This window comes from Cibotium barometz, chromosome 10 (genome assembly GCF_041138505.1).
Source record: "Cibotium barometz isolate CiBa-2024 chromosome 10, ASM4113850v1, whole genome shotgun sequence".
Classification (NCBI taxonomy): Eukaryota; Viridiplantae; Streptophyta; class Polypodiopsida; order Cyatheales; family Cibotiaceae; genus Cibotium; species Cibotium barometz.
In genome coordinates, this window is record NC_141055.1 from 40,609,730 (window position 1) to 40,681,818 (window position 72,089).

Below are 72,089 nucleotides of genomic sequence, written 5' to 3' on the forward strand. Positions count from 1 at the left end.
GAGAGAGAGAGAGCCAAAAGAAGGATAGAGAGAGGGGAGTGGATAGAGAGAGAGAGAGATTAAAGAGAAGGATAGAGAGAGTGAGAAACAAGATGGATAGAGAGAGAGATGAGGATATATAAAGCAAGAGAGGAAAGGAGGATAGGAGGTAAGAGAAGGATAGGGAGGGGGAGAGAGAGCTGTAAAAGAGAGAAGGATAGAGAAAGTTAGCAAAGAGAAGGATAGAGAGAGGGGGGATAGAGAGAGAGAGGGGGGAGGATAGAGAGAGAGAGAGAGGGAGGGTGGGAGAGGGAAAGGGAAAGGGAGGGAAGAGAGAGAGGGGGAGGGAAAAGGGCGGGAGAAGGAGAGAGAGGGTGGTGTGGGTGGGCGGTGGTGGGACAAGGAGAGAGAGAGAGGGGGGATAGAGAGAGAGAGGGGAGGATAGAGAGAGAGAGAGAGGGAAGAGGGTGGGAGAGGGAAAGGGAGGGAAGAGAGAGAGGGGGAGGGAAAAGGGTGGAAGAAGGAGAGAGAGGGTGGTGTGGGTGGGCGGTGGTGGGACAAGGAGAGAGAGAGAGGGGGGATAGAGAGAGAGAGAGAGGGAAGAGGGTGGAGAGGGGAGGGAGCGAGGGTGGAAGAGTGAAAGAGAGGGAGAGAGAGGAGAGAGAGAGGGAGGGTGGGTGGGAGAAGGAGAGAGAGAGAGAGAGAGTGGGAAAGTGAAAGAGAGAGAGGAGGATATAGAGATGTGTTACCATATTATAGTAGTGATGTGTGTGAACACACTTAGGACCGCCGGGGCACTTTTTCCCTCACTAGGAGGTTTTTTCCCCCGTGCATTGTATATACGCCCATTATCTTCTAGGGCTTGTAATCTTTCATTTTTGGTACTCATAATACACTACTGTGTTGTGCTCAAGCTTCCTTATCTTCTTGAAGTTGTGTGTGCATTCCTGCAACCCTAATTCCAACAATTGGTATCAGAGCAGGCTTCCTCCTCCCGGGCAGCATCACCGGCACCTGCCGCTTCATCTCCTCCGATTGCGACGAGGTTTCACGAGCGTCTGCAGGTTAGTATATGCCGTGGGAAAGCCCGTAGGGCTCGGTCGTTTCAGAATTTTGATCTGAAGTCATTTCGCCCTCCGTTTTTGCATTCCAAGTACTGCGCAGGCAAAATCGTCCTACTGTGCAGATTTTCTGTCAAGATTAAAATCTGCAGGACAGGTGCCCATTCGTCTGTTTTGGGCTGTGCTACATAGCACAGGTCGATTTTATACAGGTTTACCTCTTACAGACAGCATTTACATCTAGTAGTACAGTCATTGGCCATGGCTGACAACAATGATGTATTCCGCATGTTGGCTGCTGAGGATAAGTTGGATGGCACCAACTATCCATTGTGGGCATATATGATGCGGCATGTATTGGTAGCAAAGGGGTTATGGAACATTGTGCAGGGTATTGATGCACGTCCTATTGTGGCTGGGAATGCTGCAAACACATCAGAAACAGGTACTGTTGATGATGGTGCAGGCACAAGTGCTGTAGCAGCTGTTCGAGAACCACCACTTTCAGCAGAGCAGATTCGTTGGGATGGTAGAGATGCGCAGGCTCATGCCTTGATTGCGCTGTCTGTCAAACGTACCATTATCCCACATATTCGCTCGTGCAGGACTTCTAAGGATGCTTGGGATGTACTTGCCACATTGTATCAGGCAAGAAATGAGGCTCGTGTTGCTTACCTCCGAAAACAGTTGGAGAGTGAGCATATGAACGAAGGTGATTCTATGGATAGCTTTTTGACAAAGATCAAGGATTTCAAAGAGCAGCTCATTTCTGCAGATGAAATCCTGTCAGACAGTTCACTTGTGCAGACTGTTTTGAATGGTCTACCAGATTCTTATCAGGGTTTTGCTTCCACTCTTCGCTTAATGATGAAAGGCAATCCCAATGCCTTATCATTTGAGGAGTTAGTTTCTGTTTTGCTGCAAGAAGACCAGTCAAGGCAAAACAGGAATATTATGCGTGTCGCAGATCAAGCTTTCGTTGCTAGTCAGAGAAGCGGGAAAGGTAAAGCTGGCTTTTCTTCTAGTAAGCAGAAATCTGCAAATGCTGCGCAACCAAAGAAGGAAGACAAAGATGAGAAGAAGGGTGACAAACAGAAGACATTTTGCAAGTACTTTAAGGGAAATGATCATGTCATCAAAGCGTGTCCTAAGCTGGCTGCGAAAGAGGCTAAGAAGAAAGAGGCTGGTATGGCTGTTGCAGATGCCTCTCCTTCTAACAATGAATCTGCTAATGTTGTTCAAGATACAGAATGGGCATTCAATGCGCAGTGCAGTTATGACCCATCTTTGCATGACACATGTATGTCTGCAGTAGATTCAGATGTATGGTACTTTGACAGTGGTGCCACTAAGCATATCACCTCGCAGCGCAGTTTATTCACTTTCCTTGAGTCTGCTCCCACAGGGAATACTGTCACTTGTGCCAATAACTCCTCTTATCCCGTTAAAGGAGTTGGACAGATTGTGCTGAATGTTGCAAATTGCAACACCTTTACACTTTTTGATGCATTGTATGTGCCAGGGATCAAAAAGAATCTGCTGTCAGTATCCGCATTTGCCAAAACAGGTTTGGTTGTAAAATTTGTGGATGACAGATGTACTGTTCATGATCTCTCTTGTGGTGACATCATTGTAGCATCTGGTTCACTATGTCGAGGGCTGTATAAGCTCAATATGGATGGCAAATGTGTAGAGGATTCAGCATGTGCTATTATGGATACGCAGGCTATTTCAAATGCAAAACTGTGGCATGCACGTTTTGGTCATCTGAATTTTGCAAGTTTGCTGCGCCTGCAGAAATCTGAAATGGTGTCTTCTTTGCCTAAGCTAGAGGCACCTGTCAAGCATGTTTGTGAGGGCTGCATATTGGGTAAAATGCAGCGTGCTTCCTTTCCCAAAGATGGATCAGTGAGAGCTGAACGCAGATTGCAGCTTGTTCACAGTGATGTTTGTGGTCCCATGCAAACTCCATCATTTGGAAACTACCTTTACTTCGTGACTTTCATTGATGATTTTACCAGGCATGCATGGGTATATCCTTTGAAGGCAAAGTCCGAAGTGTTTTTGTGCTTCAAACAGTTTTTGGTTATGGCTGAAAATGTGTCAGAAAGTAAGATGGGCACCCTCCGTTCAGATCGAGGGGGGGAGTATATGTCTTCAGAATTTAATGCATTTCTGGCTGAGCGTGGGATAAAACACCAATGTACAGTGCCGTATACACCACAGCAAAATGGTGTGGCTGAGAGAAAAAACAGGTCTCTCATGGAAATGGCAAGATGTATGGTTAAGAGTCAAAGTCTACCACATGGTTTTTGGCTTGAGGCTGTCATGTGTGCCACTTATGTACTAAACAGGTGTCCCACCAAAGCATTACAAGTTGTCACTCCATATGAGGCTTGGCATAGCCGCAAGCCATCTGTTGGCCATTTACATGTTTTTGGTTGCCTGGCATATGCATTAGTGCCTGTGCAACATCGCAGAAAATTGGATGACAAAACTGTCAAATGTATTTTTGTTGGATATAGTGCTGAGAGCAAAGGCTATCGTTTGTATCATCCACAGACAAAGCGCATTTTGGTTAGCCGTGATGTTGTATTTGTGGAAGATGCAGTTCAGCCCTTGGTTTCATGTACTAAGGAGACAGATATCAGCTCACGTGATGTCTATGATACATTGTTGCCTCTTTTCAGTGGTGCACAGTCAAGTGCAATACCTCATGAGGCAGTTTTTCAGCCTATGCAGGTTTTAAATGATGGCACAGATCAGCCTATATCTGATGCAGATGTGCATGATGCACTTGAGGATGAGAGACAAGAGATTGAATGCTCTAGAAACATGCCTAGATGGCTGGTGCAGACTTTGCGTGACAGCAAGTTGGATGCCCCTTTGTCTAGTCGCACTCGTTCTGGCTCTCATGGTGCCTCTTATGCGTCAGATTGTTATGCATTGGCTGTTTCTAGTATGTGCGATGAAAGTGAGCCTGTTTCATTTGATGAGGCACAAAGTTCAGAAAATTGGATGGCTGCTATGCAAGCAGAATACGATGCTATTATGAAGAATAGTACATGGTCTTTATGTGACTTGCCCCCTGGCAAGAAGGCCATTGGCACTAAGTGGGTATACAAATTGAAGCGTAAGCCTGATGGCACAGTGGATCGCCATAAGGCTAGGCTTGTTGCAAAAGGTTATGCTCAAGAGAAGGGCATTGATTTTGATGAGACTTTTGCTCCCACATGTCGTCTGACCACTGTTCGTAGCATCTGTGCATTAGCAGCTCATAATGGTTGGAATGTACATCAGCTGGACATAAAGACTGCGTTCTTAAATGGAGATTTGCATGAGGAGGTGTATGTATCGCAGCCTCGTGGTTTTGTTCAAAGAGGGCAGGAAAACAAAGTGTGCAGGTTAAAAAAGGCTTTATATGGTTTAAAGCAAGCTCCACGAGCTTGGTATGAAAAAATACATGCATATTTGACTGCACATGGGTTTCAGAATAGTCCAACAGAAAGCACTTTGTATGTTAAACGTGTGGATGGTGTACATCTAATCATTGCTCTCTATGTCGATGACATGCTGCTCACAGGACCAAATGAGAGTCATATTGCTGATTTTAAGGCTGATTTGAATGCCTCTTTTGAGATGTCAGATTTGGGGCATTTGCATCATTATTTGGGGATACAATTTAAGCAGTGTGATGGAGGTATTGCTTTGTGTCAGACAAAGTATATTGAAACATTGTTGCGGAGATTTGGCCTTGAAGACTGCAAGCCTATTGCTACTCCAATGGAGACAGGTTTGAAGTTGAGTCTTCATGATGCTGGAGATCACTTTGATGTCACACTCTATCAGACAGCTGTTGGTTGCCTCATTTATGTATGCATTATGAGGCCAAACATTCAGTTTGCAGTCTCACAGGTGAGCAGATTTATGCATAGCCCAGGCATTAAGCATTGGCAGGCAGTGAAGCGTATCTTTCGCTATTTGAGTGGTACTCGGCATCTTGGGTTGTTTTATCCCAAGGGGGGATCATTGCCGCCAGATTTACATATTTTTTCAGATTCTGACTGGGCTGGTTGTTATGACACACGCGTGTCCACGAGTGGTTTTTGCTTCATGCTTGGAAGCTCATGCATATCATGGTTGAGCAAGAAGCAGCCTACTGTGGCCACTTCTAGTTGTGAAGCTGAGTACAGGGCAGCTTTCACAGCTACGGTTGAGTGTGTGTGGCTCAGACGCCTTATGGCTGATTTGGGTGTTGGGCAGCCATCTGCCGCCACCATCTTCACTGACAGTCAGAGCGCATTGGCAGTTGCGCGGAACCCAGTGTTCCATGCTCGTACGAAGCACATTGAGGTGCACTACCATTATGTCAGGGAGAGACTCTCTGCAGGAGAGATCAGTTTGGCTTATGTGCCAACACAGGATAACCTTGCAGACCTTTTCACAAAGGCTCTGCCTCGTGAGAAGTTCGAAGCTTTTCGCAAAGCTTTGGGCTTACTCCCTTTTGTGGATTCATCCACATAGCTAGACACTTCCCTATACATGAGTGCTAGCTCTTGTTCACCGCATCACTCCAGGGGGGATTTGTTACCATATTATAGTAGTGATGTGTGTGAACACACTTAGGACCGCCGGGGCACTTTTTCCCTCACTAGGAGGTTTTTTCCCCCGTGCATTGTATATACGCCCATTATCTTCTAGGGCTTGTAATCTTTCATTTTTGGCACTCATAATACACTACTGTGTTGTGCTCAAGCTTCCTTATCTTCTTGAAGTTGTGTGTGCATTCCTGCAACCCTAATTCCAACAAGATGGATATAGCCCACACCACACTCTCTCTTCTAGAGATGGATATAGCCCACACCTCACTCTCTCTTCTAGAGAGAGTGAGAGAGGGAGGGTGGGAGAGGTAAAGGGAGGGAAGAGAGAGAGGGAGAGGGAAGAGGGTGGGAGAAGGAGAGAGAGGGTGGTGTGGTGGTCTAGGCTGGGGTGGGGTGGGGTGGGCAGAGATGGTGGTAGAAATAGTTAGAGAGAGATTGTTCAAGTATTAGAGAGAGAGGGTAGCCAAGAAAAGCTCCCTCCACCAAGCTCCCTCGGTGACCATCCCTGTGTTCATTGTCATCACTACGTCCATCCCAATCCCTAATGTGTGTACCCTAGGCCTACCTACATGTACTGCATACATTGCAAAGCCTTTGGTCATGACACACCCCAATGTCCCTATTCACCTACAATTACCTCAAAACCTCAATCTCTCGTTTCCCAAAAAAACACACTTCAAAGGGTAGAAACTGCATAGGAAGCAGTTAAGCAAACACTTCAATGTTTCTATTGTCATGGACTGCACAAAGTGGCAAACTGCACAATTTGGAATACTTCCATGCCCATAGTCATTGACATTTTGCAACCCATATGTGAGTGATGTGGCATCGATCATATATTCCAAGATTGCCCTACGATGCGAGTTACCTCAATGCAACCTATCTTGAAAAATACAACTCTTAACATCTTGAGTGTGAAAAATGGAAAATTATCCATGGTACCCTTGAATGTGCTTACATGCTTTACAAGCCAAGGTACGAGAAACAGACAACAAGAATGCAAAAGAACACACTTTGAAATGGGTAGAAGAGCATGTTTTAAAATAGAAACAAAAAGAGGATGCAAAACCTTCTAAACCAAAGAAAAACAAGAACCAACAAATTGTCAAAACCAAGGTTGAAATAAAGGATAAGGGGAAGGAGCCTATGGAGGTCCTAACCCCAAAAGAGCCAAAAGATACACATACATCCACCTCAAAGGCTACCCCTCAAACCACAAAACCCACATGTGCAACACATGATACAAAAGCTTGAAAGAAAGTTTGTTTCTATTGCATAGGCAAACATAATGAAAATCTGACAATCCAAAGAAAGTCAGAAGATGAAAAAAGTTCTAGTACGTCACTTAGTGAGAACGAAACAAGTTTTGACTCATCACTCAGTGCACCTCCCAATAGAATCAAGAAGCCTCATCAATACATGCAAGCTACTCTCCCAGATCTTTGATCCTTGTGATAAACTAATCCATTAAATCTCCCTCGTTCATATACTCAGACTCTTAAGTGCTTTCACATGTAGACCATTAGTGTCTCATTACACACTTGGTAAAGCATACAAGTACATCCCAAGCTTTCTTTGATAGGTTTACATGAGAGAATATGAGAAATAATGCTCCTTTTCATAGAAGGTAATGTTGGAAATAGGGTTGTAGGAATGCTTTCTTCTCCCAAAAGGGATCCTTGATCTGATTCAGGAAGCCATGCGACTCGGGGTGGAGGGTAGGCAGTAGCACAGGGGGTGAGTGTTATAGGCTACCACACCTCCCTAGAGGGAACTCCACACAACCACAAACGAGAGAAGCCATGCGACTCGGGGTGGAGGGTAGGCAGTAGCACAGGGGGTGAGTGTTATGGGCTACCACACCTCCCTAGAGGGAACTCCACACAACCACAAATGAGAGAAGCAATAGACACAAAAATCGTTGGGTACTTACCAATGCTTCAAGATCACGTCCCCCCTGCCCAAGCTCACTTTGGAAGCTCCACTCCTCCGATCTCCACCTCCACGTTGTCACTGCGGAGTCTCTCGCACCACGATGCAAGGCAATCTACCTCTCAATCTCTCACACACATCCCTTGGAATATTGATGGCGAGAAGTGTGGGAAGTTGTAGCACACATGAGAATCCCTTTTCTTGGCCTCTTGAGTGGAATCAGTCGCCTTTTGAGTGGCATGTATAAAGGATCGACTCGTAGTGCTGGCGGGGAGCTCTAGTACTCATAACTATATTCGCGCACTACTAGGTACTCCTTTTGCCATTCTGAATGCCAAAGTTTGCCAGACGAGGGTTGGTATCATCTCTGTGTGGATAGTCGTGTAGCCTCCCCTTGTATGCACTGGGTGTTGCTTTCGCCATTTGCAGAAATAGTAGCTGATAAATGTGGCAATTCTAATTTCCAGCAAGTCAGCTAATTAACGAATTGGCCAACTTTGTGTGACGAGTCACATTTTCCCATAATGTCCCTTCTCCACCCACCATCGGTAAAACAGCTCCTCTAAATCAGTTCATTGGGGATCGGAGAGGCTATGGAACATAAGGCTGCCTCCTTGACTCCATGGTCGAGAATGCATCTGACAATATTCTTCTAGTAGGCTCAAAGGGTGTGATTTGCATCAACACCTTAAACATGAGTTTTGGTTTTAGTAGTGGATTTCTTGCGCGGATGAAGTCCTCATATGATGCAGTTGTCAACAACTCAAGAATATTATCATCCAAAAAAGCCTGGATATCATCATGAGGGTGAATTCCATGTACCTCATCGAGCAGCCTTGGTGGAGATAATGTTGGTGCCAGCAACTCCACGGGAGCAAGAGCATTAGTAGGAAAATCAACTGGGAGAGAAGAGAAGTGAGAGAAGATGTAAGATGCCTCAATCTTGTTAGTTGGAGATACATTAGGGAATGGTTTTAAAATTTACTGACCATGGATGAGAACATTGGATAAGTATAAGATGAGGAGGGTCCTTGTGTTTCTTCTTGACCCTCTCCAGAGCTTGGGGGCAGGAGGCTGGGCTTGTTAGTTTTCATAAATTCTTGAAGATCATTTATGTCATCGCTGGTTATATAAGGATATTCTATATGCTCTTTATCAAAATTAAAAATTACATTAGTGAGCATAGCCTCTAAATGCTTATGGATATTTTGGTAAAGCTTTATAATACCAAAAGGATGATATAATGTAGAATCAAAGAGATTCAAATGCTGATGGGTATTATATACTTCAGTCCAACCATGGCTACTAACCCATTGATAACTTTGTGCAACCACCTCAGAATTGGCCAGTGTCATTGGGATATCATCTGAGATAAACAAGCCAAGCTTATCGACACTGTCATCCACGATGTCTGATTGTTAGAGCACCTAACACCAACTACAAAGGTTTAGTACTATAGGATGGAAGGGAAAGAAAAAGATATTAGCTGGGTCAGTAAACACTATATCCCCTCGAAGGATTCACATTATGAGTGTGGGGTCTACATCTCTTTCCGTGTTCTGACTAATTAGTATAAGGTCTCCTAGACTGAGGTCTTTTGTGAGGTTAATTTTGTATTAAAGGAGAGAGAGGGTTAGTGTAGATAAAAATAATGTTAGTGTTTGAGGAGGGGCTTGAGGAGTCACTGGCAACAATGACCCTATCTCTGAGGCACATTCAATGAGGGTCTGTTCTGTCCTCTGAGATCTTTCTTGGAGGGGGCGAGCTGACATTCCAAATCCTATATTCTTGAGTCTTTTGTGGTAAAGTAGTTCAAAGAAGTAAGATTCCTCCCTCTAGCTTTTGAGATGTAAAGTTGTAAGAACCTCCCCTTCAGTCTCTGTAATCATCCCCTAATTTTGAATGCAAGAAAACATTGTTTTACCCTGTTTTGGTCTAGAGAGAGAAAATATTCTAGAGAGAGGTAATACAGTTTTAAAATATTTTTGTATAAGAATTTTCTCCCAGTAAATAGGAAGAGATCCCCTGAAGCAGAATCTTAAAAAGAGTTTTCCAATATGCATTGGAAATTAATTGAATATGTGAATTGGACATCTTGGCCTAGGGGTATAAAATTTCAGAAAAATTCTTATTAAGGTCCAAAGAGTGTCAAGAAGGTCCAATAAGGTTAATTCAAGTACTGGGATGAGAAAAAGGCAAAGAATATAAGAAAATCTCACAAAAATGAGTAAATTCTCACATAAGATGAAGAGTTCACTAGTACAGGGTTTATTAGTAAAAAATAGAATTTTTTAGTAAAACAACAGAATTTTTGACACCTTAGAATGGGGAGAAGGGCTCATGAAGGAGACACCTAGAAATCACATAAAGATGGTATTTTTTAATTCAAAAAAGTGAGATATTTTATCTCTCCTCTCTCCTCCTTCAAACCAAATCAAAAAAGTGATATTTTATCTCTCCTCCTTCAAACCAAATAAAAAAAGTGAGATATTTTATCTCTCCTCTCTCCTCCTTCAAATCAAAAAAGTGAGCTCTACACTATGCATGGCTCTTGCTTGCTGCATGCTTCCTTAAGGGTGCTTTAATCTAGTCTCTCATTGAGACCAAAAGGTGCCAAACATGTGAAAGCCCAAATGCCTCCACTCCTTGCCCATTTGCTATGAGCAACACACAAGTGCATCCTCCTCTTCATGTACACACATGGACTCCCAAATGAGCCCATAAACTCGCTTGCCACAACCAAGCAAACATGCACCTTCTCATCCTCATTGCCATATGCAAGGGACATGGGATTCACAAATCCCAACAACCAGCAACCCTTCAACATTGAGCATTTTTTCCATGCTCAAAACCAAAACTTGAGGCAAAACTTCACAAGACCAACCTTCTTGAGGCATAATCAGCAGCATATCTTCTCTTGGCAGCTTTTCCTTGATGATGATGAAGACTCCATAGCCTTCATATTGCTGAAATCTCCATTTTCAGCTTCCTTGATGATGAGCAAACTCTCCATGTTGCAAAACTCCATTTGCAACTCTCTTGGGCAGCTTCTATGCAACTTCCTTGTTGCAAATCTCCTCTCTAACTTGAGAATGGTAGCACCAAATCTCTCTCAAATCCTCACAAATGCAAATCCAAATGATAATATGAGTGCGCATAATTTTTTCATAATAAGCTGAAAATATAATGCTTAATCAAACAAACACACAACCAAACTAATATACATAATAAACACCCATGACCAAGAGCCCATTTGGCTCTGATACCATGTTAAGATTCTAGAAATGGGATTGATCATGGTGAAGGAGATAGATTAAGCATAAGATTAAGGTGGATTAAACCACACTAAAAACTCCATGACTAGAGAGAGAGAGAGAGATTGCACACTCAACACTATTCCCTTGTATTTCATATCACAATGAACCATACAATGATATAGGCTCTCTAGCCTTATCCCACTTTACATGTCATCATCCATGTGGCAACTCCTTTTCCACTTCTTTTGGTCAACTCTCACACACCATGCAATATTACATGTGGCATTCATATCTCACCACAATATCTTGCACCTCTAGGGTGCTTTCCCACATACACACAACACCGCGATTATATCTCTCAACACCCCCTCTTAATCGAGGTGTTCCACAACTCACCCATCATCCATCATCCATACAATGTAGCATTGCACAAACGCAATTGCTATCTCTCAAGATTTTTTTTTTTGAGAGGCTGAAAATCTTCACTAAAAACTCCATGACTAGAGAGGGAGAGATTGCACACTCAACACTATTCCCTTGTATTGCATATCACAATGAACCATACAATGATATAGGCTCTCTAGCCTTATCCCACTTTACACATCATCATCTATGTGGCAACTCCTTTTCCACTTCTTTTGGTCAACACTCACACACCATACAATATTACATGTGGCATTCCATCTCACCACAATATCTTGCACTTCTAGAGTGCTTTCCCACATACACACATACACACAATATCTTGCACCTCTAGGGTGCTTTCTCACATACACACAACACCACGATTACATCTCTCAACACCCCCTCTTAATCGAGGTGTTCCACAATTCACCCATCATCCATCATCCATACAATGTAGCATTGCACAAACGCAATCGCTATCTCTCAACACTCCCCCTCAATGATACATTGGAGTGTTTATCAACCAAACATGTGTGCCCGTGTCTACCATCTTAGACACCTAGTCCATTTTGAGCCGACTCATCGCTCACAGCGGAACCACTGAGTCCGATTTGAACATGGAAGTTCGGGTGGGATCCAACCCATGCGTATGCACCTCACACATGCATCGCTCATGCACACATCACTCAACTACCATTTTGAGCTTCTCGGTGAGCTCGGGCATGGTTACCCTCATACCATGGGTGATTACAAAAAAATCCTCGTTTTGAGCTTCAAACTCAGGTACGGTTACCCTTCTCATTCATGGGTGAAAAATACAAAAAACCTTTTGTCCGAAGCCCGGAGGCAGTGGACCTTCATGTGTGTGAATACTTTTTTTGCTTCTTCTCATAGCATGTGAACAAAGTGTCATGCTTTTGAAGGTTTGTGAAGTAGGTGTGTGTGAACATTTTCTTAAATGCTTTGAAAAAATTGGTGTGTGTGAATGAACCCTTACTGCCAATAAGGGGTTCAATTTAATTGCTTTAAAACACCTGGCGAATCTCTACAGCAACGTTTTTTTTTTAGAATTGGGACCCGCCCAAGTCTTCGTCTTCTCCAGGTCTTCTCCACGCTTTCGATTGATTCTGCACAGTGGTGGCCAGCTATGGCGATCTCCTTCGCTCCTGTTTACTGGTGCCACCTTTGCTATTATTTGCCTGCTGCCTTGTTTGCTGCTTGCCTGCTTCCTGCTATTTCATTGTAGCATCTGCTCTATAATGTCTGAGTCGGTAGTAGAGCACCGTGATAGGGGACTCACTTCTAATGTTGCCGTCTTCCCGCTTTCTCCTTCTTCAAGCTTTGCCACTTGCTTCCATGGAGACCTTGAACTTGTCTCTGCTTCAAACTCCATCGTGAGGTCTTGACTCTGCAATATTGCTGCTTCGAGTTTGCCATCGCCAATATGGCAGTGCTACTTGCTTTCTCTGCCGCTTAAATTCAGCATTACTTTATGTGTTGCTCTGAGCTTGCCATGACATGGCTACAGCACCACCTACATCTGTCATGTGCCCCTCATTCTCGTGCATACCTGTTTTAGCAGCTATTCGAAGGATGCTATAGTCGTTGTTCTCTCATCTATAAGCCTGAATGCTCTCCTAGCTACGTTGCATAACAGGCTACCTCCTCCGGCTGTCCTAGCCTACAAGGCTTCAACATTGCAATCTCAATTCTAGCTGCCTTCCTTTCCTTGTCCATGATATGAGCAACAGATGTAGCAGCTTCAATTGCCTCCACTGTCTCAGGTTTTTTAATTCTACTTTAGCTAGTCTATGCTGGGTGCTTGCTTTCCCTACACATCATAACCTTCTTGTCTTGACAAAACCTCCCCCATGAGGTTCTTGTAGCCACCTTTTTCTATAACTTCTTTGTAACGTTGATTTTCTTGTAGCTTGCAAAGCCCTTTGTCATGATCTTTCTGCATGAGGTTCCTTGTGACCACCAGTTTTGGCCACTACAAGCTCTACCTTATGTATGCCTTTGCTTGTTGCATGCTTCTTCAACAAGGGTGCTTTGATTTAGTCTCTCATCGGAGACAATAAGGTGCCAAACATGTGAAAGTCCAAATGCCTCCACTCTTTTCCCATCTACTTTGAGCAACACACAAGTGCATCCTCCTCTTGATGCACACATGGACTCCCAAATGAGTCTCAAACCTTGCTTGCTTCAGCCAAGCAAAACATGCACCTTAAAACATGTTCTTTGCCCAAATACAAGAGCCATGGGATCCACATATCCCAACAACCAGCAACCCTTCAACATTGAGCATTTTTCCATGCTCAAAACACAAAACTTTGAGGCAAAATTTCACAAAACCAACCTTCTTGAGGCATAATCAGCAGCATATCCTCTCTTGGCAGCTTCTCCTTGACGGTGATGAAGACTCCATAGCCTTCATAATGCTGAAATCTCCATTTTCAGCTTCCTTGATGATGAGAGCTCTCCATGTTGCAAAACTCCATTTGCAACTCTCTTGGACAGCTTCTATGTAACCTCCTTGTTGCAAATCTCCTCTCAAATCCTCACAAATGCAAATCTCCTCTCAAATCCTCATCACAAATGCAAATCCAAATGATAATATGAGTGTGCATATTTTTTTTTTTTTAACACAAGATGAGTACTCACAATATGAAAGGTACTCAACCAAATACATACACGGGTTCTCTATAATGTGAACCCGACTAAAATGAGCTGGCGCTATAACTATGCCAGTCTCTAGAATGGCTGTCACAGAGCCTGTCATCCCACTGGCCGCATATCTCCCATGATCTCACCAACCATGCCAGTGGTGTAAGTGTGGGACCTATCCCCCAGTCATCAGTGTCCACCGCCTCACTAGAGCTCGATATCTCAACAAGATTTCTAGCATGTGATCTTTTGTCAATTGGATGTGCCCACTCCACTCTTTTTGCTTGTTCCCAAGTTGTGTTTATACTAGAGAGAGAGAGAGCTTTAATAAATAAGAACAATCATATTGTTCTCTAATTTTCTACTTGTTTTTTTTAAAACCATCATTCAATATAATTCAAAAGATATGTTTGACTCAAAATTTCCTTTTGATTTTTGACTTAGTGGAAGTTTAAGCTATTACAACATCTTGCCTTTTACAAAGGCAAACCAAAAGTTCAAGGATCTAACTATCAAAAAGCGCATAGTTCACACACAATAACTGATAAGGAAAAAGATTCATCTATAAGTCAAAATTAAATATATCTAAATGTAGAAGAGGTGAGTAGAGGTAAATTTATATCAACTAGGTGTCACATCATGAAGTGTGTCATTACCAAGAAATATACATATAAAAATTGACAAGAATATGCTCTCTGTGTGTGTGTGAACATGCACATGTGAGCATGCACACGTGTGTTTGTTGGCAAAGTCAATAAAGTGAGACATCAATTGAGCCAAGTGTCCTAAATTTAAAGACCAAAAAATATGTTCTATGACTCTAAGCCATAATAATGGATCAAACACTTGGCTTGAAAATTACATGTTGTTAAAGAATTTGTATGTTCCAATATCAGTTGAGATAAATCTAAGAGCTCCAATTGATCCCAATAGTGCAACACAAGAGTAAGCAAGGGCAATAGAAATGTTTATAACCCAAATGATTCTCTTTTTAGGTCTTCTAACTACAAGGTATGCAAGTGATGGTATTACAAAATCTAAGGGTGTAAATCCAAAAGCCCCACATAATGCCACAAAGTCACCAAAGAATGGTAATGCGCTTGCTATCAATGTGATGATTGCCATGTATGTGGTTGTCACAAATAGCCTGCTAATAACATTTCTTAGAGAAAAATCTCCTTTTCCCTCCTCCATCATCTTCTTTTCAAAGTAGGCATATGTTGGCCTACAATAAATCTGTTCAAGGAACAACATATTGTCACAATTTGGCAAGTACTAATAGTTTACTCCTCCCATTCTACAACTTCTTGAAACTTTTAAACAACAATAATTTTTGTTAGTATGCATAAACTTTCTACAAATAATAATGTAATGAAATGTGTATCACCTATACTATAAATAAAACACCTTCATTCAATCATAATGTGATGAAATATGTACCACCTTTATTCAATTATAAACTACAAAGAAAACACATAGATTTATTAGACTTTTTCCCCTTTCACACTAAGTGCATAAAGATGACACTAAGTGCATAAAGATGACAACTTACAAAGAAAACACATAGATTTATTAGACTTTTTCCCCTTTCACACTAAGTGCATAAAGATGACAACTTACATTAAGTACATAAACAACTTACAATAAGTGTGTAAATATGACAACTTACAGTAAGTGCATAAATATGACATTTTTTTTGATATTTCAGAGTCTAGTAAGTGTCTAGTGGTGTGTGAACACTTTAGGTGTGGAGAACCCTCTTATTAAGAGAACAGAAGATAGGGCCTCGGTGCATATATAAATCATTGTACATGGTAGAATTATTATGATAATACAATCATTGTTATGCTATGCAATCTCTCTCTCTCTCTCTCTCTCTCTCTCTCTCTCTCTCTCTCTCTCTCTCTCTCTCTCTCTCTCTCTCTCTCTCTCTCTCTCTCTCTTGGAGCACCGTGTCCATCGGTTAAACCACCATCTCCATGGCTTAAACCTCCATCTCCATCTCTCTCTGCATAAGATCTTCTCCTACACTCACATCATGGATATCTTCCACCCACCACCATAGCATGATCTTTGATCTTGTGGATATACCAACATGGTATTAGAGCATGGGTGAACTCACCATCACACCTGCATTTTTCTCTATTGCCTAGCCTTCACAATTGGATTTTTTTTCTCATGAGATCTTTGTATTTTTTTTGTCACCCTCATCTTTGCCCTTTTTTAGCATTTTGGGGAAGGAGGAGAAGTTGACTTTTAGTAAGACTGATGTTAGAATCCATTGTCCAAGGGTTAGATCCACTACTATTCCTAGTCATATTAACATGTTGAAGAAACCTTTATCTTTATTGGAATTTGAGTAGGCTACTACTACTCTCTAGCTCTAAAAAGAGGCTCTAAAAAGAGGCTCTTAAAACAACTCTAGGTCCAAATAGTCTCCAATAGTGTTTCATAAGGAGGAGAAGTTGACTTTTTGAGGATTTTGGGCAAGGAGGAGAAGGTGACTTTTTGTAAGACTCGTGTTAGAATCCAATGTTCAAGAGTTAGATCCACTACTATTCCCAATCACATTAACATGCTAAAGAAACCTTTTTCTTTATTGGATTTTGAGTAGACTACTACTCTCTAGCTCTTAAAAGAGCTTCTAAAACAACTATAGGTCCAAATAGTCTCCCACTAGAGTTTCATAAGGAGTTTTGGGGTGGTCTCCACCTTCTAAGGTTAGCCTACTCTACATTCATTTGTGGTGGCATGGACCCTTTGGTCAACTTTGGCATCATCAAGTTGAATCACAAGAAGGGAGGGGAGAAGTCCAATATTAATGATTAGAGACCTCTTACTATGTTAGATGTTGATTTGGGGTGGCATGGACCCTCTGGTCAACTTTGGCATCATCAAGTTGATTCACAAGGGAGGAGAGAAGTCCAATATTAACAATTAGAGACCTCTTATTATGTTAGATGTTGCATATAAATTATCGCTAAAGTCTTACCTTGAATCTCTCCTCTCTTATGGATGCCTTCATTGTGAACAAAAAAGGATTCGTTAAGGACATGCACATATTATAGGCCATTATTTCTCCTCCTTTCATCAAGATTGACAAAAGGCCTTCTAACAACAAAATTTGCAAGTGGAGGGACATTTGGAAACCCACATTAGGAGGATGACTCACCATAGAGGAGCTTCTCTCCTAATACAACATTGCAATTATTAATCTAATTCTAGATAGAATGGAAATTTGGAGTGTGGACTAACTACTCTACTTCTTACTTTCTTCTCCCTTAAATCCTTTAAATTGAAGCATGCCACTTGGTTGAAAGATACCCCATCTCTATATGCATATGGTAACCTATATAGGAAGCTAAACTAGAAAAAGAAAATAACAGATTTTATTAGGCCACCCTATTCTCTCTTGGTTGCTACATCACAAAACAGAAAATAACGGATTTTATTAGGCCACCCTATTCTCTCTTGGTTGCTACATCACAACCAATTTCAAAGAACAAGAGACATAGTGAATAAAATGAGGTTTGGAAATGTTTTATGTAAAGCATGGTATAGACATAAAACTTTGGAGTACATTTTTTGAGTGCCCAAGCATAGGTAAATCCTGGATGAAAATTACAATTATCCCCTTAAGGTTCACATTAAAATCATGTTTTGCAGAGAGAGTTATTTCAACGAGCATTTTTGCAAATTAGTTTCAAAATTTTTGAGATATCTCTGTGTGATCCATTTTGGAGTGGTAATGATGTCTTCTAGTCAAAACGAATGTCTCATTATGAAGAAGTATTAAAGTCTCACACGGCCTTCTTTATCTTGAGTTTCGCAAGTCTTTATAAATCTCTCTCTCTCTCTCTCTCTCTCTCTCTCTCTCTCTCTCTCTCTCTCTCTCTTAAAGTGAAGTGATAGATGTAGAGTGAAGGTTTTGGAAAGCTAACTAAAAAGTAGAGTAATTTCAGACTCTAAAGTAGAGTAATTTAAGATATCATATAACCATATCATACTAAGATTTTAAGGATACACAAGTTCTTTCATACTTTGTTCAAATTTTCAAATTAAAAAGCAAAAGTAAATTTTGATAAGATGAAAGTTACCTGGTAGCATCCAACAATTTGAACTATTGCAAAGAAGTTAGCTAAAATGATAGCCCAACTTGGTCCTGTGAAGGAGTTTAGAAGATATGAAGCTACAGAGGAGCCAAATGCCCAGTATCCCACGCATGCAAGAGTCCAGTATGTAGCCACAATCACAACATAAGCCCCTGAGACACCCTTATACATGTTCATCTTTGTTGGTTTCTTCAAAGTGCACTGCAAGAAAACACATCCAAACTAACTGCTTAAAACATGTAATAACTTATTTTATGCCATTTAATTATACACTTTATGTGCCTTTGCAAAGAATATTTGCCAAGTATGGCTAACAAAATTAAGTTCTATAAGGTGAAAAATCCCCACAAAAAAAATGAAATCAATGCACACAATAAAAGATAGGGGATTATTTTCATGAGGAGTATCTACACACACACACACACACACACACATCAATTAGCATGGGTAGCTTTTTCTTGGTAATAGGGGACCACAAATATTATTACATTAATCACCTACCAAAGGTGGCTTGTACATTGGTTGATCATTTTTTTCTTATTTTTCAAAAATCAAAAAAAATGATCGCTTTGTTTTGGACTACCACCTTAGAGTCGCCAACCTTATGGTAGAAGAACAGCCGATTTGTTGTCCTCAAGCTAAATCAACTGAAAGAAGACCAAATAGCTTGAAAGCTTGCTATTTAAGAGCTCGGGATGTGGTATAAGCCTAAGCAAATAGCTTGAAAAATATCATCTCTAGCTTGCTATGGCTTCTGCACAGCTGCCAATTGTCGACAGCCCCATCGATGGCACAAGATATAATGACCTTATAATATACCATATAAGTTATATGGTATATAAGGTTATTATATACCATATAATAACCTTATATACCATATACGTTATCAAACTAAATCCTTGGCCGAATTCCATTTCTTAAGGTAGCTACACTTTAGTTTGATACCTTATATACCATATAAGTTATCAAACTAAATCCTTGGCCAACTTGCATTTCTTAAGGTAACTACACAAAGTTACCTTATGATTCGTTCATAATTGGATGGTAAAAAAGGTTGTTATGTATGGAGATTGGTAGCCGTTGTGTTCCCTTTTACTATAGAGTCTTGGCAGCACAATTAAACATTTGCATTTTTTGGCCATGATAAGGTCCTAACATTACAATATTTTGTAGGTTTTTTTTCACCTACAATATATAGTGGCAAGCTGTATAGGTATTAAACCTATTTAGCTTTAAACTTTAAATTGTAAGTTCCCTACTTTACAGTGATAGTCTCAAACACTATTGTTATATTTACTTGGGAATAGACATCTCTAAAGAGATTTTATCGAAGACCCTCTCTAATTTGTAAAAACTAAACTTCTTTTAGGGGATACTAGGGAAGACCCATCCTTATGCTCATGTGGAGACATTTTTCATGAGTAGTAAAGATTGTTGAAGCATAAGTTGTACTTGGAATTGTACTTGGTTCTTAATTTTTTAAACCATGTGGTGTTTTTTGGTTTTACACATATCCTTGTATAAAGTCTTGTATCAATACTTGTTAGTGGTGTTGGTGATGTGTATGGTTCCTTGTATAAAGTCCTATATCAATACTTATTAGTGGTGTTGGTGATGTGTATGGTTCCTTCATGTTAAATTCTTTATTTATTTTGGAAAATAATAACAACAACAATAAGTCCATCACCATGTGGAAACCTGCCTTCCCATAGGCTTAAGTAAGTCCTTACTAACTTATTCTTTTAGACGATGGTATGTGAGTAATGATGGTTGGAATAAAAGATTGGCATTTAGGGAAACTACATTACTTGATATTTAAATCCGTTTGTTATATAAAATCTTTAGAGATGGTTTCCTTCTAGTATAATCTAGCAATATTAGATCAAAACTTTTTTGATCTTTTTCAAGTCTCCACACACGCGCGCACACACACACACACCCACACACAAGTGACATGTAGCTTTGTCTCTTCATGTTTTAATTTTCTTATGCTATTATAGTTGGTAGTTGTAGACTATGTAGCTAATCCTTTGATAGTTTTATGCCTATTAGAGATAAAGTATCATCACGTGGTATGTGCATGTGATATACATATGTAGACTTTCTAGCTACTCTTGTAGAAAACACCTCATGTTGACACCTATAGGCTACTTAAAAATGTCTCCTTTTTATTTTTGAAATCAAAACCAATATAAGTCCACATCAATGTTGGCAAGGTGGTTGCACCAATCAAAGCTACTCAAAAGTGATTAGTTATTTAATTTTAATGAACAAACATGCTACTACTATAAATGAACTTGCTAGTTTTGCATTACGATAGATTAAAAGAGTACAATGATCATAACAAACATAGTGATCTCACTAACTAATTGAGGTTTCCAAGTTCATGGGAGATCTCATTCTTACCATTAAAATTAATTATTTTCATCAATATCTACACCATCACTACTCTCTAAATCATTACTTACATTGTAAGATGGTGTAGATGACACATTTTCCTTAGTGTAAAGTTAATGCTAGATCTCATTCTTACCATTAAAATTAACTACTTTCATCACTATCTACACCATCACTACTCTCTAAATCATTACTTATGTTATAAGATGATGTATATGATGCATTTTCCTTATATCTTATTTATGCCAACATTCTTATTTATAATGCATTAAGTTTACTATAGAGTATGCACATGATAAGAAGCATCAATATCTTATTTGTGCCAACATCCTTGTTTGCAGTCCACATTGAGTTTTCGTATAGAGAATCCCTTATTCTTTGACTTCTTTACATAGTCCTACCTTCTAAGTATTGATGTCATAATTTGGGCTTCTTTGAAGGTGCCTTGGATTTGAAGTTGCAAGTATATGTGACACTCTATGCATGGCATTGAGTTGGTGAATCAAAGTAACCATATTTGAGTAGCCTAAATGCCAAGCACCTACATTTGGACATTGGTCAAGACATTACGGTAGTTAATGAAAGATTGATTAGCTGGCTTAAGCAAGGTTTGGTTTGGTCCAAACACACATGTAGTGTATATACACTATTATTGTGTGTAGATATCATATTTTATTTTTTTTTAAAAAGCTATTGAGAAATGAAATTTAGTCAACACTGAGAGCTAGTTCAATACATATATCTGGCTAGTTTAGTCTATTTTGTAACCATTGGTCCGAGGGATGGTGGAAATTGTTTATGGTTGTAAAGGAGACTATTTAAGGATATTTTTAGGTTATAACTTGGGGTGTATATGCCCAACATGGGGTCATCTAAATAGGATGCTTTTAGGGCCTATAAATATATCTTTCCACCCTCTATACTTTATGGTACAATAAAAACCCCCTTTATTCTTTAGCACCACAACCTTTGTAAGAAGTTTAGGCACACCATTTAAGCTTCACCCACAAGGTATGTGTGGACCTTGCAAGCCATATGTTTTATTAGTTGGTGATGATTGTAGAAGTACACAGGGAGTACAAGATATATAAGAGAGAAAGAGACAATGATGTAGACCACAAGGTTATCAGTGCATTTGGGGATTAAGGGGACAAAGTACAAGTCGTGGAAAAGAAGATTTGATAATTAGATTTGATCCACTTTTTTATAGGAGAGGAAACCTTTACAAGGTGCATGCATATGCTGCACCACAAAACCATTGATTACATAATCCTTCTAAGGGTCTATTCCCATGTAAAAGAGAATCCACACAGTAGCGGTTTTTCACACACACTAGAACCACTTTATTTAAATATCTTAAATACACACATTACAGTCGTGCAAGTTTACATAACCTCCTAGCATTGTGTTTATTCCTACATTGATTGCCATTATTATCTAACAATTCTCCCCATGGTAATAATGCAGCAAGGCCTAGTATTCCTCCTCAACTATGTTTGCTTTTTCCTCTGGTTGCTACTTCTTATCGTTGAAGGTAGTAGATGTAGTTTTTGCAGAATCTTCATCACTTTTAAGCTTGGAAAGTCTCTTCCAACACTCTTCAAAGTAGTGCCGAAGCTTGTGGCAGTAATGATACTTGTGGTAGTAGATGTAGTGTTTGATCACCTTTAAGCTTGGAAAGTCTCTTCCAACACTCTTCAAAGTAGTGCCGAAGCTTGTGGCAGTAATGATACTTTACTTTCTTCTTCTATGTCACCATGTGATGAACACACTTTGCCTTTGTATTTAGAGAGGAAGGCATGATCTGCTCCGTTGATGTCTCCTCTGGATTTGTTCTTCCTAGACTGCTCTTTATGAAGAAGTGCCTCCTCTTATAGAGAGATGCAAAGAAGTGTGAAAACTTTGGTAGAACTCAAGTATGGAATGAAGAATTATGGAGACCAACTTCTTTTCATAAATTACCTCATTTATGTTAACCCTGGTAAAGTGATTTTCTTCATTCATGGTCAGCTTATCTAGCTCCCACATTAGAAGGTACATGACTCGTGCTTCGTTACGATACTAGAAAATACGGTCTCAAGTACCAACCGGGTAGTCCTTGTTGCAGAGCTACAGGATCGGGTGTGAGGAATGATGGATTGCTTGATTGAGAAATCGATCATGGATATCGCTTGAGCATTATGGGTGCCCCACCATCTTGGATCTTTAATGGGTCCAGGGGGTGGTACTTGAATACCTAGCACCACTTGGGCTACTATTTGAGCACCCCTTCCTAATGTTGTCGAGGAGGTGGTGGAAGATGGTGCTAGAGGATGGGGCTCTTACCCCATGAGACAATCTCCCATAGAATGTTGGCTATCAGTAGGCTCTTATTATTATGAAGCTCTAGAGTGAGTAGTTTGGCCCATCAAGCCCATATTCAATGAGAGCCTATCAGTAGGCTCTTATTATTATGAAGCTCTAGAGTGAGTAGTTTGGCCCATCAAGCCCATATTCAATGGTCATAAACCCACCAAATCCAGAAAGCATGCATAGAGATAGGGAACTCTACAACCAAAGTGCATGTAGATGGTGTAGCCCAGAGAAGAAATCGTCCCCAAAGCAATGAAGGTAGCCGTCATCGAAACTGGTCCAAAGTGCATAAGCTATAAATGCTAGAGAGCTAGACAGCCGAGCTCAAGACAACAGAGATTGGGGAGGCCAAAAATGAGCCTCCACGGGGAAGGCCTAGAATAGTTAGGTTGGGCTAGGAAAGATGCAACTCAGTTGGGCTTCTCTCCCCCCCCCCCGCCTGCCTAGCCAACTGAGCACTATTGGTGGCCAATAAGCCCATTTGGCCACCACCCATATCGCTGCTTGGACTAACTGTTGTGCAACAAACTGAGCTTTCTTGCTTTATAACAAACTTGTAACAGCTTTTTAATGAATGAGTAATACCCGTGGTTGTAAAGGAAAAGGGAAATTAGTTGGATAAGGGGATGGAGGAGTTAGAGTAGACTTGGTCTACTCAGCTGAGATTGTAGGAAGGAGTACATTACTATTTGGATAGTTCAAGAACCATGTCAGGTCTACTTGGGCCCAAAGGAGAGGAACATTACCGAATAGGAAGACATGATAGTTGAGTGAGAAATTCATGAGTAGAGATCTTGCTAAGGCATTGTACTGTGTTGTTATTGCTCAAGAATGACTCATGGGTTGGTCTTTATCTTATTGGTCTTTGTCTTACTTTTGTTTATTCTACATATCTCTGTCTATTCAACATTCAATCTTGTGTAGTGTAGTCCTGTCTAGATGCGGATCACTATCTGGATTCAGGACAAAGTTTGGAACTAACCTTCTTTGCATTCAAATCAATCTCCCCACATTTAGGCAGACAAGTAGCTTAATATCCTAGCGTTAACTTATCGCATTGGGCACACCTCCATTAGTCGTTGCTCCTTCGGAGATGACTAGGTGGTTCAGAACCACATAAGTGTCGGGTCGTCTTGATCGGACTTCGACACTTTTGGCGATCTTGTTGGAGAACTGGTATGCTAGGTAGGGGAGTAGGAAGGTAGAGGCTAGTTCGAGGCTAGTCCTACACAGTCAATCAATAACTTGAAGCTAGTTGAAATAGATCTAGAGAGGAAGTGCATGCACACTAGTGTTAGGAATGTTCATGAGAGAGTCATAAGAGTACAATGGATTATGCATGGAGAATGAAAGTAGCTCAAACAAAGCAACGTAGCACCGGCACAGGCAGGCCAAAGCCGCAGAACATGAAGGACAACTACATCGTCCAAGAAGACTCCTAGAAGGGATTCTGCACCACCTAGAATGACAAATTCAGAAACCACTCAGAAATCAAGAAGGAGATCACCATGAGCCACAAAACACGAGGCAAGAAGCTCAAGAAGAAGGAGAACCGGCAGCTCTCGGAAGGATGTCTCTCAAGTACCCTAAGTTTAAGGGCAAGAGCGAGGAGGATCCGAATGTCCACATCTTTGTCTTCGAAACCACATTCCTAGCAACCAAAGCTTCATTGGCACAAAAAATAGAGTATTTTGCGACAATGTTGGGTGGCAAGGCCACCAGCACCAGCTGGTATGCACAATATGGTCTGGAGAGCTTCCAGACATTTGAAGATTTGAAGAAAGCCTTCCTAAAAAGATTCACGAAAGATAAGACCATAACAAAAGTGCTGGAAAAGCTACAGAGGCTAGTCCTTGTCTTTTCTAGAGGTCAGTGTGAGTTGTTGTCAATGTGACATTTAGCTCATTCACTATCATTTTTCCTCCTCTTCCTCTTGTCACTCTTGCAGGTGTAGTAGCCGCTGCATCCTTTTTGAGGGCCTTTATTGTTTGCTCGTCTTGTTTCTATTGCTCTTTGAACTCTTCAATCAGAGCCTCCAACTCTTCAATTTGTGCTTTGAGCATAGCCTCGTCGTTTTCCTTCTCCTCCAGTTTCTTTGTAGTTGCCCATGCATGTTCCTTCAGCTCCTCATTGGGGATTAGGTACATTGATGATCCTTTGTATATAAAAAGTTTTTTCCCCTTCCCATCTGTCTGCACAGTTAGCTTCTTTATGTCTCCCTTTAGGAGAGTGAACCTCCTTTTCGAGACTTCCACTTTATTCTTTAGCCTGCTCATTTTCCTATTGCATCTCCTTTTCCTTGTGGGTGCCTCCCCCACTAGTGTCGGCCTCCTTGCCTAGTTGGCTAGGTGTAGCTACTTCCACTGCTCTTATCAGTTCAAGGCTTGTTAGCTGGGCTGGATTCGGATATCCGAATCCTCCCTCTGGATTTTCGTCTTGTGAATGGTAGGGCACCATTTGTTTGTAGGAAGGTGTGGGGGGTTTGCATTAAAGTTATCAATTTGTTTGAATATTCCCCCCACACCTCTGTTAGATCTTCGACTGTATGCCCTCCCATTGCTCCATCTTTTCTGCCTCCAGTTTGTAGATTTCAGAAACTCTTCGACGTCCAAGACCACCAGCCTGGCTTTTGCCTTGACCAGCTCAATCTTGTCTCTGTCGGCCCTAGCCTGCAGTTCATTTATGACTCTGAGGTGCTCCTCTCTGATTAAGGCAACTATGCATACCCTATGCTATAGCCTAGCTTTCCCTGGCCCTATCTAGATCTATCTGCAGTTGCACATTTGTTTGTTCTTTCTGGGCCATTGTTTCCTTCATCTTCTCCATTTCCACTCTAATCTCTTTGTGGGCCTTTCGGAGATCCTCGATTTGGCTTTGTTGGCCTTCTGGAGATCTTAGATTTGGCTTTTGGCGGTTTGCTTCCATCCTCCTCCTATGTAGCTCTTCTTGCAAGGGTTCTTGCTGGCTTATCATCTGGATGGCTGCTTTTCCCTGATTACAGCTTGCAGTGCTTGGTCATTTCCTTCAATCCATCTGTCATGCATCGTTAGAGGTAGTTGAGAGCTCCTTGCACCCAGTCTGTGTCAATGGGGTCTAAAAACTTTACAGCACTGGTTGCAGAGAGATCAGACCGTTCTTGTTCAAGATGCAAGCTTGTGGTGGTTGCAACCTCCTCCTCATGCTGCTGCTGCTCTAGCTACTATGACAGGATAGACTTGCCACTGTCGGGCCAAGTCCTCCTTAAGTCATTTGCTACTTTTTGCTTCTATTTCCCCAACGCTCCCTGCCTTGGTAGTCCTTCTTCCTTGTCTTCTTCTCGTGGAATTCAAAAATCCTTTTCTTTCCCAACATCATCTGGTCTTTTCCTTGTCTGAAACTCAGCTGTTCTTGGGGCTTTCCATCTGCATCTTCTTTGGGGCCTGCGTCCTCCTTGCGCCTTGCATCCTCTTTTTGCCCTGCATCTTCTTTGTGGCCTTCCTCCTCCTCCTTTCTGGTTCCTTCTTGTGCATTAAATAGGAGCTAAGGTTTGTTTTTGTGTTTGGGAGGTTGATCTTTCCTATCTGGTCCTTCAATTGTGATACAGCACTTCTGTCTAAGCCACCTTTGTTTCGGCTTCCGCAGCCTTCACCATCCCAAAGGCCTTTCTCGACATGCAATATGTATTGTGAGTGAGATTGATCATTTCCACCACAAAGCGCAATTTCTTTTTTCTATCTTCGTCTGATGTGCCTGTGATTTTGAACTCCTTGGCCTTGCTCTCCAGCGGGCCGAATTCCTTGATTAGGTTCTCATCTCATCAGCTAGCTTAATCTCAGCCTCCCCGTCAACTAGCAGTTTGAATACCTCGATGACATACAAAGGATTGAACACTCTTTTCTCACCTGATGGGAGCATGAAGATGTTTGACTTCTGTTAGCTGCTCGAACTGCTCTGCAGCCTTGAAGTTTTGTTGAAGCTCCTCCCAGGGAATCTCTAGAAATTCCTTTAATCCCATCTTCTCCAACCACCATTGGGCATGCCTATCCGCTTCCTTGTATATAAGGTGGATGAGAGGTACTCGAATTTCACCATTTTTTTGGCTTGAGTGTGTTGGGGTTGAGAGAGAGAAGGTAGGGGTGAAAGCAAATTTTAGTAGTAGTAGAGTTTAGAGTGCATGGTAGCAAGGAATGTTTGCACAGTGATTTGTGAATTAGGCCTTCAATGGAGGTATCCAGCCGTGACACCATATATTAGAACCATATCTAAAACAAATCATCCTTTAGTGAAATTTTTTAAGAACTTACCCTACAAACCAACTTACTATGATTATGGTGCTGAGCACCTCAACAAGGGTTTTTAATTCTAGAAACCCCAAGAACCACAACAAGCACAAATGATTGGGGTTGGTCACTAAAGAATATATAAGTGTATCATGTAGGATTCAACAGATGGGACGCCTTCCCTAAGTACATCCATAACTACTTGACATCTCCATGATTTTCCCAAATCCCTTTCAAAATCTGACCGTGAGTACCTACTACACCATTTACGAGGTCATTAATGACTTGGTTGAGAATATGATGCAACACATTTTTCTCGCCATCCATGCACCCTTTTTGGAACTGCACCCTCGATTTTCTTGCCAATTCCACGCTGCTTCTAGCTGGCTCCTTGATCTCTGTGCACACTGTAATCATATTTACATATATAATACCTAATTTTGGATTTTGTTCTTTTCTATTTTTATTTTATCCAAAATCTTGTCTGGCTTTCGATTCCTGATCTTGACTGGACTCGACTCCTGTTTGTTGGACATTCTCCATCTCCTAACTGGGGACTCGAGTTCTGCTTGTTGAACATTCTCTGGATCTGAATCTGGATTTGAACACACTTTTCTTTCTTGTTCTGGCATTCTTCCATATTAAGGCTTTAGCCTATACCTATTCACCACTTTCCTTAGGCTTTCTCCATCTAGACTTGCCACCTCAAATGTTTTCGTCCCCATTTTTTGACAATTCTAAATGGGCCCTATCCATCTCATTTTCAATTTTCCTGGGTGGGGTCACATTCTTGATGAGAAAAGCAAGATTGCATCTCCTTCTTCGAAGATCTTGAATTTCATGTTCCTATCCACCTGTAACTTCCTCCTTTTCTGTATAATTTCGGTTGTCCATGCATTGTGCAGTCGCCTTTTTGTATAATTTTGGCTATCCATGCACTGTGCAGTCTCCTTTCATCCAACTTAAGGAGTTTCTCAATCTTGTACTTCTCTGATTCTTCCGAAGAGAGCCTTTCTGCTATTGCTATTATGAGGCTCTATGTGAGGAACTCCATGGGTGGCACTACTGCCTCTTGCCCATACACCATGCTGAAAGGCGTAAGTCCTATTGCATTCTTATACATTGTTTCGAGTGCCTACAATGTTGAGTGCAGCTTTGGGTCTGAGTGGATCCTGTTCTCATTCACTTGAATGGGCCAACAAAGTCCATACCCCACTTCTAGAACGGCTCTAGGGGCAATATCGCGTTGTGAGGCATTCTATCTGCATCATTCGGTTGTCCCAACCTCTAACACATGTCACACTCTTTTGCAAACTTGTGTGCGTCTTTTAATACAGTCGGCCACCACAATCCTACCTCGAACACTTTCCACCCCATGACTTCTCCGAAAAAGTCCCTTCGCTTATTCCTTGGTGCGCTTCTACCAGTACAACTTGTTGTTCATGTTCAGGGATGCATCTTCTCAGTATTTGATTGCCCATCTTGTAGAGCTATCTTGCTACCACCATGAATGACTTTCTCCGAAGAGTTAGCTTTTTTCTCTGATCTCTAGACATGTACTCCGAAAAAGACAAGTCTGATAGGAACTGCAGCATCTCATCATACCAACTAGGTTTTTCTCCGTCTCTATGAGGAAGAGTTGCGCATTCAGGAAGTCATCTTCCACCCCCTCTGGATCTTCTCCTGACTCTTGTCTTGATAGGAAATCCGCTACTGCTTGCTTGTTTCCAGGGGTGTGCCTTATCTAAACTCGAACTCTTGTAGCAAAAGCATCCACTTGCCTAATATTCCTACCAGGTCTAGTTTGTTCACCAAGTACAAGAGTGCTTTGTGATCTACATGAAATTTGAACACCTTTCCCAATAGATAGTGCGTGAACTTCCTGATCGAGTAGATCATCCCCAATGACTCCTTTTCTGTGGTGGAGTAGTTCTTCTCTGGCTTGGACAACCTCCTGCTTGCGTAGTAAATTGGTGGAGTAGTTCTTCTCTGGCTTGGACAACCTCCTGCTTGCGTAGTAAATTGGTATGAACAAGCCTTCTTGTGCTTCCTTTGCATCATAGCACTACCAATGGCAAAATTGGAGGCATCAACAAATACATGAAATACGAGATAATAGTTCGGCTATTGGAGAATGGATGTTGATGACAGTATTTGCTTGAGATTCCAAAATGCCTCCTAATAGGATCCTAACCAGACATATTTAGCATCTTTCATCATCAAACCGTACATGGGTACTTCCACATTCGCCAAAAACCTCATGAATATATTATGCCACTTGATTAGTCCCAGGAATCTGGCAAGTTCTTTGGCATTCTTGGGCAACTGGAGCTTTATAATGATTGTGACCTTGTTCGGATCCACTGCTAGCCCTTATGCAAATACTGTGTGCCCTAAGAGGAATCCACTTGTTACAGCAAAGACACACTTAGCTGGATTAAGGCTTAGCCTGGCTATCCTCTGCACTTCTCTAGACACATCGTGAGGTTTGTTATGTAGTCTTCTTTCTTTCCGATGAACACACTGAAATCATCCACGAAGACCCTCATAGGGGTTGTTAAATATTCGTCTAATATTTCCTCAACCATCCTTTGAAATGTGAGTGGAGCATTCTTTAGCCCAAAAGTCATTACATTGGAGGCAAAAGCCCCCCATTCTGTCACGAAGTCTATTTTTTCTTTATCCTTTGGGGCCATCGAGGGTTGTTTCCGTATGGCGTACGATGTCTTATCATACGGAATATCGTACGGTATGATACCGTACGCACTCGTATGGATTTTTACGAAAAAAAAGGTTTTCTCATTTTCTTTTTCAAAAAATAAAAATTTTTCCCAAAAAAATTAAATTTTTTGGGAGGTAATGGTCTTTTTTTTGCTTATCTATGGCTGTTTGAGCTTCCTTTGTACTATGATGCTTCCCTCCTTTCTAAAATACTCCATATCGAGAATTGGAAATACCTAAGTTTATAAGTATTTTTTAAAACACCATATTTTATCGTACGATAAGGAAAAAATTTAGATTGTAACGTATTTTCCCATACAGTATTGTATCGTACAAACCGTATGGTATCATACCACATGAACCCTACTCTTAGCATCTTATCAATCTCCTCATTCACTTGTTTGGCGTAGTTGGGTTTCATTCTGTATCTGTTCTATCTAATAGCAATTGCATCCTCTTTTAAGTTGATCTTGTGTTGGTAGAAGCTAGGATCAATCCCCTTCATATCGAAGTAGTTCTAGTAGGCAAACACATCTTTGTAGGATTCCAACAGTTTGAGGAGTCTTCCTCTGAATTCTAGGTTGGCACTGACTCTGATTGTTTTGGGCTCTTGGTCATTCCCCAGGTTCACTTCATTAGGACTTGTTTGGGATCTTCTTGGGCCCTTTTATTTGGACACTTAGTGAAATGCTTAAAATGCTAATCAAGCTTTGACCAAGCTAGTGGCCTAGGCCTGAAAATGCATTTTTCCTTTTCTACAAAAAAGAAAATAGGCCAAAAGGTGATCTAATCATTAGATCTTCTGTCCTTGGGAAGGAATATGGACCTAACTGCCTTTTTGTCTTGTAGTGAAGTACCTTTCACAAAGAATGTTTGAAAATTTTCGTCACTTTGTCCCCCCCCTTTTTGGAGGTGCTGCAGATCCCACTCTCTCTACACTCTCTCTCTCTCTCTACACTCTCTCTCTCTAAAACACGTTTAGGGTGTTTTACTTGGGTAAGGGCTTCTCTCTCTCTACACTCTCTCTCTAAAACGCGTTTAGGGTGTTTTACTTGGGTAAGGGCTTCTTTTTCTCTCTCTAGGAGCCATGGCCTGCAGATCTGGACCTCCTACTCCATCATCCTCTCCACCAGCTCTCATGGAAGAGCTCACCATCCCCTCTTGTGAAGGTACAGATCTACACATCCTTGCAAGCTGAAGCTCTCCATCTCCATCACTAGCAAGCTCTCCATATCTATCATCCTCTCCACCAGCTCTCATGGAAGAGCTCACCATCCCCTCCTGTGAAGGTACAGATCTACACATCCTTGCAAGCTGAAGCTCTCCATCTCCATCACTAGCAAGCTCTCCATATCTATCTCCTCAAGGCCTCCATTTCCATCTCTATATCCATCTGCATCTCCTCCACCTCCATCTCCATCACCATCTCCATCTTCATCTCCTCCATCACCATCCACATTTCCATCTCTGTATCCATCTACATCTCCATCTCCATTTGCTAGGTACAATGGCTCTACGGGACATCACCAACAAGCAATCAAAGTTTCGCTTGCATGTGGACTTAGACGAGGAGTATGCCACAATGCGAAGTAATCGAACGAAGGGATGTATTCCTGCTGAGGTGCTACGACTTCAAGGTGCAAAAGCCATTGATCTTTGGACTGATGGAAGCATTTATCCCCTTGATCCACAGACTGGTGCACCTCCCCCTTTTCGTAATATCACGCAGGTCGTACGCTTCTTGGGTGATGGTTATAATGGTTTCTTAGGGTACTGTCAGAGGCTCTATTCTTTGTACTTGCAGGAACTCTCAGATCAAAATCACCTCAAGAAGCTTCTAAAATTATGCAAGGCAAAAAAGGAAGAATGTGCGTTAACTTTCATGGCCACAAAGGAACATATGCTGGTTCGAGTCAAGGATCTAGAGAAGGAGGATGCAGAGCAGAAGATGAAGCTTGATGAAGGTGTGGAAAGCAGGGATCGAGCTATAGAGAACTATCTCCGTCTTCGAAACTCAACTCGGAACCTTCGCCGACGTGTCGATCATTTCACTCACCTCCCCGTGGGATATAATGCAAGGCAACGAAAGCGCAAGCCTCTGAGTCTTCTTTCCAAAGATGGGGGGGCTCGCAAGCGACATGTGCGTCAAACAAGGTAATCACAGCTTCAAAACTAGCATTACATTCCTTTTTCATATAGTTATGTCATTGACTTTGAACTATGTGATGTCCAGGGAATGTGCTAAAGCAATATTAGGTTGTTCCAATACTGAGGAGTCTATCCTTGAGCACATTATTCCAGAGCAGAAAGTAATCAATATGATAACCAATCCAGTAAAGGGTGCGTTGCGTGACAGGATTCAAAAGTATTTTCTCAAGGAATTCGAGCAGATTGTCAGTCCCGTTGACATGCTCACTGTGTGCGACATAGCAGGTATCAGTGATGTGATAAGGGATACAGGGCTTTGTATACTTGCATCACAGCACGTCTACGAGGCAAAGGAATGACACGATCTATACTTCCAACACCATACAGTATAGTTATGGCAAGGAAGTCAGCAAACAACAATATTGCCGACTTGCTAGGTGGCTTCTACAGATGGGTGGATGGTAGCATGCCAATGTCAAATTCAAAAGATTTTGCTTACAACAAGTTTAACAATGTTTACGTCGAGGTGGAGGCGCTTCAACGAGCTATGATTCAGTTTTATGATATGACATTAGAGGAGACGGATGGAAAGGCTATATTTGTCCTCAAATTGGATGAATGTCAGGTTGTAAAGGGCCAAAGGGTGGAACGTACAAGTCTGACACTCATGAGCAGGGCATTGAAGCGAAAGAGCTTAGACGACGAAGATGAAACAGGTGATGCAGAGAATAACTTGCACACAAAGCGACGCAAGCAAGATTACTTTGGAGTGCAGTCTGAGAAGAACATATGGTGGCAGGCGGCATGGACCCTTCCGCACGAGGACCATGACAATCTGAGGTGGTACTTCACCCGTACAGGTATTCAAGGAGTGATACACATGCAATCAAATGGTGAAGTCTTGCATGTGCCTGGCACTGGTCACTTTGAAATAGAGTGGCACCTTGGTGGTGATCTCAAGACCCTCAAATGCATGTTGGGAACTAAAAGTGGTGCTAACACTTTGTTTCCATGCATCTTTTGTTGTCATCCAAGGATGCCAAGTGTCGCAGTGGGGAAGGCCAAACAAGCAACCAAGGTGAAAGGTCATAAGCAGGCAAGTGCAAAGGGCTCAAATCAATTACAAAAAGGGAAGGGTATGCACGTCTGGCTCAATGGAATTATGAGCTACAATCAAAGCAAGGCACCATCTCGCGCAGAGGAGGATGCTACTTGGAACCCTATTCTTTCAATTCCACTGTCGCGAGTACATGTGTGTACCTTGCACGCAAGACTTAGAATTCTGGACAAATTGTTGATGCTCCACATCAATTATGCTTGGAACATGGAGCCAGAGTCACGGTGAGAACAGGGCATCCAAGAGCTTGAAGTTGTTTTATCATCCGTGGGGCTTCACGCAGGTGCTGTCACCCTCTCTAAGGATCGCAAAAACCCATCAAGTACCCAAGATAACCCTAATAAGATATGTATGGGTGGTGCAAAAGCAAGACACCTGCTCTCAAACTATGGTGAGGCTCAAAGCCATACACATTTTGAATTATGGAAGCAGATTTGTGATGTAACAACCTATCGAGGCAATGAGGCGACACTAGGATTGAAGCGTGCACATGTGTGGGAAGCTTGTGATGAGATGATGAGGCTTCTTGAGCGCCCGTATCTTGATGAAGCAGAGATAGCTACATTCAAGACTTCGATTGACAGATTCACAGAAGAAATGATCGATGCTTGGGGGGAAACTCATATAACACACTACATGCATATTCTCTATGCGCACAGTTCCTTCTTTCTAGATGAATATGGGTCTCTTGCACTCTGGAGCAACCAAGGCATGGAACGATCACATTACCAAGCCAAGGCGGCCTATTTTAAGAACACGGGTCATGGCGGTGGCAAGGTTCGCAGCAATGCGTTTCAGGAAATGTTCAATTGGTTTTACCGTGCACTTACTGGGAGAAAGGCCCAAAAGCGAGCCGGAAATTTATCTTTGAGGCGCAAAATCATGAAGGTGGTAGGTGCAAGGCGAAAGAGAAGAGTGCAATGCATCAATGGCACATGAAAGAGCGAGGCAATGGCACAATGGTCGACTGAGAAATGGCCGCGTGTGGTTACCCACCCAATAATTCTTGTTCGCCAATTTTTGGCGCGTTCATTGTAAATTGGCGTTTTTGTAATTTTGGCCCCCTATAAATATTAGTGAGTTTTATAGTCATTTTTAAAAGTCTTGACTTGTGACCTCTCTCTCTTCCTCTCCCGCTCTCTCTCTCTCTCTCTCTCTCTCTCTCTCTCTCTCTCTCTCTCTCTCTCTCTCTCTCTCTCTCTCGCTCGTGGCACTAATATCTCACGCACATGGAGCCCCCAAATGATCCTCCCTCCAATACGCAGGATGACATTTTCAAAGACCTTGGGCCCTTACCGGTGGCACATAGAACTGAAATCCCAAACATTTACCCACAAGCCCAAATGGATCTGGAAGCTGAGCGTGTGAGGCTTGAGCAAGAGGCCCAAGAAGCCCAAGAACGCCAAGAAGAGGAGAGATTACAGAAAGAAGCAGAGGACATGGAGGCAGCTAAGAGAGCAAGAAAAGAAGCCGAAGAGACCGTCAGAACACAGGAGGAGGACGAGGCAGCAAAGAAAGCACAGGAGGATGAGGCTACCAAGAAGGCGGAAGAAGACGAGGCAGTTAGGAAGGCGGAGGCAGATAAGAAGGTTGTAGAAGAAGCTCAGGCCGCCGCAAGCAACGAGAGAAGATTAGCATTCTTTGCTGCGGAGGAGGATTGGCTTAACAGAAAAGCTCGCGGATTTGTTGCTGACCTGCGAATGGCCGGATACGAAGATGACACAATTTTGGAAGCGGCTATACAAAGTCTTCGAGCAGAATATACAAAGAGGAGAAATGAAGACACAGTAGAAAGGGAGCACCTGCCGAGTAATAGGATTCTCAATGCAATGCTAGACAGAGTCTTGGCTCATGCACTTGGTAAAGGAAAGAGAAAACTCTCAGCTGAGGAAGTAGAAAATAAGAGACAGAAGCTTGAACGAGAAGCCAGGGCAGCAAACACACGGAGGCTTCGTGAGGAAAAAGAAAGGAAAGATGAAGAGGAGCGAGTAAGGAAGGAGGCAGAGCAGAGAGCAGCTCAGAAGACTCCATCTGCAAAGGCAAAGAAAACTCCAACACCTGCAAAGACTAAGAAGGGAAAAACCATTCCTAAACGCACAGAACCCCCTTCCGATAACTTCCAAGAGCAACGACAAAAGTTCAAAAATGACACGCCAGCTTGGACTCGCCACGCGCAAGCACCACCGCCCCCAACAACACAGAAGAAGCAAAGGTGGAGACCAGGGACAGTTGCCCTTAGAGAAATTCGCAAATATCAGAAGACCTGCACACCAGTTATTCCGAAGGCACCTTTTGGGCGTCTCGTCAAAGAGATTATCCACGACTAGCGTGCCGGGATGTCAATCGTGTGCAAGCGGCGGCACTAGGCGCTCTGCAACAAGGTGCCGAGGATATTTTGGTTTCGCTTTTCCAAGACGCGGTTTTGTGCATGGTGCATGCAAAACGTGTCACTTTGAAGCCATCTGATCTTCGTCTAGCTAGGCGTATCCGTGGAGAGGACGCTCTCTTTCACTAGATAGGGGAAGCCTTTGTAATGCAACAAATCCGTGTTTTGTAATCTCAATTTGATTAATGAAAAACCATGTCTATTTTCAAAAAAGTTATTTTCTATTGCAAGTGATTGTCGTCTTGTCAAGGTAATTATAGTCTTTTGCATGTAATTGTTGTCGCTACATACATTCGACCTCATGTGAACGCTCGTCTGCCACCACCACCCGTCCGACTTTGGCTCGACTCGACGGGCCGATTTCTCCTGCGTATGGCCCCAAAGGGTAGATCAGATGTGCGGGGTGCGTCGGGGCCGACGGCGGGGGGGGCCGGTGGTCGCGCCGTGGAACCTGTGTGCCACGGAGCGACTTTTGCCTGTTTGACCAGGGTAGATCAGATGTGCGGGGTGCGCCGGGGCCGACAGGGGGGGCCGGTGGTCGCGCCGTGGAACCTGTGTGCCACGGAGCGACTTTACCTGGTCAAACAGGCAAAAGTCGCTCCCTGGCACACAGGTTCCACGGCGCGACCACCGGCCCCCCCTGTCGGCCCCGGCGCACCCCGCACATCTGATCTACCCTTTTGGGGCCATATGCAGGAGAAATCGGCCCGTCGAGTCGAGCCAAAGTCAGACGGGTGGTGGCAGACGAGCGTTCACAAAAATTGATTGAAACATCATGACAGGATACGACAACATATAAACACATCAAGAAGATAAAACTTAAAATCAGCTCGAAAAACATCTTGATGTTATTAATTGATTGATTTTCACAAAAGGCAAATGAGTACATTGGATCTAGCCAACTCGCTTGATGAGCTTGGTGAAAGCCTCGTGGGTGAGAGTCTTTACTGATGGTTTGTCACCAATGCGTTCGGCTATCTCTTTGGCATCAGTGATGCCTTGTCCAAGGCTAAGGCCACAAAATCCTAGGAAAGACCCTGCACTTTTATCACCAAAGCTATAGATAGCTGCTTCCCTATTTACAAGAATACATTTTGGGCATTTTGGGCTATAGGGGCTTCAGATAGGATGGCGCTTAGGGCTCTGCACTTCAAAAATTCAGCTTGCGCATCATTTGAAAAGTCGTTGTGAATCACGCGAAGCATCTCGGCATTGAAGCTCGGGATGTAGTGCCATAGCGCAGCATCTTTCCCCTCCACCTCCTTTCGTGCTCCACCCTTTCGGCTTGCGAACCAGTCCATTTCTCTTGCGGTCTACAAAGTAGATAGAAGAATGAGTTGACTTCAAAAAATTACAAATTAAGAAGGGAAGAAATTGGGTGTACTACCTCAGTGGCATCATCATGATCCGCAAGGTCTGCATCACTAATATTGATGCTCCCGAGGCTGACGAAATCCGAAATGGCAAGCGGCTTGTGAGGGGCAAAGCTAGTTTCTGGCACACTCTCGTAGAAATCCTTGCACTGGGATATTTGTACAAGAGTCTCTGCCACAAGGGACTCTATTGAGGCATGATTTTTCGGGAGCGCAAGCACCTTTGTGACATCTGCGGAACTGAAGTCAATGCGGATGTCATCATCTTTGGACGGCTGTTGTGTGTCTCGCATGCCCGCGTACATAGCAATGACTGAGAGAGTTTCATCCTGGTGCAGCCCAAGGACATGGGCGATGTCATCCAAAAATAAGAACTCTACACCTTCTACTATGATGGGGTGTAGAGTTCGCACTTCGAGCTCTGGAACTTCATCCATGACATCGTCCCCTTCGATGTCCCGTTTCACAGCCTCAGCTTGCGGCTCTTCCGCCAGAGTCACAAGTGCAAGAGATGCTTCTTGCACACTGGGGTGACAATCTCCTCCTTTGGGTCAGCTTCCTTGATCAAGAGATAAGGTGTGGCTTTCTTTGGAGGAGTGGCTTTCCTCTTTCCCTTGCTTTTCTCTGTTCCCTCCAAGATCAAGAGGGCAAGAGTCATGTCCCACCTCAAAAAACTTGTGCCAATGTTGCCCATTCCAAGACCTACCAGGTTATCTTCTTCCTCCTCCCTTAGATATGTGCTACTAAGGCCTTTGAGGAATCTTGCAAGCCTGAACCTGAAATTTTTGTCCGCTTTGTAGGTATGCTTGATAAGATCCACAGGCACCCAAGTCCCCTCCTCGTCTTCAAAGCTGACACAATATTCAGCCATCTATGTGTCCATGTAGCTAGTGAACACCCCAAACACGTCATTATGGAGTTCGGCGGTGCCTTCCATGTCAATAGATGTCTGAAAGATGGGTGCAAGCTTCTCGATCAAGTGACCGAGGTCAAGCTTGTGCAATTGAGATAGGAGAGCTTGGGCGGGGGTGGCCATGCTTGAGTAGCGAAGAAGGCGAGGGGACCGCAAAGATGCCGAGAGTGAGGAGATGAACTCAAAGTGGCCAAAAGTGACTTATAAAGAGGTCTTTAAAACTTTTTTTATGTTTAAAAATTCACTTAAAACCTCCAAAAAAATAAAAACACGCGACATAACTTAAAAGTGCACAAAATTGAACGCAAATTGCGAGTAGCCAAAATTGTTTTGAATTAATCTCTCAAAATCTGTTACATAGCTTGCTTGATATGGATACATCTAGGGAAGGGAATGCTTTTACAAAAGTAAGATGCCTCTTTCCTCTTACGTAGAGGTGTGTTATCAATCACAAATGAAAAGTCACCTTTCAGTGCAAACCTAAGACCTAAGTACTCCCTTAGGTTCGCCATATTCCAATCAGCATTTACTACGATATCCCACACATCAGCTTGCGTGCTAACATGTACATAAAGCTGTTCTGCATCGTTGATGTCCGAATCGAGTGCTTGCCATTCGCCTCCACAGTCAGCTTCCAACGTCTGTAAGGAAAGATAATAGAGAGTTGTTGCTTTCCAAGCTGGTACCGAACGACCATCTTCTCCGACACCACCATGCACTTTATCTTGTCACCCTGATGTTGAATAACCTTTAAATCCCACGAAGGTGGCAGAAAGGCACTCATTACTGTGCCTCCCTTTGCAATCCACATTGTAGGAGTCTGGTGAACATCAGCCTCCTTGAACAAAAGCACAAACAAATGTAAAGGCATGAAGAACGTGAGAGTCGCACGATGTGACCCATAGGTGCACTTCATTGCATTGCACACATCAATCTCAATCCGACGTCTGGTTAGTGCAACCAAAGTATTGTCGGGCTTTGGCCAATCATGGTCCGTGAGACTTGGTGTAGGGAGCCTCCGTAGAGTCCCAGAACCATCTCTTGACGTGGGTACAATATACTCTGCATGAAAGAAGAAAACTGAGCGCTCTAAAAGCTCTGATGCCGAACAACCAGTATATAGTAGCTTGCCGATTTCAAAGTGGTGCGCCTCAAAGGTTCCAGAAAGGGCCTCTAAAGGCTCCCATTCCACAAATGTCGACGGAAAGATGTCTGCACAGAACATTACAAGAACACACTTGAAAAAATCAAGCTTCCGTAACATGAAATGATATTAGCATGTCTCAGTGCAGCCCATAAAACAAGAAGCACAAATAAAACTTACAATTTGCACGAAAGCGTTTGGCATTGTCAACACGGAGTTGCGATGCCTTGTAGACGTGTTGGATCATCACCTGCTTGCTTCCGTCAGCCCCCTGCTTGAGATCCACTATGCGACCCTTCCAATGGTGTGACTTTAACTCTATGTATCTGCGAGAGACTTTGTGGGCTCCCCTTGTGCTTGGACGCATCGTCACCCACATTCCTTTTGCAAAGGTGCTTGTAACCCACAAGCCAGTGTCGTCTTGTTCATTGCTGCTGCTAAAGGACTCCACCCTTGAACGAGGTCGACGACTCATTGTGCTTGGCTAACCGATTAAGCTAAATGCTATGAAGTTGTAGGTGTGTGAGAAGATCTCTGCAACCTAATGCTAGCAGAGCATATAAACTGGCAAGAGGAGTCAAGAATGTGTATAAGCTAGCAAGAGGAGAGTGAAGAATGTGTGCAAGCAAGAGAGGATGGACTTGATGGGGAAAAAAGTGGACTGTTTTCCAAGCTTTCCATAGCCAAGAAGATCTCTGCAACCTAATGCTAGCAGAGCATATAAGCTGGCAAGAGGAGTCAAGAATATGTATAAGCTAGCAAGAGGAGAGTGAAGAATGTGTGCAAGCAAGAGAGGATGGACTTGATGGGGGCAAAAGTGGACTGTTTTCCAAGCTTTCCATAGCCAAGAAGGCACAGAAAGATAGATCTAACTTTAGGAGGGAAGGGGAAGGCAGAATGGGGAGGGAGGAGGCCAAAAAAAGACTCTTTTAGTTAGAGAGAGACTCAAAACCGAATTGCTAGTTTTAGAGAGAGGAAGAGGGAGTGGGGAGAGGGAAAAGTAGCTTTAAATGAGGGATAATGATGGGGGGGCGTTTTTGGCCCTAGCCCACTTTTTGAGGTGGGGTCATTTATGCCAGTTTGAGCTGTCTTTATTAAAAAAGGTAGGAAATTTGATTTTATTGAAAGATTTTGCATTTTTCAGCCCACTTTCTTTAAAAAAAATGGTATGATTCAAGTTTGATCCCTACATATTAGGGACAGGGAAACCCAACATTTTTCTCCACATGGCCTTCTCCCATTGCACCACTCCTTAATGACTGTCATTAGGCTTGGGGCAAATTAAAATAAAGGGCCCAAGAAGACCCCAAACAAGTCCTAATGCTTCGAGCTCATTCTCCTGGACTCTGATGTTTCACTTCTTAAGCTGAGATTCCTTCTGCTTAAGATGCATCATAGCCTTTTCCTGCTCAGTCTACAATTCTTCCACACTGTCCTGAGTGTTTTCCTCATCTTCCTTTACACTTTTCTCATTTAGTATCACTTCAGGGTGAACCACCAACTTTTGGATCATACCTTTGTACAATCCTTTCTATATCCACCTCAAATAGTGACAGCAGAAATGGATTTTCCTTCATGATCTTCTCTTCTTCATTGTCTTCTACCCCTTCTAGATAATTTAAACCTTCTGCATGCAACGGTTGGCTGGCCAAATTCAGCTTATCTTTTTCTGCAAGACCGAGATGCAGACCTTCTTTTCCCCCTCCGGATTGTGATCTTGTTCATATTTTGTGCTTGATCCTTCCACTTATGAGCTACGGTCTTCCCAACAACATGGGATATGCACCTACTATCTTAATCATTTTGAGGACTATGAACTCAGCAGTGTGAACATGCATCCTGCCACTTCTATTTGTTCTCCCTTGATTATTCTAATTGGTCGGACTCTTCTCTGGTTAGCCATGCAAATCTGGAATAGAGCTAGCTGCATGTCCGTGATACCTAGGCTTTTGGCCAGGCTATTTGATATTATGTTCACTCCTAACCCTCCATCCAAAATGACCCTCGCCACTATCTATCCTTTGATCTTCATGGTCATTTTTGGAATGGACGTGTCCAGTCCTAGACTGTTTCAACATTCATGCATTCTATTGTGCACCATCCCTTGTGCACTTTACACCAACTTGGTGATTTTCTCATGGACTCTCTGCTACCCTGCCCACTGTCTGGTGGTTTCTATTTCTGTTCCAGCTCGGCATTCCTGCTTGTCGACGTCTTGACAAGCCCTTGTTATCTTGTCATAACCATCACCTCTAGTGGATTTTCTTATTCTTTACTTGCCCCATGGTCCACTTTTACCATGTTTACATCAGCTCCTGTTGGGTTCGCCTCCCTTTGCGCCCTTACCTCTTGCAGTTCTTATTGGTGGTGATGAAAAATGGGGTAGTCATTTTGTTTATGTCCTAGACCATTGCAATAGAAACAAGCTCCCCTTGGCACGAATCTACCACCTGCTCTTCCATACGGTTTGTTGATTTGAGGTCTTGTGGTGGCGACCTGGTTGACAGCTGGGACTAGCTTTGTTGTTGCCTTTCCATCACTCAGATTCCTGTTTCGAGTCTTGTAGAAACACGTCTCTATAGTGTGATTGTTTCTTCTGCTGTAGATAGTGCATATCTACTGCATGTTCTTTAACTGGCACTCATGTGACCTTGATTGCTACACCTTGTGCAACAGACTTTCGGTATGAGTCTGTATCCTATGTGTTATCCAGAAATCTTGGTTTATTGTCTGCTTCTTGCCTTTCTTTTTCAGGGGCTTTCGCTCATCGGCATCCGACTCATGGTTGGACTCTGAATTTGAGGTGTCTTCTCCGAAATCCAATTCAAAAGTTTCTTCCTTTTGTCCTTCTTCTTTTTCTTGGGGTCTTTGCTTGTTTGCTTCAAGACCCCCTCAGCTCTAGTTGCTCCCGCCACCACTTGTTCAAAGGTGAGGGCATCCAAGTCAAAGGCCACTGTTTTTGGAGCTTTTTCCTCAGTGCTCTCACAAACCACTGGCTCAGCGTGGCTAGAGTAGGTCGGTTTGAGGAGGGTACATGTCGAGGAAGTGCGAGAAAAAGATAAAATGATACAGGACTTCCAAGGTAAGGCAAAAAGGGAAAAGGGGGCAAAAGAAGACCTGCAGAAAAGAGTCCATGAGGAAATGGACCAAAAGAGCATGGGCGTCTGGAAGGGAACTACCCTTAAATATATGCAAACTTTAATCCAGACAGCTCAGCCTTGAGACCTTCCAACTGGGAGGAAATTACAAAATTCATGAACCAGTTGGAAGTGTCAAAGACAGAGAGATAAGGCCAAAGTAGCTCTTAGGCAAGAGCATCAGACAAGGAAGAAGCCCCTCCCCCGGATCTATAGTGCATGGAAGTAGGGCTCTTATGACTCATGAATCTGGGTGAGGAGGCAATGGCTCATTCGAAGAGAGACTCTACTAAAGCCCCTCGCCAACGAAGTCACCAAGCAAAAAGGGGAAGGGGAGTGCTGAAGTTGGAACCTACATGAATATCACCCTATGGGTGGAAATGGAGTCGGTGTGGGAAAAGAAGGCCAAAGGAACCTGAGCAGATGTCCTTCGAAGAAGGTGTTATCACCCCAGCGCAAACAGAGCCCCATGCCTTCATAGCAGGGATGGATGTAGAGGCAATGAAGAGGGCAAGGGCAAGGCATCTAGAGGCACGGCCCATCGGTGTACAATTCTGAAGGGCCGATGAGAGGACATGCATAGGGCATTCTTGGGTTAGCAGTAGAAAGAGGGCTTACAAGCCAAGGTATGCCCAGGATCGTCCCATCAAGTTCATCTCAGGGGGCATACCAATCGAGGATATACCAAACGAAGGTGGTTGGAACATGCCATAAGGAATCTGGACAGGAGGATCCGGACTCGGAGGTAATCTAGACACACAATATTTCTGAACAACAATTGTGGGCTTCGCTGCCTCCTGGCGTAGCATCCACCATGATTGCCAAGTGTTGGCGGCCAATCAACCCATTTGGCCGCCGCCCAGATCACTGCCCGAACTGACTATTATGCAACAAACCGAGCCTTCTTGTTTCGTAAACAAACTTGTAATAGCTTCTTGATGAACGGGTAGTACCCGTGGTTGTAAAGGAAAAGGGGAATTAGTCAGATAAGGGGATGGAGGAGTTAGAGTAGACTTGGTTTACCCAGCTAAGATTATAGGAAAGGAATGAATTACTGTCTGGATAGTTTAAGAACCATGTCGGGTCTACTTGGGCGCAAAGGAGAGGAACAATACCGAATAGGAAGACAAGAGAGTTTAGTGAGCAATTCATGAGTAGAGCTCTTGCTAAGGCATTGTACTGTGTTGTTATTGCTCAAGAATGACTCATGGGTTGGTCTTCGTCTTACTTCTGTTTCTTCTACATATCTTTGTCTATTCAACATTCAATCTTTTGTTAAGTGTAGTCCTGTCTAGATGTAGATCACTGCATGGATTCAAGACAAACTTAGTAACTAACCTTCTTTGCATTCATAATCAATCTCCCCACATTTAGGCAGGTAGGTAGCTCAACATCCTAGCATTGACTTATCGCATTGGGCACAACTACATTAGTCGCTGCTCCTCAGTCGGCTAGGTGGTTCGGAACTACACATAAGTGTCAGGTCTTTACCAGACTCCGACAAGCACCACCAGCCACCTATTGAGTTAACTTCAAGAAGTAGGTCTTAAAGTGAAATGGTTGAGAGGAAACACCTGCCTATTCTTGGCATTCAAGGGAATCTCAAGATATATCTCTCATTGAAGAGGAGGTTGCATCAAGGAATTGAACTATTACATAGAGTAAGTAAAGTGAAGTAGATCTTTTCACTACCAAAGATGAGTGAATAGGAACAAAGGAGGAAGGAGCCAAGGGAAGTTCCCAACATGGTCACTCTTCAAACACCAAGCATATCTTTCCACCACCAAAGACGAGTGAATAGGAAAAAATGAGGAAGGAGCCAAGGGATCTTCAAACACTAAGGGTAAGTATTTGTATTACATCAAAAAGTGGTGTTATGCCAATGAGTGCATTAAAAAGCAAGTAAATGCCATCAATGACGATCTAAGGACCTAGGTTTGATAAGGTCATGGCGTCAAATTGTCTGTTGATCTCTCCTATGAGGAGCATGATGGTTCACCACCCTATGTTAATGGGGGTGACTTTGCATTCATAATCACATACACCACCAAAGATAAGATGTTGGTGCTAGTTTGCTACATAAGCAAGCAGAAAAGGCACAACTTTTAGGGAAGTGCAAATATCAAAATGTGTGTTGTTCTTTCTATCTCATTATTATATTGATACCTCTAATAAGAATAAAATAAAAATGAATATTATTTGAAGTTAAAATGGAATTTCGAGGTACCTGTATCTCAGGTAACATGGCGTCTCCAAAAGAGAAAGCAATGGTTCCTAATGCATTGAGAATTCCAAAGACTTTAGATGGTGTGGTTCCATGAAGGTTGTAATCAACACTTGAGCGATCCAATTGTAATCCTGCACATGTAGTCTTGTCAAACTTTCAAAGCACAATGAACTAATCTTTTGAATGTAATATTGACCATTAAACCTGCACGTGTTGTCTTGTCAAACTTTCAAAGCACAATCAACTAATCTTTTGAATGTAATATTGACCATTAATAAACCCATATGTGTGTATGTACATACATACATACATACATATATATACATATATACATACATGGTTACAGTCTAAAATGGAGAAAATATAAGTGCAAATTGTGGCGTTGGAAAGATATTTACCATTATATATGGATACAGAAATTGATGTTGCTGTGAAGCCAAGGGTGCACAAAGTGCAAATACCGTTGACCCATCTAAGGGAGTGGATGGTGGGGAATTGAGAGAGCCCCAGTTCAAAAACCCCAAAAATCACAATAAATTCTTGTAGAGTCATTTTGTTGTCTTTGTGATAAATCTCGTAAATGGCCTGCACCACAAAAAATAAATAAATAAATAAAAAAAGAGGAGTGCATGCCTATTAAACTGACCAAAATGTGAGATAAAACACGCACACGCGCCGCGCGTGCTGGCGCACACACCGCACGTGCGGCTCACCTCTCTCTCTCTCTCTCTCTCTCTCTTTCTCTTTCTCTCACACACACACACACACACAGCGCACGTACGTCTCGCACGCACGCACACAATCCTATGTCCACCTTCATGCTAGTGCCGGCTGCTATTTGGACTGTTATGTTGTTCCCTATTGACGCCAACTGCTGAAAAAATGTTACTGCCCAGTAGCCTTGCTTACCTGCACCAAATCAGCAAATGTTCACTGAAGCTGTCACTAATTTCATGTCACTAATTGCGATTAATGACTAATTACCACCACCAAGTATTATCAGTGAGAAACAATGCTAAGGTTCATGAGAAACATGGCCCCCTGCTGGGTGTGATTAATTAAGCTTCTGGATCTGATTAATTATGCATCCTTTGCATTATGAGATTGTATCTGGCTTGATTGAGTGAGAATTAATTACCAAATATGCTTCTGGCAAGGTCACGGTACCTCACATGGGGGATTCCATCCCATTCCCAAAGAGATGCCACCAGGAGACTGCTGTACCATGTCACCATGGTGCCGAGCACCAGCATCCCCATTCCTGCTCACCAGAAGCAATAATTTTTTGTGAGAAAAAAAGCCTCTAGGATTCTTGATTTAATTAAACTCAAAGGCAAGATATGCACAATAAGGATCAATGAAGTGCATAATAAGGACCATTAAATTACAGAGAATTACAGGTAAGCTGTGCATTAATTAGGATTAGATTAAGCCAAAAAGGAAGGAGCATACATAGCTAGGATTAGTGAAGAGGCTTAGAGGCAAGGTAGGCATGCTTAAGATTTAGATTAATTTACATGCAAGGCGGTATGGTTTTTATGATGACCTGCAGGCCATCCTAATGATGCCAAAGCAGAGGGCAGAGCAGCGTAAGCTGCTGGAGTTGCAATGGTGGTGGCCACATGGAAGGCAGCATGTCTCCATGAGCCTCTCCCTACATGATGATCATTGGAGCCATTTAGCTCTTCATCAAGTTGATGATCGGCCATCCCAAAACACACTCGAAAAAAAAAAAAAAGGAAAAAAATTCAAAGAGGAAGAGTTAGGCAAGACCCCTCGAGAAAGGCCATTTTTATGGTATTTAAAAAAATTCCAAAATTTCTCTCCTAGAGCTAGTTTCCGTGCACGCTTGAATGAAAAGCCTGCCCCTAAACTCACACGTGGAGACAATGGGGTGATGGGGGCAAGTTACTCTACAATAGGTTTCCCCTATTCAAAATCTCATTATTAACAGATTCTTATAACTATAAACCTATAAATTTTATCAGTTTTTGTAAAGACAAGAGTAAATTCAATTTATTTTTTTGAACTTTAACCGTGCAAAATGCACTAAAGGACGGTTTTTTTAAGCTCTGGCATTGATGAGAGCAGTAGGTAGCTTCTACTTCTTTTCAACAAAGTGGACGGGTATGTCAAATTGTCCCACTACTACATTCACATGTTTGTGCCAATGTGTCCATTCCAAGGACCCATTTTAGGCTTGATTTTCAACATCATTGTAGTACAGCTTGACACACATCTCAAGTTTCAACTACATTACCGCCCACTTTAGGCTTGATTTTCAACATCATTGTAGTCGAGCTTGACATACATCTTAAGTTTCAATTACAATACTACCCATAGTTGTTTTTTGACAAGTGTGTCACGGTCATTTTTAAGCATTTTGGCCGTAAAATACTTGCAAATTTTTAAAATGCCCGTAAAAAATTACACTAAAATACAAAAAAAAACTTCCTATATTTCACTAAACCCGTCAATTTTGAAGGGCAAGAGTGCTCGTCAAAATCAAGCCTAATACTACCCACAAAACCTAAAGTCAAAGATATGAGTGATGAGCTTGCACACTATCCCCATTGCTAGACAGAATAGGCATAAAATATTTTTTTCTGTCTAGACAACAATCAAGATTGTCTTGTTGAAATGTTGGCCTTCTATTTGTTTATTAATGGGAAAGATGCATAAAATAATTATAATCATTGCTTCATACTAGAGAGAGATAAAGTGACCTAAAAGATTATCTTTATTTTGTGTGATTTTACACAAGTTTTTTTCCCCAAGTAACTTTCTTACAAATTATTCTAATCCAAAGTGTGAGGATCTAAACAAGTCCCTATATCTTGTTTTGGTGATGATGGTATTTTGAAAAATGAGAACTTTGACCTTCTTTTAGGCCGATTTTTGCAAAAGGAAACCTTAATGATTTAACAAAAACTATTTTATGCCATCCAATTGGGAGAAAAAAAAAATTGCATCATGAAAGCATATCTTTACTTTATATATGAGAAGTCATTTCATCGCCACATATATTTTATCTTTCCTATCCTTGCCACCTTCTCTCTCTCTCTCTCTCTCTCTCTCTCTCTCTCTCTCTCTCTCTCTCTCTCTCTCTCTCTCTCTCTCTCTCTCTCTCTCACACACACACACACACACACACACACACACTTGGTGATTTAACAAAATCTACTTTATGCCATCAAATTGGGAGGAAAAAAAAAGAGAGTGTATCATGAAAGCACAGCTTTACTTTATGTATGAGAGGTCATTTCATCACCTCATCCATTTTCTCTTTCCTCTCTCTCTCTCTCTCACACACACACACACGCGCGCGCGTGCATGTACACATAAAACATATATGCTATAAAGTTAGAAAGCAATGAACATTAATGATAATGCTAATAACAAAAATGAAGTGTAATGACAATGACAAGGCAAGCTCCATAAAGCTCATATATTTGATCAATTAGATAGAGTGCATTTTTATAGGCTTGGATACATCTGTGTTAGCCATTATTTAAACATGGCCCATAAGCTTGCTTAAGCATCCCCTAATCTTTTCTAGATTTAAGCACCACTCCCTTGAAGTGAGCACCCATTTGGCATCTTTTTCCACATGTTCTAGGCGCCTACTTTTGGCCTCCACATGGGCTGTCCATTCCACATTTTCCTCATCCTTTGGGCTCCTTTTGACCCTTTGAACTATAATTTGCAACTCTTATAAATGTTTGGGCATCACATACCACTCCCCCTTGCTCCAAACATTTACCCCACATCACTTGCTATTTCAACACTCCCCCTCAAGTATTGAACTACTATCACCATACATACACTGGTGGACCTACACTCTTAGTCATTTTCTAGAGTGGTTTATTCACACAGGTGCCTCATAGGCTACAATGTTGCATATTTTTACACATTGGTAGGAATACAATGAGTGATTATAAATATAAGGCGAGAGGGATGCCCTCTTCCATTGACTAGAATGATCTTTTTGATGATTAGCCTTCTTCTTGGGAAGCCCCTTCATTTGGCTCTTCTTTCATCATGATGTTTTCTTGATTATTATTTGGAGTCTTCTTTTTTATCTAACAATGTTTCTCTATGTGGCCTCGCTTGCCACAAAAGTTGCACTTCACTCTGTCTCTTGGTCCTTTGGTGTGAGATGCCAAGTAAAATAGAGCATATCAACTTATCGACAAGCAGTCAAAAGGGGGAGAAGTAAAGTATGGGGTCAAATGTACCCCGATCAGCAGCCAGAGGTGTTGAGCTAGCATGTCTATGGCCGACCAGGTGTACATGATCAGCATGTAAGGTCAGGGGGCGAATGTGGATGTGTGACTAGGACAAGTGTCAAGGGTCAAGGGCTCGGCAAGTGGGTCCCGAGTAGTCGCACAAGGGAAAGCGAGCTTAGTGCTTAGCGGGCACCCTCGTGTATAAAAACCCGTTTTATGGGAGCCTTAGGAATATATTGGCAGGGAGGTTTATTATTTGGCTATGGACCCTTTTCCCTTAAGATCTCTCTCTCTCTCTCTCTCTCTCTCTCTCTCTCTCTCTCACACACACACACACACACACACACACAGCGTCTGTTAAGACGACAACGTTTGTCATTTGGTATCAAAGTAGGAGCCTCTTCATGGGGTGGACAAGATCCACATGCACATACGCATGCACATGATGACACAAAAGCATCTCATGTTTTCTTGATCGTGATGGTGGTCATAGCATGGTTTTGTGCATCACGAGGAGATCAAGACGAGAGGCATGGTTGCAACATGGTTTTTTCTCAATTGAATAACTCAACCTTAGCCTGGCATGGAGGTTAAGATGAAGGTTTTTAAAAAAAAACGGCAATTGCAAGCAAGCAGCTTGCTTGCATACTTAGACTTTAAGCCCAAAGCTACTTGAAAAAAAAAATCTCATGTGGATGGCTAGTCGTGGCAAAGAGCTTGGAAAAAGAGGATTGGTGACCATATCGAGGGTTGAGTTAGGGTGTGGGTGCCCACAGGCAGCACAAGTAGCAACCCTTGTGTGTGGCAACGAAAGCATTGGTGTAGAGGCACCATGTCAATGGTAGCAAATGGTGCTGAATAGCATCATCGAAAGGAGAAAACAATGCTTTAGGATTTGAGTGATACACCACGGTTGGCAACTTGGCAGCCCGTTGTTGACATGACATGTCAGTTAGGAACACCCATTGAGACAAGGTCTCTAAATTGTTCCTTTTGGTGGTTAAATAAACCCATTAAGATAATCAAAGATGGTTATGGTAACAATTTAAAGGTAGACTTTGCATGGCTACCTACCTATGCGGGTATAAAAAGATTTCGATCAAGGTGAATTGTGCATGGCCACCCAGTAGGTACTTAGTCCCTTTTTAGCCTCAAGACTAAGTGCCATGGGGTCTCTAAGACCCCAATCAAATGAAATCGACGGCGTTCGGGCGATGGAGAAAATCGATGGCGCACATTCATTGTCGGAAAAGGGTTGCCAACTATCGGGAGGAAAAGGGTTACCAACTGCTGGAAAAGGGACGATGCCTGGGATGTCAACCTGCATCGACGCGACTGTCAGCTTTGATTGCAGCATTATGGGATAGCTTTTTTTTTTAAACAAAAACCAACAAGCGTAAGAATTAATTAAGAGAGACAGAATTTACAAAGTCTGGCTGGGAATCAGCCCAACACTTATAACAATTACTCTTTATCGCATAACTTCTATTCTAGATTGCAAAATAGATAAAAAACGAAAGGCCTCCTCCGTCTTCATTAGGAGCGCACGTTGCTAAGCTTGTGCCGGATTGCTTGATGGAATTGAAGGTTCTCTAAGTACTGCATCTTGTGTGGTATACAATCTCATCTGAACCAAGTGGATGTCATGGATCTGCACATGAAAATCAGCAAACAACATTCTCAGATTTGGAATCTGGTAAGCAGTCTCAAAAGCAGTCGCACATCTATTTTTCCAAATTAACTAGAGGAATTCAGCTCTAGTTAACTCCGGCCCAACAACAAGAGAGCACCCCAACCGAATCCCCTAGAAGGAGTTGTTTAGCAGATGGCAGGCAACCCAGAGTAACCCAAATCGGAGATAATATGTCAACAGATCTCTGACAATTTCTGAATGGGTGCCCAATATCTTCGATGCAAAGTTTATATCTAGCACAAACCCCGTCTGAGATTCCACATTTCCTACATTTGTCACCTGTCCAAATGGCTTTGTGCATAATCAGCCACATTAACACAGATTTCTTAGGCTGAATCTCTTTAGACCAAAGTGAGCGGAATTTGAAGTTCCATTGGCGCCTGTCATTGAGGATTGCCCATCTCTTGTTGAGAATCACATGTACAGGGGTAGACAGTACAGTTTGCACACGGGGGGTGACAGAACGCTGTGCCTCCTCTCCAACATAAGCCTTTGAGGGAGATGGGCTCGGAGACTGAAATCTGCCAGGCCACATCTTCAGGAAAGATGCTGATACGTTCTTGCACCAGCCTCACTTCCCAAGGGAGGAGAGAGAATTTTAATAGCAGCTCATCATTAGTCATCCACCTATGGGAGGAAAGGTGCCACACGTCAGCCCAAACTTTGATTCCCTTCTTGTGAATATGTAGGGCAGTTCGTATTGAGATGCTGGACACCGGAGGCACTGGACTAAGAGGAAACCACAGAGAATCGGAGGCTCTGATAGCGTAGCTGTGTCTGCTTCTCCCCACAACTCCTACTTTGTCACGATATTTGTTCCAAGCTTTCCATAAAGAACGAAGCAGATCAGAACCTTTAGGTCTGACAGATTCATGACCTATCAAGATAGTAATCCAAGGCAAATCCTTCCATCCTGAGAAGTTTTCCAAGGAGAATTGGTCAGAGTTTCTGAATAGCAATCGGGAAGAGCATTCCTCAGGGTGAGAGACATCTCTAATAATCGTCTTAACAGCAAGACGGTCAGCCCTAGCGAGAATATCTACTACCCCCAAACCCCCTTTGTCCCTGGGAAGGTAGCAGAACTCCCATTTGACTTTGGCAGCTCCTCTCCTGAAAGGGTCTCCTGACCAAAGGAAGTTCCTACACAACTTTTCAATTTCCTTTAGATGGGAGTCTGGGGTCTCCAATAGGTGAGGAAGAAAAGGACGTAAGCAGCTAAAAAATGATTAATTACCAACACTCTGCCCGCTAACGAAAGCTGCATACCCACCCATCTATTCAGCTTACCCCTGAATTTTTCAACTACCCAGTCCCACCTTTGTTTCAGGGTAACTCCGAAGCCCATAGGAATGCCTAGCAACCGAAAGATTTCACCAGCCCTAATGCTCTGACAGCCCTGCTGAGTCACCCACAAAGGGAGATTTCCTTCTACAGAGAACACACCGGTTTTTGTATGATTGACCCTTGAGCCAGAAGCTAAACAGAAGTTGTCCAACACATTCCAGAAGGTCAGGAGAGAATTCTGATCATTGATGAGCAAGGCATTGGTGTCATCCGCAAACTGAGAGAGAATCTGAACACCATTTGAGCTTGGAAAGGGAATGCCTTGGATTAGCCCCAGTCTTTGGGATCTTTGCACCATACAATTTAAGCTATCCATAGCTATCACAAACAGCAGAGGAGCAAGAGGACAACCCTGTCTGACCGACCTGGCCAGGGGGAAAACATCTGACAATGAATTGTTAAGCGCCACTCTAGCTGAAGCGTTGCCAAAAAGGGTCTTTACAAACTGGATCAAGCTCGGGCCAAACCCCATCTTCTCCAGACTGAGTAATACAAAACTCCACTCCAGCCTGTCATATAGGCTTTGTCAAAATCAACTTTGGCAAAAATAAAGTCAATCCCTTTCTCCTGAGCATACTCTACTCCTTCCCAAATTGATATAACAGCTTCAATAAGTCTTCTTCCACGGATGAACCCTTTCTGCTCTACTGAGATGTGTTTCATTAAGCTGGGAGTGATCCTGCAGGCTATCACTTTGGCGAGCACTTTGTATACAGAATTCAGCATAGTCAGAGGCCTCCAATTCTCAAGGAGATCCTTAGGACCTCGTTTGTGGATAAGTTTTATCACTCCCGTATTAATAATAGTGGGCAGGGCAGAGTACTTCACCGATTCTTCCCAAACCCTCTGAATGAAAGGGGCAATCCAATCTTTAAATGCAAGGAAGAACTCACCCAGCATACCATCCAATCCAGGAGTTTTGTTAGGTTTCAAACTCTCTATGGCCATCTTGATTTCTGAGATTGAAATAGGTACATCAAGTTGCCTTGCCAGCTCTGCAGAGATGACATTATATCTAGCCTCCCAGACCGTGTCACGTGCCTTAGCCTTCAGCTCACTGGGCTCTTCAGGTGAACTAAAGAGCTTTTGAAAGTGATTGTGGACCAGTACACAGTTTTCCTCCTCAGTCCTGGCCATGCCATCATTTGTGGACAGCAGGGGTACAAGATCCCTCACTTGTTTTTTCCTCAGGATCTTGAACATTTCTTTAGACGGGCGGTCTATCCTTCTAGCCCACCACTCTCTAAAGAACACCGTGGCATGTTTGAAGGCTAGTTCCTCCTCAGATCTAATATGGGCCCTTAGCTTGGTGATCTCTTCTTGCTCCTCAGCTATAGCATTGTTCTTGGCTTCAAGTTCCATAAGCTGGAGATAGATAGCTTCTCTCCTTTTCCTTCTAATGATAGTCACCTCTTTCCTAAAACCAATGAGAGCTTTTTGGGACTCCCTCAGAGCTTGAGACCAGGCCACTGCAGGGGATGGCGCTTTGCTGAATGCGTTCACCCAGATCTTCTTGAGTTCTTTTTGCACCACCTTAAGTTGGAAGAGGGAAGCGTCAGTGTGAAACCATGAGTTTCTAACTTTGGTGGCTTTGTCATCCAAGGTGACTACTAGGGGATAATGATCCGACAAGCAGGAGGAGAATTTAGGTTTGGACTTGACCCTGGAGCATTATGGGATATGTGCGGCGTAATTGCCAACGACGTCATTTACAGTTGAAAACCCAGGCCGTTCAAGTTTGTGTCAGGCTGTCCGAGTTTGTGTTTGGCCCTAGTTTACTTCGTGTCCCTAGTTTACTGGCCGGCTTTTTTTCCCAGAGCGCCCCTCAAAACCTCACGATTCAGCGCTCTGGAAGTTTTCCCAATCGTCCCACTGCTACTGCATGTGTTTTTTCCCCAGGTTCGCCTCCAGCAGACCACAACATGTTTTGCGCTTGTTTTCCTCTCCTTGGGCTGCCAGTAACCTCACGCCAAGCTCCATCATTTCTACCTCTCACTGGGCGCCCATCCTCGCTAACTCTCCAAGCTGAGATCAATAGTCAACAAGCTAGCCCATCCAAATTCCGGCTAGCTTAAGGTGGCCAAGGCTAAAGGCCCAAAGTGGGTGGCTAAAGCCAAAAACAGCCAATGCCTATGCAACCCATCCTTACACGATGGCCGAGCGCTATCAACAGGAAAATGAACTGTTCTCAAGACTGTTGGGTGGCCACATACTTCAGCTGGTGCGCTTCTTTCGACTACGGCACGTTTTGTGCTACCTCTCCCTAGGCGCCCATCCTCGCTACCTCTCCTCCCTAGGCGGCCAACAACTTCAGCTGTCTGGTGTGCTTCTTTTGACATGTGAGAAGTGATACCCTGGGCACCAAGAAGAGCGCTTGTTGGCCGGAACTCAGCGACATTCAATTCTCAAGCACGTTATCACCTCAGGTTTCAAATGCTCTTAGCTGTTTGGATATTTTTTTCCACACCATTTTGCATTTTCCCTTATTGTGTTGAGACCATCTAAGGAAGCAATGAGAGCTTGGATATAAGGGAAAGCTCGTCCGCTCTTGGAATAGAGGTAACCCTTACTCAAGCTCTGGCCAAAGGCTACTACCTCTTTTTATTCAAAGATCCAAGCATAGCAATGAAGGTCATCAGCTCTGGCCAATGGATGTTTAGACATCTCCCCTTCTGCTTCATGAGGTGGACAAAGGACTTCAATCCAGACGGCCCCAAATCCTCAGCGTATCCTGTGTGGGTCGAGCTCCCTAATCTACCTATCCACTTAAATCTTTGGATCAAATCTATTTTAGCACCCCTAGGTCAAGTCCTAGGTACCAAAGCCTTCTCGGATTACAACCCAGTGTGGCACCCCCAAGTCCTTGTCGAACTTGATCTGTCCCTCCCTCTCCTAGACAAGATAGAAATAGGGTGTGGTGAGTTCTCTCACACTCAGCCAATCCTCTACAAACACCTTCCAAACTCATGCTTTCATTGTGGGAAACAAGGGCACCTCATCAGAAATTGTCCCATCAAAAACCCACAGTTCATCCTCCCCCAAGTAGCTGAAAAAGTCTCCCCCCCAACCTTAGTCAAGCCCTCCCAATCCCTTATCCCCCTCCGACTAACGGAAGTCTAAAAGAACCAGAGTTCGTACAAGTCAGCAAAAGGAAACCCTTTTCCAAGCCCAAACCAACTAACCCTCTAGTCAAACCCAACAGATATTCAGTATTACCTGCTTTCCCAGATCCAGGTGACACGGAAGAAGAAAATGACTGTATTGAAAATACCCCTATTAACAAACTGAGGCTAGATAAGGAAGTCGACAACCTGGATGCAGCAGATATGGACACAACAGCCATACCAGCTACTGAAAAGAGTTCCATTCCACAAACAGGAAACCCCAATGACATGGAGATAAGCAAAGAGCTCAAGAGAGGCAGAGCACACCTGGGCACCACCCCCAGTCAATCACTAAAGGAGGACTGAACAAACCCCCAAATAAAAGATAATGATAGGTGCAAGCTTCAACGTCAAAGGTCTTTTAGATCCAAAGAAAGCACAGCTAGTAAAACAATGGCTCAAAGCAAAAGGTCACTTGGATATCATCTCCTTAGTGGAGATTAAGACTTCAGGAGAGGAACTGAACAGAAGGCTTTACACCAACTCCCCCGATCACTTTTGGATGTACTCACTTCATTCTCATGGAACTGGGGGCCTCGCAGTGGGCATCCATTATGATTGCATCCAGGATCTAAAAGACTTTCACATAGACAGCAACAACCAATGGATAGTACTTCACATGAACAGCTTCTCCTTTGTAGGAGTGTATGCCCACGGCCCTCAGAAACAGAGGACTAGAACCTGGAACTCCCTGTTAAGGCTAAGAGCACCTCTGCTGATTATGGGGGACTATAACATGGTGGAAACCCTCAATGACAGATTCAAATCCAAAGGTCAAACCCTTGCTGGTTTAGAGAAACAAGCATGGAAAAAGGTCAAACACAAGTTCAATCTGCAAGATATGGGTCAAGAAGGAAGCTTCTCATGGCAAAACTACTCTTCAGGAGATCTATCCAGAAAAGCCAAGCTAGATAGAGCATATGCAAGTGGTGAAATCTACTCTAAATACAATAGGTGTGAATGTGCTGTAGACAATACCACATGCATCTCAGATCACTATCCCATCATCACTACAATGGACAACCAAGACTTCAGACACAAATCAAGCTGGTTTCACACAGACCCAGCTCTATTTAAACTGCCCACAGTTCAAGAAGAAGTCAAACACATCTGGGAATCCTTCTTCAGCAACAACCTCTCCCCGGCCAAAGCATGGAGCCTGGCAGTCAAGTCTACCCAAAACCTACTCAGGCAGGTCAGAAAGGAGGTTTCAGCCCACAGATCAGCAGACTCAAAAAACTCCAAGAGCAACTGCAAGAACAAGAGTCCTCTACTTCCCCAACTAATACCAACCAGATCAGAGCCAAAATCAAAAGAGAAGAAGAAATAGCTCTACAACATACTAAGCTTTTTACCAGGGAATGGTGGACAGGAAAATCAGACAGGCCATGTCAGGAAATGTAACCCCTGAACTAGATCTAATCCAAAGCAGAGCAATCCAATGGAACACTCAAGAAATCTGGAAAATCAGCAGATCCCCCACCTTCAATATCCAAGCCTTTCACTGGTTAAAGAACAAACCACTCCTCCCCATCCCTAATCTTGAAAGATCCCCCCCAATTCGTCACTCTTAACCGCAGATGGAATATCACCTGGGACAGGAAAAGATGGTACAACAGTCTCAAGGAACTGTGGAGCACACACATTGAACCCAAGAAATCTTGCCTCGCCTGGCTGGTTGCATACAGAGCCATTTGGTCACAGAGTAAGGCTGCTAAGCTTAGCATTGCCTCAGATCAATGTGCAAGATGCCGCTTACCTGAGGACGATCTCCACATTTTTATACATTGCAAACACATCTCAAATACTTTCAAAGTGCAAACACATCTCAAATACTTTCAAAGAGCTGCATGCAGCTATTCTTAGTTGGGGGAAAGATGTAAATTGGAAGAATACAATGATAGGAGAAAACATAGGATGCTCAACAACTCTATGGAATGTAATAAGATGCGAGTATCTATGGCATGCCTGGCTAGAGGATTGCAGTCACTTTTGACAACCCCGAAATCAAGGGCCCTCCTCTCTCTGTTTGTTTAATTACAACATGCATCAGGTATTGGAACAAACAAACACAAGTCCTATTCAACCTGGAGAAGAGGTTACTGATTAAGTTACAAAAGAGAGCCTCAGATTACACCAGGGAAAAACTGGAAAAAACCAGAGATAAGATTATCCTAATCCTCTCTAAGGACATAGCATTAATAGAAGCAATATGCAGACTCCAGTAAGCAAACCTATCTCTTCCCCATACAGGAGTAGAAGAGGAACAACATGCATACAGGTACCAGGATCCAATCCAGAGAAGCAGAAAAAGCAGCTAAGGCAAAGTGACCTGGCGTGCTCCTAGCTCCAGAATGGTTCCTTATCGCCAGACCGACACTGAATCGTGGGAGCTTCCTGCAAGGTCGACAGAGCAGATCAGTTCTGACCAACGAAAATCATGGCCTGTAGACATACCATCGTCTACAGCCCTCTCCAAACTCGAATGCAGGTGCACAACAACAAGAAGATTCCGATAACCGCCACCCGCGTTAGCATCGGATCCTCCTGCAAGGCTGGTGGGAAAGTATCAGAACAGAGAAGCCCTGATTATGGTCAACCTGTACCTCAGAGGTAGCTGATGCTGATCCTCCTCCTGCTGTTTTGGTGGATCAAGAAAGAAGAAGGCTCCTCACCGGCTGGAGAGTCCTCCAGCGTCCTTTAGGGGGTGTCTGCAAAAGGGATGAATTCGAACAACCAGGAAAAGTCCCACAACCAGGTTAAGATGGAAACTACAGGTACCTTAGAGATAGCCTCCACCACCTGACCGGGGAAGACGCCATGAAGCGACAGGAAGGCCGAGACGAATGCTGGTCGCCGCTGGAAGAGATGCAGGATTAAGATAATCGCCCATCAGCAAGAAGGTACTCCTCACCAAGCCTCCCTCCAACGCTCAGGGCGACGAGCAAGAAGGTGCAGAGATAACCACAAGGTCGGTTGATCGCAAGAGATGGAAACATGCAGAGAGGATTAGCCGCATGTATGGAGAAGACCTATAGTGAATAGGAAAGTGCTGACACGTGTAGTCACATGAGACTACACGTTTTCTGTTAACTGCTCTAGCCACATGTCCACTGCATGATGGACACGTGGCCATTGTATCTAGGATTCTCTCTTTTTTCTTAAATACACCTGCCCCCTTTTTTGAAAAAAAAAAAGTTTGTGCCAGGCTGTCCGAGTTTGTGTTTGGCCCTAGTTTATTTCGTGTCCCTAGTTTACTGGCCGGCTTTTTTTTCCAGAGCGCCCCTCAAAACCTCACGATTCAGCGCTCTGGAAGTTTTCCCAATCGTCCCACTGCTACTGCATGTGTTTTTTCCCCAGGTTCGCCTCCAGCAGACCACAACATGTTTTGCGCTTGTTTTCCTCTCCTTGGGCTGCCAGTAACCTCACGCCAAGCTCCATCATTTCTACCTCTCCCTGGGCGCCCATCCTCGCTAACTCTCCAAGCTGAGATCAATAGTCAACCCAGCTAGCCCATCCAAATTCCGGCTAGCTTAAGGTGGCCAAGGCTAAAGGCCCAAAGTGCACCGGTGGTTAAAGCCAAAAACAGCCAATGCCTATGCAACCCATCCTTACACGATGGCCGAGCGCTATCAACAAGAAAATTAGTCCTCACGACTGGTGGGCGGCCACATACTTCAGCTGGTGCGCTTCTTTCGACTACGGCACGTTTTGTGCTACCTCTCCCTGGGCGCCCATTCTCGCTACCTCTCCCTAGGCGGCCAACAACTTCAGCTGGTGTGCTTCTTTTGACCTGTGAGAAGTGATACCCTGGGCACCAAGAAGAGCGCTTGGCCGAAACTCAGCGACATTCAATTCTCAAGCACGTTATCACCTCAGGTTTCAAATGCTCTTAGCTGTTTGGTTATTTTTTTCCACACCATTTTGCATTTTCCCTTATTGTGTTCTTAGAAAACATCATCAATTTTACTTGTATTTCATGATTAAATGCTTTGCGTGTTTCATAATTCATGATTCTATGGTTGGAAAGCTAGTTCTTGTATGATTCTATGGTTGCAAAGCTAGTTCATTTTGACTATGCTCTTTGTTTACTAAAAAAATCAATATTCCAAAGAGTGTGTTAGCTTATTCATAGTTTTTTTTTCATGGGAAATTCCCAGGAGTTCTTCTGCTCCCTTCTTGTAATCCCAACCGGTGAGGCTTTTGCTTTATACTACACATTCATCCCCCAAGGACTACTCTCTTCTTATCTCCTCACTATTGTTACTAGACATCCTCACTACCACTAGACTCTTGGTGATGATAAAAGATTTGGGTACTTCTTTGAGTACTCATTAAACTAGGTGATTGGAATTGCATGATGTCTAGACATCGTTTGTTACACGATCCTTATAGAGTGGATCATAATGATAAGCCTCCCTAAACGAAGGTGTATGAATTGCATTAAAATAGATAAAAGGTCATTGTGTAAGGTTAGGTTTTACTCTCTAGACCAATTTCTAAATTTTTGAAATTTCTGACATCTATGGGTGTAGAAATGAGATGAAACTTCTATGGGCATAGATCTTAGAGGACTTTTATGGGTGTAAAAGTAATCATGGACTTGTATAGGTAAAAGTGCTCATGGACTTGTATAGGTAAAAGTTCTCATGGACTTGTATAGGTAAAAAAGTTCTCATGGGGCAGCCTTGACATGACCACATAGGTCCATAGTCAGTGCCACCATCCACGGTGTATACTTGGCCCATAAAGATGTACCAAATACCACATAGTAGTGTCCACACCTCTCCCATGGCCACCCAAGCTCATCTTGGTCCTTGTAATGCGAGGATAGGGTGTCTAAGAGTAAATTCTTCCATGTGTGGACTGTTATTATGTGATAACGATTCAGTGTACATGTAGCCTATTTGGTAGTGTGTTAAATCTTATCCAAGCTATCTCTAAAGCATTTAACCTCATAGGCCACCTTCTCATGTGAATATAGGGATACTTGGCACCCAGGTTGCTCATCAACCATGGGTGGCTACTCCTCATAATGGGGCCATACAAACATGAGCTAGTTGGGTGCTTGGACAATACAATATGAGGGTGGAGCATTGATATCTAACATGATGGAGAGGATGCTTTTATAGAAACAAGGTGTTACAAAATCCAAAAGGATGCAAAATAGATAACTCATATTTTTGGGTGACTTGCCCAAGTAGAGAACCCATGAATCAAAATACTCAAATTTTGGGGGACTTGTTGGGTAGAGAACCCAACACATACAAGTGAAAAGATAGATTTTCAAAAGTTAACAAACTTCTCATAGAGTAGAACATCGATGATGATCTGATTTCATCTTCTTATGTTGATGTTGTTTCCAAGATTCTGACACTTGATGATCAAGTATGGGACGTGTATTTACAAGGAATAGATGCTTCATGATGGTGCTTATAATACTAATAGGTACAATCCTTTTTTACATGATGGCCAGGGCAGAGAACCCGAGGGAACTAATGAGCTCCTTCATGGTATTTTAACTCAAAGAGATTCTGATATGGTTACTTCATACCTTGCTACATAAGATTGTACGGTTGTAGAGGCCAGTGGAGTAGATGAGCTCCAAGGAGGAGTTGGGCCCATGATAGGCAATAGAGATGTTGTACTACCTGATACTACTAGAGATCATACATAAGAAGTTGATGGCAAAGCATAGGAGCCACATCAGAAGGTAGAAGAGGGCACATAGGGTTGCACAAGAAATGTAGCCAAGGGGATCACTGCAAAGAACTGGGCCACCTAAGAAGAGGTCACATAGTAGGAGGTGAGTTGGATGTGAGGTTACAGGCACTTCGTACACTGTAGGATGAGTAGGGCATCAGTGTATTAGAAGTGGTAGTAGCCTTAATGATGATTATGATTGGTTGCGACTAGCATCAAAACACATATCTAATGATGATGATAGCTACATAGCATTATGTGGTTCAATTACAACCGGTGTCCTAGTCAAATATTTGGCAATCCTAATCATGCTCTCCCAAGCTTGCTTATTGTGTTCTTCACATTATAAGAATGTGGTTCTTAGCTTGGGGTGATGGGTTAGGTTTTAGTGCTTGGATTTGATTGTTGGATATTGTTTTATCTTCTGATTCTCCTAAGATCACCAGGTTCTCGTTGTTGCTACCTGCGAGAGCAATTATTTTTGAACAAGTCTTTCACATGTGGGTTTTGGGGTTTTATGGACATATTTTAATGTGGATGCTTTAGAATTGTGTGTAGCCCCTTTTCGCAAGTGGATTTGTAAGTGAAACACATCAACCCCTAGTGCCAGCCAAGTATCCAAAGCATGTAATAAGGCTTTGAGGCTTACTCTTACATATATCCCACATATCATTATGTACCACTATGTCAATACCCAAAACTTTGATCTCTACAAAATTCCACATGCTTGTTGGCTTCTTTAACACCCACACAACTGGTCTTACTGTAATAGTCATGTATTGTAGACGGTGGCTGTCATTCTTAAGAATTATACACAAGTCCTAGGATTTTTTTTTCACATGCTTCTCTGCTCTAGAAGTGACCCTTATAATTGTCATGTCCATTAGTGTTGCACATGAGGGATAAATTCCCTCTACATAATCTAAAACATAAGATTAACTTTTTGATGATCCTTAAATAATAACCATGAGAGTTAGATGGAGACATTACATAGGAGTCCTATGCTACGTTAAATAAAATTAAAGTGGTCCCAAATATGGCAATACAACACACCCTAACATTTTTCAAAGTGCTTCATCTCTTCCTCAAACTCCCTAACTGTTCTTGGGATAGATAATACAAACTTAGATCCTAATTTAGAGCTAGGATTTGACTTTACAATCCTAATGCTCATATGTGAATGTGAAGAAGGAGCTTAAGAGCTAAAACTCATAAATCCTTGTCTAATCAATGTAATAGACCTTTAAAAGGCATAAGGTTATGTTTTCCTATCTTCTCTATATCTCTATATTTGTGTGTACTAGTCCCCGCTTTTGAAGCCTTGTTCAAATTATGCATCCTATCACATATTAAGGGTGGTAATAAGACCATTCAAAATTGTTCAATTTGTATGTGTATATGTCAAATGAGCCCACCCAAGACGAGGAGGCAAGAGGCCACAACTAGTCTATATTTGCAATGGTGATCATGATAAGATAATTTAGTTATTTTCTGGATTCAAGCTCTCAATAAAGGAACAACACAAAATATTACTTCTAGTGCATCTTCAAAGACAAAATGATGTTGAGGTTCAAGATGGTGAGTAAACTTCTTCAAATGAAGTGAACATGCAATCCATGGACACAATTGAAAGACATGGAGTGCACATAAGAAGTGAAGAATAAGAATTATAGAGAAGTTGAGAAGACAATATCTAGTGTATTGACAATGAACGAAAAAGTAATTCTTGAGGGTATCTAAAAATTTCTAGAGAAGTTTAGAAGAGCATATCTAGTTTATTGACAATGAATGCATAGAAGTATTAATAGTCTCTAGAGAAGTATTAATAGTCTCTAGAGAATTGAGAAGAGAATATCTAGTTTTTTGTTGACAATAATGTTGAGACAGAATATCTAGTTTATTAATAATCAATGCACATAAGTATTGATAGTCTCTAGAGAAGTTAAGAAGAGAATATCTAGTTTGTTAACAATGAATACACATGAGTTGACAATCCTCTAGAGATGTTAAGAAGAGAATATCTAGTTTATTAATAATCAATGCACATAAGTATTGATAGTCTCTAGAGAAGTTAAGAATAGAATATCTAGTTTATTAATAATCAATGTACATAAGTATTGATAGTCTCTAGAGAAGTTAAGAAGAGAATATCTAGTTTGTTAACAATGAATACACATGAGTGTTGACAATCCTCTAGAGATGTTAAGAAGAGAATATCTAGGATATATTGACAATGAATATAGAAGTAATCTGTCAAGACCTTTATGGCACTTGGAGAAGAATTCTCTCTCTCAAACATAAAATTAGAGCAAACCATAGACTTGAAACAAATTAAAAACATGAACCTTACATAAAGAAAATAAAATATACAATAGAGCTTGAAAATAAGAGAGAGATCACCATCGACGCAAGATTGGGTTCAATGTCTCGTAGATGAGTGTGGCCCATCGTACCACTCATCCATATTTATATGTATTAAAAGCTTAATTTTCAAAAAGATAACTCCAAAAATAAAGCTAAAGAGATTTTGAGTTTTTGAGCGTAAAAGCTCTTCCAAAAATATAGCATGCTACAGTTATCAAGTCTTGGGCCTACCCCCAAAAGTATAAATACTAATTGGTATATACAAAGTTTTGAGTCCTTAGCCTTTCAAAAATATTAATGCTAAAATATGTAAACATAACAAGTGTTCATGTGATTCCAAAATATCTCATTATGGTCCAACAAATGTTCCACCCGTGACTAACAAAATAGTTCGTCACTCAATCACATCGCCTATATCCAAAATAATATTAGTCAGCACACAAAGCCGATTAAACACATTAATCCTGACTATATTATACCAATCCACACATCTAATTAAACACATTATTCTTGAAAAAAAATATAAATAAAGGTGCATCCCAAAATAAAATATCCCGGACACATACACCATGTGTAAGTAATGGTGGTTGCATAGGCATTCCCACTTAACCATAAATGTTATGACTAACATTTCCTCTTGCTCGGATTGCAATTGACCTCAATTGCATGGATGGTATAAGTGGATAAGATTTTGGTAAGAATGAAAAAGCTTTTATGGAATCCATTTATAATCTTCAATATGATGATTCTTGAAAGTCACAAGATACTTAACATGAGTGTTGCCTGTGCGAGTAGTGGTGGTCTCATTGTTGTAGGAGGGTTGTGGTCCTCATGCACAAATTCAATGAAATAATGGACAAAGCTCACTCTACCTCTCTCAAAACACCATAGCTTATTGAGAAATAAACTTGAAGGAACATGAAAGAAGAGAAGATACACGATACACACATTGGGTACAATATCCCCCCACTTGCTTGATGGCTCACGCTTTTAAGCAAGTGTATTTAGATATCTTATTATTATTATTTTGTGAGCCAAAAATGCCTTTTATACTCCACTTTGGGCCTTGCCCTTAAACTTTAGAAAAGTGTCATGCATGAATTAATATAAACCATCTACTAAGGGGATAAACAAACCATTTGAATAAATATGTCCCTACTATAACAAATGTGCATAATAAATATGTGTGCCGCCATTTTATGTACAAGATAATTACGGCCACCAAGACACTACATAAAATGTTGCATAAGTATAATATCACAAAAAATATAATATCTCCATGAACATTGTGATGCCAAAATGTGCATCCAATAATGTCGCCAAAAATATAATATCGCCATGAACATAGTGATGCCAAAATGTGCATCCAATATGCATGCCAAAAATGTGTAATGATCCTCATGTCACCCGCACTCTGCCTCAATCAATGAGTCTACACACATTTTTGGCGTGCATCCATTATGCACGTCAAAAATGTGTAATGATCCTCATGTCACCCGCACTCTGGCCTCAATCGATGAGTCTACACACATAAATGGATATATGCGCACTGCCTCCATCGGTGATTCTGTACACACAAATGGATATATGTCACCTGCACACTGCCTCAATCAATGATTCTGTACACACAAATGGATATATGTACACTTCCTTAATCGGCAAGTCTGTGCACATAGCTAGAATCAAGGTGACTATGAATGGTAGGCAATACTCAAGGCACGATAGGTGGACAATGATGATTCAGGTATCCATTGTGCTTTCTCAGTAGAGTGATTCTTGTATTTAATCAAGTATTGATGATAAATAATACATGTACGAGTGGTGGTCTAGTCATGGTCAAGGATAGATTTTGGGACTAAAATTTATGAGTCTTCTTATAAGAGAGGTGGGTCATCTAGAACATGATAAAGTGGAAGAGTTCTCTTAAATGGGTGCAAACTGATATAGAAGGAGTTGTACATATGCCAGTGAGGTGGGATGTCCAACCTAAAAGCATTGTTATTGATTTTCTTGAGAATCATGAAAGGCCCATAAAAACGTGGAGTGAGTTTAAGCTTGGGGTGCTTTTCAATGCTCTTAACTCTACGTTTTTCGATTCTTAACCAAACGATGTCATTCTCTTGAAATTGCATAGGTCTTCGCTTCTTGTTTACTTGTTTTGTATATTTTTCTTGAGCTTTTTGAATAGATTGAGTCACTTCAGCCAAAATCTAGGTATGGTCACACGGGAAAAATGGTCTAGGGATGAAACTTATGTTCCAATTCTACAAGTCGGAGTAGGTTACTTTTTACTATAGATAACTTAAAAGGGTGCCTTCCCTGTGGTGGCGGAGTGGGTGGTATTGTTATAAGAATATTGCTAAATATTCAAATATTCATCCCAATTAGAAGGTTTGTCAATGGTATAGGCCCTAAAAAGGTCCATGATATGTTGAAATGTCAAGCTCAACATGAGTTGATACTCACGAGGTGCCTGCATGACTGTTCAACATTTACATCACTGGCGAGTTTGGTAGCGACACCGACATATCTTTGCCAGAGATTCTACAGATGGACTACATCGACTAGTCTACACCTACCCACTCCACTTAGCATGTTCACATTAGAGACCGCTTGTATATAATCTATATTATTTCAATTTTGCCTCGGGAGGTTCAAGAGCAGGTGTACCAAATTGATTCGCCGATCTCTACATTGCTGATCAGCGATTCAAATTCTTATGTTGACATCTGCCCCTGGTTCCAGGATGCTCAAGTGGATACCGCCCGAGTCTTCTTTTTTGCATACTTCGAAGAGTGAGTAAATAAAAACCTTAGCTTTCTCTCTTGGCGACGGCGATGGTGTCGGTTTGTAGTGTGCTACGAACACAGAGAGAATGATAGGAAAAAATTTCATGTGTCTGCATTGTTGCCTTCTCTTTTTCGAGCTTCTTTTTGGGTTGCTTTTATCGGAGCTACTGATTGGTTCTTGGGATTTGTGTGCTGTGCCGTAACGAATTCGTTAGTTTGAGTGTGGTGAAAATACTTTTATATTGCTGAAGGTCTGACAAACAAAGCTAATAAACATTATTTTATAATATGAGGGGCAGATAGCAGGTGTGACAAAGAATTTAAAATTATCATAGGACTGACACGCAGGTTTTGCTAATATTTTTTGAAGATTTAGAGTATCTCCACGTTTTGGGTGGGTTTGTATAGAGGACCCAACACCAATGAAGCCCATTGGTGGTGGGTTTGTACAGAGGACCCACCACCAATGAAGCCCATTGGGAGGATTTCCTGCCCATGTGGTTATTATTATATAGAAGTCTGAAACAGCTCCCTTTTGAGTCCAAATTTTTTCTAATGAGAGAAGAATTTAGGTGAAGATCAACAGTCTTCACAAAACAAAAACAGTTTAGAGTAGCAGACCTTCTACACAAGTTCAGGTAGAGGTCGTGGACGTGGCGAAGGTGGTGGCCGACGAACAGGTAATCAGAATTATAGTCAGCAGTAGCCAGCAACAGTCCTAGGATTAGCAACAAAAACACACAAGGGAAGAGGCCAGTTTAGAGGCAGGGGGAGTCAAAGAGGTCATGGAAATTGGCAAAGGCAGCATCATGATACACGAGGCTATTTTTATTGTGGTAAGCCTGGACATGTGCAGGCAGATTTCTATAAGAAGTAGAGTGACATGCAAAATGAAAAAGTGTAGCAAAACAACTATGTGTCCTCTAGTAGATATAATGAGGATAATGAGAGGTTGTTTGTTATGCAACATGTGGTTAATTCTGTGTCTGAAAATGATGTAGCAGCATGTAAGGATAATGCATGGTATGTTGATTCAGGTGCTTTGAACCACATGACAAGTTTTGTTGAAATAGGGGATGACACTGCTAATTCGATTGGCCATGTTGGAGATGTGCCATTATCTATCTAAGATGGTAAGGTGAAGTACCTTGCAGATGTACTTCATGTTTCAAACATTATTGATTACGGTGGCTGCAGCAACTAAAGGCATGTTTTACATCAGATTGATGTATTAAATGTGTTCTTGCATGGTGACTTGCAAGAAGAAATGTATATGGATCAGCTACTGCCTGGTTTTGAGGATACATGTCACCTGGAGTATGTATGTAAGTTTTATAAGGCTTTGGATGGGCTGAAGCAAGCTCCACGAGCATGGCATGACAAGATTGCTGAGTATCTTATCACTATAGGTTTTCATATGGCAGATGCAGATCGCTCTTTGTATGTGCACAAAAGTGATAAGGGTATTGTTATCATCACCATATATGTAGATGATCTTATTGTTGGGGGTGACAACTTGGATGAGATTGAGCATGTGAAAAGTCTTCTCAAAAGGAAATTTGAGATGATTCAGGATTTGGGACCTCTGTGCTACTTTTTGGGAATTGAGGTCATTTGCATACGTGATAGTATTTGGTTGTCATAGAGACAGTATGTATTGGACATGTTTTCCAAGTATGGGATGGCTAATTGTAAGTCAATCTTAGTGCCATTAGATCAAAATGGCAAGCTTAGTGCGGATGTAGGTTATGTGTAGGAGGATCCCACTATGTACAGGAAGCTTATGGGGAGTTTGATCTATGTCACGATCAGCAGGCCAAATTTGAGTTACATTATTGGCTTAAAGAGTCAATTTATGCAGGTTCTACGCAAACAACATTGTGATAGTGTGCGACACACACTTTGGTATTTGAGGGCCACTGTTGATTATGCATTGTTTTATGCAACAGGTGTACCATTTGAACTATATGGGTACACAGATGCAAATTGGGGGCATGTAGGATATCTCAGACATGAGATTTACCAGTAGATTTATATTTTCATTGGAAAGTGCTACTGTGACATGGAGCAACAAGAAGTAGCCCACAATTGCCTTATCGAGTACAGAGGCAAAGTACAGAGGAGTTGCGGTGGCAGCGTGTGAGGTAGCTTGGTTACACAAGCTACTTGTTTATTTGGGGTTGTATGTGGAGAGAAAGGTTATCATATATTCTGACAATCTTAGCAGTATACAATTGGCTAGGAATCCATTTTTCCATGCACAGATGAAACACATTGAGGTACATTACTACTTTATCAGGGAGAGTCTTGGAAGGCGACATTGACTTGGCCTACGTTAGCACACACGATCAGGTCACTGACATCTTCACACGAAGACCTTGGGAGCTGAGAACCTCCGTAGATTTTGAGATATGCTTGGATTTCATGAGTTGGAGTTGAGCTTGAGGGGGAGTGTTAAGATGTCAAGCTCAACATAAGCTGCTGACACTCACAAGGTGCCTACATGACCGTTTGACATTTACATCACTGGTGACTTTGGTAGCTGGCACTGATATATCTTTGCCAGAGATTCTACAACTGGACTACACCGACTAGTCCACACCTACCCACTCCACTTAGCATGTTCACATTATGGACCACTTGGATATACTCTATTATGTGTATTAGTCACTTTATCTTCTTTGTAGACCTCTTTTGTTGTGTGAAGAAAAAGAAGAATTTTTAGCCTCTCACCTTGTGTGTTCTCTTCTAGGGTTTGTGTGAGTGTGTGTGTGTGCTTTCGAGAGCTCAAGCTCTCTTCTCCCCTGCATCATTTCATGATAGTGCTATTAGTAGCTTCGGTCTGGCCATTATTTTCTGGGTGGAAAGTGGAACTAAATTCCATCTTAGAGCCTAAATTTGAAAATAAAGCTATCTAAAAATGATTGCAAAAGTGATAGTCTCTATCAAAAACAATTAGTCTAGAAAAACCATGATGAGTGAAAACAATTTTAATAAATATCTTTGAAGCTAGTGGAGCAGTCGATGTCTTCTTGCATGCCACAAAGTATGCTTGTTTGCTAAACCTATCAACCATGGTCCAATTCATGTCATTATGCGAGGAAGTAATAGGTAATCTCGTAAATCCATTGAAATTTCTTCCCATGGATCATTCGTCCAGAATCAGCAAGGCATCAATAGTCCATATGGTTTTCCATGATGACGCTTGATACGTTGACAAACAATGCAATCAGAGACATTTTGAAATATTTTTTTTCCATGTTTCGCCAATAAAAAATGTTTTAACATGATGTCAAAGTAGAAAGTATGCCATGATGCCCAACATAAGGTGGTTCATGCATTTCTTACAAAACAATATGCCTAGATGGTGTAATAATGCATAATCTTTTCCAAAAGAATGGGAGTTGAGAGGCAAATAGTTATTATGAACAAGTGCATTCTAATCATTTGAAAAATCAACATCATGGGCATAACTTTCATGCATAGCATCAAAAGATTCAATATGAATAATAGAAATGTTATTAATTAATGGTCTACAACTCAAAGCATATGCAACAACATTAGCATGACCGGTTGATATTAGATCATGGGGTGAAAATTTTGAATGAAGAAAGTCTATTTAATATGACGGTTGGAGATCAAGGACTGACTAAGTAGGTGTCTAATGTAGTCTTAATCAAGAATTCTAAACCCATGAGATAGTGTTTCCACATGCGAAGAGCATGTACTACGGCCAAAAGTTCCTTATCATAGGTGCTATATTTGAGTTCAGAGGGTTTTAGTTTACAACTTTAAAATGCTAAGGGATGCATCAAAACGGCTCCTATACCAGATCCACTAGTGTCAGTCACAACTAGGAAAAATGGTCTAGTAAAGTCATGTAATTGTAGGAATGGGGCATGCGTTAAGAGATATTTGAGACAGTCAATGGCCTTTTTTTTACTATCACCCCAATGAAAAACAGTTTTCTTTTCCAACAATAATGTCAATGGCAATGCTCAATGAGATAAAATTTTCATAAAAATTTTCTATAAAAGCTTTAAAGTCCTAGAAAAGATCTCACATCATGTACAATCTTGGGAGTTGGCCATTCTCGAATGGTTGCTATCTTTTCAGGGTCAACACAAATGCCATCAGTGGAAACAATGTGCCCAAGATATTAAATTTCACTTTGAAGAAAGAGCTTTTGTCTAGATTTACATACAAATGGTTCTCTTTAAGAAGTTTAAAAACAATTCTCATATGGTTTTTCGTGTTCTTTTTCAGAGTGAGTAAAAATAAGAATGTCATCAAAAAACACAATCACAAAATATTGATGGTTCAAAAAGATTCTATATATCATGTGAACAAATGTGGCCACTGCATTTGTAAGGTCAAAGGGTATTACTAGAAATTTATAGTGACCAAGTTGAGTGTGAAATGAAATTTTATAAATATCAGTGGGGTCCATACGCACTTGATGAGATAACCTAATTTTAAATCTATCTTGCTACTAAAAACACAAGCACCTATTAATTTGTCAAGCAAATCATCTACTCTAGGAATAGGATAACGATTTTTGACATTCACTTTATTTAATGCACGATAATCGACACACATGTGATAAGTCTTATTCTTCTTTTGAACTAACAAGATCGGTGCTCCAAATGCTGAACTAATAGGTCATATCAATCCTTTATCTAGTAATTCCTTAATTTGGCATAGAATTTCTTGTTGTTGTTGCAAAGGGTTTTATCTATAAGATGCACGATGTGGTAGTTCACTTCTTGGCAAGAGCTCTATTTTATGGTCCTCAGGGTGAGAAGGAGGTAAGTGGGGGAGATAGTCATTATCATGAAAAGAGCTCTATTTTATGGTCCTCAGGGTGAGAAGGAGGTAAGTGATGAATATTAAATAGATTTTGGAAAACAATAATACCTATATCATAGCAACCGTCTTAAAAAATTACCTTCAATATCTTGTCCATCACCATAAACAAACGAAAATAATCTCCTTGCCACATCCATCCTAAGCAATATACCCCTGATATCAAATATAACACACTCTCTCTATGTGTGTGTGTGTGTGTGTGTGTGTGTGTGTGTGTGTGTGTGTGTGTGTGAAGCAAGGAATAAAATAATGGCACTGTATATAAAAGCAATCCAAAAGCAAACAAAGATTGCACATGTCACATCTTTTCAAACATTCTCCATTCAAATGCTTACTTCATTGTACTACAGAGATATGTATAAATGTAATCTCTAACATTTGTAGGCTACCATTTACATTTACATTCTTTTGCATGCCATTTGCAAAACCTCCTTGTAGACAACATTGGTTGTTGTGAAGACTTCGTTTGAACCTTCTATGCTGCTTTCGTATTCTACAATATGCTTTACACACACTTTCACTACATCATCGGCAGATGATCTAACACATGACATAGCAATGTACAGTTGCCCATGTGTGAATACTTGTGTGGCCTGATAAAGTCCCAATACACTTAATGTTTGTTCTTGGGACTTATTTATTGACATACCAAAAGCTAACCTGATGGGAAATTGTCTCCTTCTCATGTCAAAAGGAAATTGTCTCCTTTCTCTTACTCACACACACACACACACACACACTTTTCTTATTCTCAAAACTAAAATATTTCTCTCGCCCTCAAATACACACACACATGCTGTTTCAAATTCATAAAACATTCCAAAAAAAAATTGAAGTACACATAAAAAAACAACTCTCAACTAACACACAAACTTAAGACATGCAAAAAATTCTCTCTCTCTCTCTCTCTCTCTCTCTCTCTCTCTCTCTCTCTCTCTCTCTCACACACACACACACACTTGCTTTTCAATTTAATAAACATCTTAAAAAACTTTCAACATTTTTAAAAATCCAACACACACATACACACGCACACCCACACACACGCTATCCAAATAAAAAAATTGGCACCAAAAACTTTCAACATTTATTAAAAAGTCTCTCAATTCTCACACAAACTTAAGACACGCACATAATTCTCTCTCTCTCTCTCTCTCTCTCTCTCTCTCTCTCTCTCTCTCTCTCTCTCTCTCGCTCTCTCTCTCTCTCTCTCTCTCTCTTACACACACACACACCCACCCGCACACACACACACATTTTAAAAAACTTTCAACATTTTTAAGAATCCAACATGCACACCCACACACACATGCTATCCAAATTGGAAAAAAGGCATGAAAAATTTCAACATTAAAAAAAAAACTCAAGTGCATCTACACTCCTTTTGTCCTTAGGGTCAATATAAAAATATTAATTGTTGCTTGCATGGAGAATATAAAGCATAGTACAACCTGTTAAAATGTCTCTAAGCATGTAGCTTGCAATAGCCACAATCTGATGTGTACATTAGACTGCGTTGTAGATGATCTCTCAACCAACACACACATACACATGCACACCCACACAAACCACACACACACACTCACAAAGTGAAATTGATCTCTCTCTCTCTCTCTCTCTCTCTCTCTCTCACCCACACAAACCACACATACACACTCATAAAGTGAAATTGATCTCTCTCTCTCTCTCTCTCTCTCTCTCTCTCTCTCTCTCTCTCTCTCAAACATACACACACATGGTACAAGC

General features: G+C 41.9%; 1 protein-coding gene across 5 annotated transcripts; it reads right to left on the reverse strand.

Annotated features, from left to right (window-relative positions):
- Window positions 1-14,673: 14,673 nt before the first annotated feature.
- Window positions 14,674-49,620, reverse strand: LOC147634901 (GABA transporter 1-like). 5 transcript variants are annotated; one of them, XM_086804136.1, is made up of 7 exons: window positions 49,492-49,620; window positions 45,327-45,449; window positions 45,003-45,097; window positions 44,587-44,773; window positions 44,189-44,319; window positions 18,000-18,215; window positions 14,674-15,138 (listed from the first exon to the last, which is right to left on the reverse strand). In XM_086804136.1, exons 2-7 carry the CDS (start codon window positions 45,445-45,447, stop codon window positions 14,761-14,763), a joined length of 1,128 nt encoding a protein of 375 aa, XP_086660262.1. In that variant the 5' UTR covers window positions 45,448-45,449; window positions 49,492-49,620; the 3' UTR covers window positions 14,674-14,760. The 5 variants fall into 5 exon arrangements, with proteins under 5 accessions (XP_086660262.1, XP_086660257.1, XP_086660258.1 ...); XM_086804131.1 differs by lacking the exon at window positions 49,492-49,620 and adding an exon at window positions 45,735-45,959; XM_086804132.1 differs by lacking the exon at window positions 49,492-49,620 and adding an exon at window positions 45,641-45,942.
- Window positions 49,621-72,089: the final 22,469 nt, after the last annotated feature.

Coding starts and splice junctions, on each gene's coding strand:
- LOC147634901 (XM_086804131.1), bottom strand. CDS start 45,897: ATGGCCGATCATCAACTTGATGAAGAGCTAAATGGCTCCAATGATCAT. Junction 45,450..45,734: donor ATCATTAGGATGGCCTGCAG/GTCATCATAAAA, acceptor TCTGGTGAGCAG/GAATGGGGATGCTGGTGCTC. Junction 44,774..45,002: donor CAGCCGGCACTAGCATGAAG/GTGGACATAGGA, acceptor TTTGTGGTGCAG/GCCATTTACGAGATTTATCA.